At 38.2% G+C, this 72,089-nt stretch overlaps 2 protein-coding genes across 8 annotated transcripts in view; one reads left to right on the top strand and one right to left on the bottom strand.

Annotated features, from left to right (window-relative positions):
- TGDS (TDP-glucose 4,6-dehydratase) overlaps window positions 1–11,007 on the bottom strand; it is a 23,025-nt gene extending 12,018 nt beyond the window's left edge. For all 5 annotated transcript variants that reach the window (XR_004678870.1, XM_035003184.1, XM_035003185.1 and 2 more), the window contains exons 1-9: window positions 10,789–11,007; window positions 8,523–8,589; window positions 7,440–7,508; window positions 5,967–6,057; window positions 3,690–3,832; window positions 3,129–3,227; window positions 2,225–2,284; window positions 984–1,027; window positions 204–369 (exon numbers count right to left, since the gene is read on the bottom strand). Coding sequence is in view for 4 of the 5 variants with exons in the window: in XM_035003184.1 (XP_034859075.1) it covers window positions 204–369; window positions 984–1,027; window positions 2,225–2,284; window positions 3,129–3,227; window positions 3,690–3,832; window positions 5,967–6,057; window positions 7,440–7,508; window positions 8,523–8,589; window positions 10,789–10,874 (825 nt within the window). In the remaining variant the exon portion in view is untranslated. The remainder of the gene's footprint in view (window positions 1–203; window positions 370–983; window positions 1,028–2,224; window positions 2,285–3,128; window positions 3,228–3,689; window positions 3,833–5,966; window positions 6,058–7,439; window positions 7,509–8,522; window positions 8,590–10,788) is intronic.
- A 2,230-nt stretch (window positions 11,008–13,237) lies between these two features.
- On the top strand, window positions 13,238–43,597 carry GPR180 (G protein-coupled receptor 180). 3 transcript variants are annotated; one of them, XM_035003181.1, is made up of 9 exons: window positions 13,238–13,458; window positions 15,862–16,020; window positions 24,400–24,600; window positions 31,515–31,695; window positions 31,837–31,886; window positions 34,573–34,730; window positions 38,152–38,343; window positions 40,234–40,311; window positions 40,627–41,095. In XM_035003181.1, the coding sequence occupies exons 1-9, from the start codon at window positions 13,314–13,316 to the stop codon at window positions 40,651–40,653; spliced, it is 1,191 nt and encodes a 396-aa protein (XP_034859072.1). In that variant the 5' UTR covers window positions 13,238–13,313; the 3' UTR covers window positions 40,654–41,095. The 3 variants fall into 3 exon arrangements, with proteins under 3 accessions (XP_034859072.1, XP_034859071.1, XP_034859073.1); XM_035003180.1 differs by lacking the exon at window positions 40,627–41,095 and adding an exon at window positions 41,295–43,597 and having other exon boundaries at window positions 13,242–13,458; XM_035003182.1 differs by lacking the exons at window positions 31,515–31,695; window positions 31,837–31,886; window positions 40,627–41,095 and adding an exon at window positions 41,295–43,597 and having other exon boundaries at window positions 13,243–13,458.
- The last annotated feature ends 28,492 nt before the right edge of the window (window positions 43,598–72,089 follow it).

Raw genomic sequence — 72,089 nt, 5'->3', positions numbered from 1 at the left:
GTTAGGATTGTTATTTTCCTGAAAAGCTGTTATAAATGAGTGATAGAACGTCCAGTAATGACATATCTCCATGTACTTTTCATTTTTTTACTCATTCACTTTCCAACTGAGTAAATTGTAAATTGCTGATTTTGACTAAATGATTAGTGCCACTAATTTAATGACAATTCTGAAAACACTACCCTTTTGCAATATATACATACCAGTTGTATTAGTTCTTTGGCAAGCTGGAGAACTGACATTTCAAAATTGGTTCCGATGTTGTAAATTTCACCTGGCTTCCCCTTCTTGAGGACAGTGAGAAATGCTTCTACTACATCAGTCGCATAAAGGAAATTTCTTGTTTGAAGCCCTGATCCATGAATGCAGCTAAAAAGATTAAATGAAAGGGATCATAAAGTATAAAAAGTAAGCTCTCCCCAACCAGGGTAACACAACTCCAGAGAAGCCAATTCCCATGGGGAGCCTAGAAATCTCTTACTGAAAACACAAATTCTCATGACTTTTCTAAATTTTATCGGTAATTTTTAAATGACCACCGAACCTCCTACAGCACTCAGGGGGTAAGTTGCAAACATATAAATGACCCCTGAGAAATAAGTTATTCATCAATTTTCTACCTTAAATTCATCTTGAAGAAATATGTATAGCTCTGTGAATTAGATAAATCCTTTGGAAAAGTAAAATTATATAAAGACTGATGTCAGATCTTAATGCGATAATTCAAAGTTCTAGGATACATTATTTAAGAATTGAAATTATAAAAAAAATTCAAGTTATCTAAGTAAATTATAAAGATGAGTAACAGATTGTAATTATTTAAAGAACCATCACATTGATTGTAGAAGGAATTCATAAATTTGTTGAAACATTCCATTCTCTGGCCTTCAACTCTTAAGACTATGATTTTCAAGAAAGGCTGTCACTGAATACTATCCACATACCAGAAAAACATATGGGTACAAAGGTAAATAATAACATACCATTTCCTGTTGTGTTGTAGTAAAGATATAAATTTTGGAATAACCTAAAAGAATATTTAAATATCATTTCAGACATTGGAAATTCACTCATTAATATGAATCTAACTCATCTTAAGATTAATAGAAATTAAGAAATATACATAGAGGTAAATTCTAATTCTTATCAGTTCAAGAAAAAAGCTATTGTAATTTTGATAAGTGAGAGAACTCTAAAATAGCTTCCTATTTCACAAAAACAAGATATCTGCTGGACAAACATAAAGACAAAATGATACAAATAGTGTAAAAATTCAGAAAAAGTCTTCATGAACAGTTTGGTCTCATCACAAACGCTCACCTTTGATTTCATAAGGGCAGGAATCATATCTTATTTATTGCTTTGCATACAGCACCTATTCAATCAGTGCTTGTGAAATTAATAAGAAGTAAATTCCAGTGCCATTGACCTCAAAGAAAAGTCATGTTAAACAGGATGAGATATATTATTAAACTTACAACGCACCTCTGAAAGATACTTCCCAAATTAAGCAAAGTAGATATTAAGACCAAGAGATCATGACATGGCCCCTTTCTTTGGCCGAATAGATAAATGCAATGAGCTGGAAAGTGAAAAACCCTATCTCCAAATTTTTAGGCACAGAAGGTAATGGTTACTTCAATTAGGCTTAATGATAACAGAACCAACTGCACAGTTGGTTCGGCCTTTTAACTACATTTCTTTATTCACTACTTGTACTACTTTCTGGAAGACATTCAGGCCAGCAACAGTAAAGAGGAGCTGGGGAACAGTGAGTCAGCAGACGGGAAGACAAATTTCTGTACAAGCTTCCCGCAGGACTCTCTAACTAGCTCTCAAATTTCTAGATTGCAAACCAGGAAGGAGTCTTCAGCAACATGACAGAATGCTCTATAGTGCTTCAGAACCGTGAAGAGCACCAGGCATTTCCGCATTATCATCTCACTGGACCCTTCAAAGATCCCTTCTGAGTGTTTTCATTTTCCCCCAATTCAAAGATGATGCTCCAAGGGCCTCAGGTCACGCCATCTGGTGTCAGGTTGAGACTTGAACTCAGGTCTTCAGACTCTAAACCTGATGAGATTTGCATGTGTGGCCTATACAGTGCTTATAATTACGTACAATTACAGCAGAAATTATTCCAGACAAATAACTGAAGAGAGATTATCTTAAATAATGAGGAGCTATAGTCACTAAAAACACACCATGGATTCACAAAATGTACCTTTTCTGGATACTGATGTGGTCCGTAAACATTACTGCTTCGCGTGATGACGGCTGGAAACTTAAAAAAGTAGTCAATGTTAATGCAATAAGAGGTCCAATTGTAATGATTTTCTGAAGATAGGCAGTCCTAAAAGATGGACACCTGCAGCTAAGTAACTCCACGCACCTTAAGGACAGAAGCGAAGGGATTTTTTTCTGATGTAAGGTTCCTGAAAATATGGGAGAAGATAGGATTCAGAGAAAGGCAGAGGCTCGTAAAAGGAAAAGGAATATTTTCTTTCCTGGGACAAGAGCAGGATGAATATAGATGGGGGCAGGTTAGTTAGGTTTGATAGCAGGAAATTAAGGGAATGTCTACCCGATGATTTCAGAGACTGCGTCTTGGACCTTAGGTTTGGTTAGATGTGAAACTTCACGTTGTCTTTCCCTGATGCACCAACACTTACAAATAAAAAGAGCTACTACGAAAGGGAAAAGGGCCGGTGCTATGGAAAACAAAAGGCAAGAAAATGTCAACTCCCATTCACGAGGAGCCAAGAGAGGTGAACCATGCAGAGACGAGCATGTGGCAGGTCACAGAATCTGGCCCCCACTGTCTCCCACAGGATTCTGGGAATCAGGATATTCCAAGAGGGCTTTTCCCTACACCTGTAATACTCTACGTACCACTGAAGTAGAAAACATATACATAAATTATTCCTTTAAGTGGTGAACTGAACAAGAAGTAGGTCCTACTTTGTCCACACAATATAGGAAATAAGTATTTTAAACTCCTTAATATATAAACTCCTCAATCTATGTCTTCAACTCTAAAAATGGAATGTGGCTAATGCTAACTTGGAGTTGTATCACCTAAGTCAAAAGAAAAATGATTCAAAAGGAGTTCTGAAATCAGTTCTTACTTTATATCGTTCCCAGTATGACTGTACAAAACACTCAGCAGCTGCTTTAGATGATGCATAAGGATTTGTAGGTTGTTTGGGTGAAGATTCATCAAATTCCTAATTTTAAAAAGATGCATTAAAAAATACACCTATTATGCACAGTTTCTAAGCAGAAAAATCAGAAAACATATTAGAAACCTGAAATGTTAATTACTGCACATTAGAAGACATTTACTGAACCCCAACTATGTCCCTGGCATTTTTCTAAGCATTTTTTATAGAGCAGCATTCACAACAACTCTATAAGGCAGGCAGAGAGAACAACAAGTGCAAAGGTCCTGGGACAGAACTGTGTCCAAAGGAGGTTGGTGTTAGAGAAGAGAAACAGGAGATGAAGCTGGAAAGCTAGAGGGAGGCCAGAACATGCAGAACCCTGAAGGCCTGCGTCACAATATGAACATTTTGGAGTCCTCAGTGTGTATAATGAGGGGATGAAAAAAGCCCACAAAAGGTTTTAATAAGACAGATTTGCATTGTGGTCCATGGTAAGTAGGTGAAACATACCATTTCTGAGCTTACCTTATCAAGACTGCCTCCGTATACTTCATCTGTGCTCACGTAAATAAACTTCTCCACTCTGGCTTCATGAGCAGCACTTACCAAAACATGAGTGCCATAGACATTAACATACGTAAACTCAAAGGCGCGTACAAATGAAAGATCTAAAAAAAGAGAAAAAGCTTGAACAATTCCATCCAAAGGAAAAAACAAATACCCAACAGTAGACTCGGGTTTAAGGAAAGCTCTATTCACTTCTCTTCATTCACCACAACTGCAATAGTTTAAAAAAATAACAAAAATACATTGCTACTTATGATTGCTTTAAGCCTAAATTATGAAGTACATGAAAATTCTTACAACCTAGAAAACTATCAGTGCTAAATTTGCAGGAAACACTTTTTTCTTATTCTAAAAAGAAAAAAATGATACATCTAAATTTAAAACATTCTTAAATTTAAAACTTGAAACTTCTAGTTTCTCCTAATAGACGGCAAGGCTTTTCAGATCAATCTGTTATTGCTGAAAACACAATAAATGCTGGATAAATTATTTTTAAAATAAATTTACTTTGAAGAATAGGTTCTCTATAATCTGGGAATGAGGGGAACTTTACTAAAAATGGCTCACAATCCAGAAACAAAAGGAAAAAAAAAAAACTGATCAGTTTGACTATGTAAAAGCTCTTGCATAGAAAAAACAAACAACCAGGAAATCTATAAACAAAGTAAAAAGACAAATGACAAACTGGGACAAATATTTGAACTTATCAGAAACAAAGGGCTAATATATTCAATCTATAAAGAAGTTATAAAAAATAAAAAGGAACAACCCTTTTGGATAGGAGACATAAACAACTAGTTTAGACAAGAAATACAAAGGTCCTTAAGCTTAAGATGCTCAGCCTCAATTACAATAAGGAAAATCCAAAATGAAAACTCATACATACCACTCCTTAACTATCAGACTGGCAAAAAATTTTAAAATTTGACAATACCTTCTGTTGGTGAGGCTATGGGGGCAGATACTTTATACATTAGGAGTAAGAATACAATGCGTTTCAACCCCTAGGGAAGGAGATTTCTCAATATCTAGGTAAATTACATATGCTTTTATCCCTTAAGCCTGGTTATCGGGCTGAACTGTGTTCCCCCAAATTCATGATAGAGCCCTAACCCCAAGTACCTCAGGATGTGCCTGTATTTGGAGATAGGGCCTTTAAAGAGGTGACTGAATAAAAATAAGGTCATTCGGGTCCCTAGTCCAACGTGACTGGTATGCTTCAAAGAAGAAATTTTGACCCAAAAAGAAACACTAGGGATGCGCAGGGGGAAACTATGTGAGGACACAGTGAGAAAGTGGCCATCTGCAAGCCAAGGAGAGAAGATTGAGGAGAAGCCGGCCCTGCCAGCGCTTGGACTTCCAGCCTCCAGAAAGGTAAGAACTAACTTTCTGTTGTTTAAGCCCTCAATCTGTGGTATTTTGTTATGGCGGCCCTAGCAAACTAATCTACCCTGAATTCCTCCTTCTAGGAACCCCTACCCAACATCAATTGACAAATATACAAAGGACACAGGCACGAAGCCATCCACTGCAGTACTTACTATTTAAATAGCAAAATGTAGGAAACAAACACAAATGTGGTACATCTAGGCAATGGAGTATATGAAAATAAAAAGGAATGAGGAATATCTCAATATTCTGTTATACTCTCCTAAATATACTGTGGAGAAGACCAAGGGACATTATAATTTTAAAATCAGGTAATAAGGCAATAATATACTAACTACCAATGAGGATTCAGCAACATTCTATCTTTTGTTTAGGTGATGGCTATATGGGTATTCATATCATCATTACTCATTTAGCTTTACTTCTAAATTCTTCTGAAAGTATGGTATATTGCACAATATAAAATGGTAGACAATTAGAAGATATCTCAGATGCACAAAACAGTATGGATAATAATATAATGTTCAACCGTGTATACACAAGACCCAGCTTTAAAAAAAAAAAAAATTAAAAACACAGTTGAAGGCCCATCTCCCCAGAAGTAATCACTATATTGAATTTAGTTAAACTCAAAGTTTTAAGATAGCATTCAAGGTTATATTTCAACCTACATGAATAAAAGTGCCTGGAAAAGCACCCAGTTTTCCTGGTAGGGCATGGCATGTGCTCTTTCAAAGACATATTAAGCCCCTACTTGTTTGACTTCAATACTGGACTTTGATTTAGGCTAATTAGTCACTGGGGAAAAAAATGCCCTTCGTAACTATAACATAAAACAATGCTTACCTACATGTGTTTGTGCAGCAAAATGTAGTACTATATCTATTTTTTCTGTTTCAAAAAGCAGTTTCACGAAGTGAGAATTACATATGTCACCCTATATGAAAAGCAAACAGGAAAAAGCAAAATTTCATTCAGCACTCCCATTGGTAATAACTATTTTACTACATGAACCCAAACACTGATAAGAAAAAAATTAATCCCCCACCACCACCACCCTGCTTTAATAGAGAATATCTTGAAAATCCAACCAAGGAGTCAAGTAAGTATAGTAATGATGTATTTCTCCAGCATCCTAGGATATAAGATATTCAATTCAAGATACTTTTTTGCAAATGTGTCTAAAACAGTATTTTATCAAACACCAACTACGACTAAGAACCATGCTAGCTTTTTCCCATAACATTCTTGCCAAGCTCATGTTAACAGGAAACCTTTAAAACATATTTTTAAAGTTTGAGGTAACCATTATTGCAATATATTTAAAGTAAGTGTAACAATTACAATGACATTTTTAAAAATGTGTTTCACCACAACTAAGTGAACTTATGAGTACTTTTGATTTTATATGTACATTTAATTCTTCTAAAAATATGTATTCTCAACAATTCTTTGGTGACTGAAAGAAACACTTTCATATAGAAGAGTAGAATTATAAAATGTTTGCTCAGTATATTCTTTATAATTTGTGGTGAAAAAGAGAGTTTATAGATTATCTTTTTTAAAGAAAAACATAAATCATGAGTTAAATAGTTTCATCTGACATTAAAATTTCCCTTTGCAACTTAATGACCTGGCTCTCTGGTTTATACTTTGGACTCTTCTAAGAGTGCCTAGTAAGACTCAGCCTTCCAGAGCCAATCAATCCACCCTCATAGAAGAAGATCATCCCATGGGCTGTATGTTGGGCTTTTTGGCTGTTGCCTGGCCTGATTAACAGTCCCCTTTATACCAATCTCTTTAAATCCCAGCAAGGCCTCATTAAGGCTAGTGAGGACCTAAAAATCATAAACCACGAAAGTTCAATCACCTCCCCATAGATCTGCCAAGGCACCAAATATCACATGCAGCTTTATAGTGGTATTAATCTAAAATCAGTATTCTCGGGTGCCTGGGTGGCTCAGTTGGTTAAGCGACTGCCTTCGGCTCAGGTCATGATCCTGGAGTCCCAGGATCAAGTCCTGCATCGGGCTCCCTGCTCTGCAGGGAGTCTGCTCCTCCCTCTGACCCTCCCCCCTCTCATGTGCTCTCTCTCTCATTCTCTCTCTCTCAAATAAATAAATAAAATCTTTAAAAAAAATAAAAAATAAATAAAATCAGTATTCTCTATAGCACGTGGTACTTCTGGAAATTAAAAGGTCTTTAATAAGCATGCTTTCCAAGCCCACATTACACAAGCTTGCGAAGTAGAAAGATAAAATGTCTGAATGGCTAGAGACACACCATAATAATTACATAATTATAAGAAAAGTTTCATACCTGTATAAATTTGTAGTTTTGTTTATTAGAAATGGTTTCAAGATTCTTCAAGCTTGCACAGTAATCCAGCTTAAAACAATTAAGTGAGGGAGGGGGAGAAAACAACACAAAAAGTGATAATAGTTTTTCCTATAAAATATTTTAAAGACTGTAGATGTTCTGATCATAATATAAAAACATGTCTTCTTAAAGTGTTTGTTCTTTGTGTTTTTAGAAGAAGTCTCTGATATCTTAAAAAGTAAAAAACAAAAACCATGCAATTTTGTTACCTTTTCAAAATAAAAAATTACTTTTTAGAAACCCCTCCTTTAAAAAATTTTTCTGCCCATATTTGCCCCCAGCCACCAGAAAAGCTTACCATTTCTTACTGCAAAGGAATTAGTACTTGAAAACAATTACACCTGTGTTATACATATTATAACTCATTACACTGTTTCCCGAGTTAATTGCTGGTAAATCCCCATACAAAGGGGGAAAAAAATTACTGCCCCTGATAGTAAGGCAGGCAAAAATTGATAAGACCTACAGATTATTCTGTCTATAGATTTTTACTATTACATTTTATGAAACTAAGGTAACTAATCGCATCTGTGTTTAAAGTAAAAAAATCCAGTGATTACCAATCATGGCTTTCAGACTCTCCAGGGAGACTTCAATTATTACAGAAAAATCCTCAAAGCTAAATTTTTTAGTTTTAATTTAAGAAGTAGATGTGTAATTTTCCAGAGGTGGCAGTTCTAATAAAATAATAAATTATAAGTTATAATAAAATAATAAAATCAAATAATGAGAGTATCCCAACTCTGGAAAAAGGTTAATAATCACAAGATTACACTAAATATTTAGGTTGAAGATTTTCTTTTGGTAAAAATACTGCACTTACAACCTTTACTTTATGGGCTATCATAATGAAAAACTTTTAAAAGACTAAGATTAAATACAGCATGATCACATGACTATGTAGGCCCCTAAGTTGTTAAAATGACTAAATAAAAAATTAAAATATCAGCGTGATAAGATTCTAATACTTTAAAAAAATGTACATAAATGTCAGTGCATAAAGCTCATTTTTATAAAACTCACCTTGTCTAGATTTATGATCATATAGTTTGGATAATCTTCTACTAAAGAGACAATCACATGTGATGCGCTTTAAGAAAAAAGTATATTGTGTTAGTAGAAAACTTAACCTTTTCCCTAAATTCTTCACATTTCTTAAATGTTACCTTAACCTGTTGAGTATTAGGAAACATTCAAAGATACCTTTAAGTTTCTGCAAAATAACAGAAATAACATAACTACACTGAATACACTCCTTCCCCACCCCCACTTTTCACTAACTTTCTCACAGTATCAATAATCGGTACTGATATATCGATATCCCTTTGCACTGTGTAGAAAAGAGAATTTACTGGTCCTAGGTATAAGGAAAAAAAATAGTTTAACCAAATGATTTTGTCCATGTGCTTTGAGTGTGGGAGCAAAGCAGGATAAATACAATGGGTGGTGGTCAGTACAGATAGACTGAAACTGTAACATACCTTTTAAGACACTGTAGGTATAACTATGCAAAACTTAAGTTAGTATGAGCATAGGAGTTGTCTATGTTCACAGTAACCCTACTGCAATTGCTATCTCTTGGTACAAGAATTTGGTCGTGTAAACTAGAATCCTCTGGGAGGTTCTAGATTAAACCTAGGTTTCCAAGGCTAATAATGGCTGAGGCCATCCTGAGTTAGAAAGCCATAGTGGCTCCTGGCTTTCCGAGGACCTGAAGTGGAACCAGAGACATCTGTCAGTGAGATGATCCACCAGATTTTCTCATAGACACAAAAACATTGGGCTCCCAGGAACAAGGACAGCCCTTGACCAAATTACGAACTCAGAGTTTGTATTTTGACGGCCCTTTCACATCATTTTCTAGAACTTGCCCTTCCGGGACCAGCATTCTCACACAAGGACCACCCTTTTATGCCCATGCCCCTCTTCTCATTAGATAAACCCTGCCTGTCTGATACCCTCCTCCAAGTTATTGTCAGATTTGAAGAGGTGATTTAAGGTGCTAATGGGGGAGGTGATTCCCATGCTCCTCTTCCACTAGACATTGGGAGTTTCCTGTTGGTACCTGTGCATTTGTCCATTCAATAACTACTGAAGACCTTTGTAAAATAAGCCAGGCATTTTTATAGATGCTGAGTGAACAGTAGTCTCTGCCCTCATCCGGTTGACATTCTACAGCGGGGATGCAGACAATAAGCAAGTAAACACTAATACACAAAATAACTTCAGACTTCAGGTAGTGATTAGTGTGTTAGTTGGGAAAGGGGCTATTTTAGATGGGATGGCCAGGTAATGCCTGTCCCAGGACGTGATATCTAAGTAACCATCCGAACTGAGAGATGCAAGCACTCTAACCAAAGGGGAAGCAAGTGCAAAGGCCTCAAGACAGGAGGAATGGGCCTCGTGTGTTCCAGGAACTCCAAAAAGGTTAAGTGTGGCAGGTACAGAAAAGCAAAGAGGCAGAATGGCAGATCAGGTTGGAAAAGTAGGGCCCGGACACCTGAGTCTTCCAGATATGCTAAAGAGTTTGGATTGTATTCTAAGTTTGACAGGAACCACTGGGGTAAAACTCTTATGCACTTACTTAACAAACACTGACTTCTTTGTGCAGAACAGACTTTAAGGGAACAAGAGGGGAAGCAGTATGACCAATCAGGAAGCTACAGTAGTAATCTAGACAGAAGACAGTAATGAGGACTAGAAGAGGAGGGGGAGGGGAGAGAAGTGTTCGCTTCGGAAGCAGTGAAAGAGGGCTCACTGATTGCATGTGGGTGTGAGAGAGAAAGAGGCATCCCATATCTCATCCAGGTCAAAGCACCAAAAGAGAGTTTTTTGTTGTTGTTGTTTTTAAGCCCTCTGCATAAATGAATGTCCTACTACAATTCAAAACTCGTTTCTTGGCGCTTATACGTTCAAGGCCTGCCTGTGTACGGAGGGGGCGGGATGGAGGCTGGGGCAGTTGGTGAGAAGCTTACTGCAATGTCGGGGCACTCAGAATTGTGTCAGGTGCATCCCGGGCCAGGTGAGAGGGCAGATGGAACCACAGCACCTTGGTTTTGATTGGGAGGCGTCTTAAAGAAGTCGCAGTTTCAAAGGAACCAAGTCTTCGCAGACCGGGAGAGGGGGAAGAAGGTAGGCTGATCCTGTTCGTGCGTTAAGAGGCCCCCCCCCGCCCCGTATCAGAACCGCCCCCCCAAGCTGGTTCCAAGTTGCCAAGAGCAAGCAGAGGCTCAGGAAAAGGTTGGGGTTTCCGGGGAGCCACTACTCGGCCAGCGGCGCCGTTACCTACATGAAACCTGCACCCCCGGTCACCAGGAGCCGCTTCGCAAAGCTGCTGGGAGGACCCAAGGGCTCCGTCCGGACTGCAGCTGACATCTCCCAGCTCAGCAGTGCCTGGCAGCGTAAAGCGCCAGATCTGTACGCCGCAGGTAAGTTCCACCGCGACTTTTCGCGACGCGTCTCGCTGCCCCGACACGTCAGTAGGGCAGGCGGCAGCAGCTTCCGGAGCCCGGCCGACTTATCCCCGCCCACTTGCGGGCTGGGCGGGGCCCTTGGGTGCGCGGGTGGCGCAGCGCTACTGCGCAGGCGCATCTCTTCTCTGCCCAAACCTGGCCCGCTAGGCGTAATTGGGGTGGCTGGGAAGTGGGGTCTGGAACGTTTTCGTGTCAAGTGACACCAGTATAAAATCGGGCTTTACTTAATACGCAGATGGTCAGAGTTATGAATGATTACCTTCTTTTCATTCTTGTACTGCTAAAGCATCTCCACAGATTACTCACCAGTTGAGCTAACTCCAGAAGTTCTCTGCTTGCAAAGTGTGGAAATGGGAGGTTGCAATTGCAAAATGCCTTCTCCTTTGTTGTTAATATTATTACCGACAATGCATGCTGCTGGCAATCATGGTGAAGATGTCCCTAGAGCCTACCCTTAACTATTCTCGCTCATACTCACTGTGCCCCAGCTTGCCTGTCACTCCTTGCATCCCCTTTCCCGAGATGTCTGCCTAGTTTTCACCCTTACTTCTTTTTTTTCCCCAAGATTTTATTTATTTATTTATTTGACAGAGAGAGAGAGACGGTGAGAGAGGGAACACAAGCGGGGAGGAGTGGGAGAGAGAGGGAGAAGCCGGCTTCCCGTAGAGCAGGGAGCCCGATGTGGGCTTCCATCCCAGGAGCCTGGGATCATGACCTGAGCCGAAGGCAAATGCTTAACGACTGAGCCACCCAGACGCCCCTACCCTTACTTCTTCAGTTCTCAGATTGAAGGTCACCCTTGTAGAGAGTCCTTCCTTGACCACCCCAATTAAAATAGCAAGCTCTACCCCAGCCCGGCCTAACAACTTTATCCTTCTTTTTTCTCCATAGCAGTCATCAACATTTATGTTGAACTACTCATTAGTACTGGCTAGGGAGGGCAGGGGCTTTGTTTTGTTTCCTGCTACAATCCCAAGGCCGTGGGACCAGGCCTGGCACAGAATCAATGATCAGTTAATGTTGAATGGATAAATAAATACCTTGGGTTTTTTTTTTTCTCTTTTTTCATATAATGTTTGGCAAAGTATAAGAAGACTGAGAATACCCAGTATATGTGGAAATGTCATTTGTTACAACCTTTTTCAGGGGCAAAAGGGTAACATATAGGAAAAGGTCAAATGCACATAACCTATGATTCCCAAATTCCATGATGCATAATATAGATAATTGCAGAAAAACACAAATATGTTCACCAATACACTGCTTATATGTAATAATGAAAAACTGCATACAATCTAATAATAGTCTCACTTCTTAAATACAATGGATCTGCAAGGGCTACAGGCTCAGAGAGGAGAACTTGGGAGTGTTCAGCGCACTGACCGTGGCTCGGTAAGGATGGAGCCAAAAAGTCGAGATGGAAATTTGAGAGACTTGAAAGCTATATTCTAAAGAGTTCTGCTTGTGTACTACAGGCGATCAAAAACCTTTGAAGGAAGTGATGCAGTCAAATTTCGTTCCCCATAGCTTTCTGTGGCTCTAGGGTAGAGGTGGGCTGTGTGTGGCCAACTGGAGAAAATTAAGACTGGTGGCAAGTTACTTGCCACAGGACAAGTAAGATCATACCATAATGGTCTGGATATCGACATTGACAACTCCTTCCTACCATCGCCGCCCAGAATCATTGAGATGATTGTATGTACGGATGTAAGCTATACTTCCCAGCTGTCTGACGATAAAACTCAAGAACACAGGGAACCTAAGAGGTTAAAATCGGTTAGACGTGCCAAGAGAATTCATGCGTTAAACTTGTACATGTACAGTTACGTGTCTTTGAGACAGTAAAGCGGAAACGTTCAGTAGGTTGCATAGGCACCTCGGGCTTTGCGGGAGCTTTCCTCCCTTCATCAGAACCGGGGCCATCCTGCGATCCTCAGTTCTTCCTGAATCCTACAAACCCCACCCCGGAAAGCCCTCGGGAGCCGTGCGGGCGACCCCACGCATGCGCAGTAGCACCACGCACGGGGACGACGGAGGGCAAGGCTTTTTCCGTAACCTAAAGCAACATCCCTCTGAGTCTCCATAAAAAAGGCGGGAACTAGCCAGCAGGCTGGGGAGTGATGGGACGCGCGCCTCCGCACGTCCCGCCCATTTCAGCCTCTGATTGGTGGGTGTACTGGGCTCGTGGCGGAGGGGCCTGCCACATAGGTTGTCAGTCTCCCGGGGGCGGATCCGGGACGCCGGTCCCGCCCCCTCCTCCCGCCGCCCCGGCTGCCGACGTGGGGAGGGCGGCAGCAGGCCGTGAGGGCCGGGGTGTGGGTGCCGGAAGGGAAGGAGGGGGATGGGGGCCCTGCGGCTGCTGGCGGTGGCCCTCACCTGCTGCTGGTGGCCGCCGGGCAGCCAGGGTAAGACCCTGCGGGGCAGCTTCAGCAGCGCCGCGGCCCGAGACGCTGAGGGCCAGAGCATCGGCCACTTCGCGTTCCACGGTAGGTGCGGGGCGGGGAGCGGGATGCAGGCGCGTGGGCCCATCCCGCGGGCCGCGCCTCTCCGCCTCGCTGGGGGAGGCCTGGAGCCGGCGGCGGCGACGCGGGGGACTGACCCCAGCCCCACCTGCACTTCCCGCGCCGCCGCCGGCGGCCCACCCCCGACCGCAGCTGCGGGAATCAAGGGATGCATTAATGCCAGCCCTGCTGTTGGTGCTCCCCACCCTCCCGCCCGATTAGTGATTGCATTCTGCACTTGAAACACCGTTTCCCGCACCTTCCGCACACGAACGACAGTACGGAGGACTTTCTCTGCTGCATCTTTCGAGATCCTTCCCTCAAGGGAGCATCGTTTGCTCACTCCTGTCTCAGCCTGATTATATACACTAAGGCACTGTACTTAACGTGTGCATTTGAGCTCCAGAACTTAGATTTACTGGGTTTAGTCTTTGTTCTTAAGATAATTTGCTAAAACCTACTTGAAGCAGAGAGGCTTTGGAAACCAAATAAAATACCTGCTAATCTAGTGGTCACAATTGCTAGGACAGTTTGGTTACTCCACTACTAAAGGAGTAGATTTACCATGGACCAGGAGGCCTAGCATTCACTTGGCAGAAATGCATGTAGGTGTGTCCTGGAAGCTTCATCATTTGTATCTGGCCCTTCCGAAAGGAGAACTGCATTTGATTCTTACTTCCTGGTCTCCCTCAAAAATCAGTAAGTCTTAAAAAATGAATGAATTTGCAGTTCATTCTAATTTTTGCTTTATTTGCACTCTCGAAATTTGATTTTCTTGGTACATACTTTTGGTACTGAATTTGACTGGTATTGTATTGCAAATAATTATTTGCCTTGATGACGTTGGTATCCTTAATACAGTTTTTAGCATTAAAAGATGCACTGTCAGATTGTTGTCCCAGGGAGGATTCTTAAGAGAAGATAACAGAAACAAGAAACTATTTTGGTGTAGGAAAGGAATTTAAAGTATTGCGAAATTACAGAATTGGTGGTGTAAAGGGAGGGGAACCTGAAATTTTTTTTAAAAATCGAAGTGTTTAAAATAGTTCAGTAAAGTTTTCCAAAATCCAGTGTGGCACAGACCTTGGGTGAAGAAGAAACTCTAGAAACTTTATTATTTTTTAGGTCACATTTTTAGTTTTCTTAAATCAGCTGTCTGTAACTGTACTTTGAATACTGACAGTGATAGCAAAGACAGTACAATAAATGGCCCGAGCTGGACAGTGCTGGAAATCCAGATATCTCAAGGAAGGTTGAGGAATTGAGTGTTCCAAGTATATTAACACACATACATGCTCTTTCTATGTGTGTGTGTATATATATATTTTTTTATTATTACCAGTCTTCAGTGAATTTGAATTCAGTAAAATAATAAAACTAAATTATACTGAAATAATTAACTCAGAATGCGATTTAAGATGTTAAGCCTTCGAGTCACTTCTAAAATTCTGGATAATTTATAATGTAATCAATTTATGTAGGAGACTTGGACATTGCTTGATACATACTATACATTTAAATTTATTTAAAATGTTTAACAAAATGGTAATTATAATAACAAACATGACAACAGCACAGAAGAGATCTTAAAATGAAAACAGTCTCCTGCTTTACTTCTCCTCACCCAGAGTCCCTTTCCCTAGAGGCAACTACTTTTTGCCATTTCTGTTCAGGGCCTTAAATGTACTCAGTGTGTGCAACCAGGCTCATTCTATAATGTCTCACACCATCTATTGTTCTGCAAGTTCCTTTGTAAAAGTCACAGATGGCAAATTTTTTATCAGGTGTAAAATGTCTACCCCCAAACTAATTTGTTTAAACTTTCTCGCTATTAGCTATGCCAATTTTTTACGTTAAAAGTATAATATTAACACACATGTTATATTAGAAAACAAGAAAAACTTTGGTGGGAAATTTCTATAGATAGTTTATGAACAAATATTAAAGACGTGGAGTGGTGGTAAAATGAGGCAAAAAATCTGTTATAGTGAATGTCCAGATACAGCAGAAGTTGCTGTTTATTCAGTGAAATGGCATCACTCTTCATTGGAAGTGTAAGGAGATACCACACATTAATTTGGATAATTAATATGAATAGTCTTTTGATTTGCACCTGAATGGGATGCTCATTCCAGTATGATCTATCTAGTTAAGTGAGATTTAAGAAAAACTGTGTTCTTGGGTATTCTTTAAGACTGATAAATCACTGAGCTCTACCTCTGAAATTAATAATACACTATGTTAATTAACTGAATTTAAATTTAAAAAATTAAAAAAGAAAAACTCTGTGCTCTTTAAATTCCTATTTTGATAGAGGTGTTGAATTGTCTTACCGTGTCAGTTCCATACAAGACCAAACTAGTTAATAATTTTTGTTTTAATGTCAAGGTGACCATGCTCTTCTGTGTGTCAGAATCAACAATATAGCAGTAGCTGTTGGAAAAGAAGCTAAACTCTACCTGTTCCAAGCCCAGGAATGGCTAAAGCTACAGGACAGCAGTCATGGTTATAGTTGTGGTGAAAAATTATCCAAAGCTCAGTTGACAAGTGAGTATATCCTTTTTTCTTTGATCATTAGATACTTTTTTTTTTTCCTCCTGAATGTTGAAATCTTTGTTTTCATACCAAGATGTTTCATGACACATCACACTGTGATGACATTTTGTCTAGTACATTTTAAGCTGAAGTTTTCCTTGATCAAAGGATAGAATGCCTCTCCCCTCCCCTTCTCATTAAAAATTTTTGAAAAATATCCAGATAGTGTATAAAGGCATACTTTATTTCATTCGGACTTCTTACCAGTAAGTCACATAATTCATACCAGTATGGCAAATATATTTTGGCCCAGTGGCAGCATGGAATGAACAATAGCATTGGTTGAATGCTTATTATCTGCTAGCACTGAGCTAAGCACTAAATATGCATTATCTCATTAATTATATGATTTAGCCCAAGTGATGCTGTTTTGCAACATGTTATTGGAACATGGGACCTAGTCATGGTGACAAAGTGTGTCATTTTAGGATGTACCAGCACCACATAATTTGTAAACTTCCAGATTTGTTTCTGGAGAAGCTCTAATTTTATTATCCTAGTTGCCTGTATCCTTGAACCCTTCCATTCTCATCAACACTATCCCAAGTATTAGGGTGCACTATCCAGAATTAGTGAAACTCTTTTTAATTTCTGTAGAAATGAAGGGCATATACCATGCTACCCATTTTACCCCTTGGAAGTTAATTGGTTGTAGGCGATACTAGAAGTGTGACGCATCCATGAGAAAAAGTAGGAATTATCTCTCTCCTCTCTTTTCCCCCTATTTCACCCCCTTTTCCCCTACCATGTTCTGCATATCAGTGACTTTTAATCTTCTTTTAATCTAGTCAAGTAAAACATTGCCATTTTCTGAACTTTTAGTCTTCCTAGTCTCATCAGCTCTCTGGGTCCCTCATAAGGCAGCTAGCTGAATAGGGATAAGTGTGGGGTGCCTGGGTGCTCAGTTGGTTGAGTATCTGACTCTTGATTTCGGCTCAGGTCATGATCTCAGGATTGCAAGAGCGAGCCCCACATTGGGCTCTACACTTAGCGTGGAGTCTGCTTGAGATTCTCTCTATCCCTCTCCCACCCCCATCCCCCGGATCATGTTCTCTCTCTCAAATAAATAAATAAATAGTTTAAAAAAAAAAGAGTAGAAGCCCCCCAATCCTTGCCACCTCTTGTGGGGATCTCTTATTTAGATTAATGAGATGACATTGACAGTATGCTGAAGAAGTCTTGAATGACTAGATTTAGACATCAAAGAGATAGTTACATAAACTCATTTTACCCTTCCCCTGATTTTCAGAACTTACCTGGGAAATTCGTTTTGTTTGTTTGTTTTTTTACCTGGGAAATTTGTGCAAATGTTCATTATCAGTTATCTTTTCCTTCTATACCAATTTGGTCATCTAAATGTTCCACATATGGATAAAAAGTTCTAACCTTCCATTCCCACTCCTTATAATGTCCAAAACCAGTTCATCATCTTGCCCATCCAAACCTGGTCCTCTTCCTCTTCCAGCGCTCCTTGTTCAGGACCTGGCGCCACCATCTGTCCAATAAACAAGCTAGAATCCAGGGAGTCTTCCAACACTCCCTCTTTGACCTCTCCATCCTCTTCCAGTTTGTCAGTAAGTGACTTCTGAATATCTCTGGAATTCATCTGGTTTTTTTTGTCTCTGCCCCCACCCTGTTATTCTAGGCTGCCATAATCTTTTGCCTGTTGTAGTAGTCTCCTCTCCAGCTACTGCAGCCATGCTCGTGCCCCCTGTAACCAGAGTGATCTTTCTAAACAGCGGATTTGATCATGTCACGTTCACTTCCTCACCACACCTTGAAATATTCCAGTCATTTTCTTTTGCTGTTAGGACAAGACAGATCTCCTTAACCTGATCAGCAAAGCCATCAGGGTCTAGCCATTGTTACCCCCCAGTTCCATCTCACAGCACTGTCCCCTCCTCCCTCATTTTATTTGTAGGCTTGTTTTATTTCAGTGCTATCCTGGGCCTTTGCACAGACTTTGTTTGTTCTTCGCTTCCTCTTTGGCCCTTCCAATACTAAGTTGACATTTGAGTTTTTATAGCTTGTTTTCTCCCACAGCACATATTATAGTTACCACTTTACATCGTATGTATTTGTTATGAAATCAGTTAGAGCAGCAGGGCTCTTTTGGTCTACTCATTCACTCATTCACTGAGCACTTCCATTGTTTCATATACTAGGCAAGGCACCTGTGATAAATCAGGGACCAAAATATACTCTTAAGGTTAGTGGGGATGACAGAAATGAATCTGATCAATGGAATAAATGTGAAATTGCAATTGTGGTAAGTACTATGAATGTTAGTTACATGGTAGTATGAGAATGAAAATTTACCATACCCTAGTGCTTAGTTTACTAAGTGTTTGTAGGATGAATTGTCATAGAGCTTAGGGTTGAAGGGCTTTCATTTTTGTTTTTTTACTTTAATTCCAGTATAGTTAATACAGTGTTATATTAGTTTCAGGTGTATAATATAGTTATTAAACAACTCTGTACATTGCTCAGTGCTCATCATGATAAATGTTCTCTTAATCCCCTTCATCTTTTTCACCCATCCCTCCACCCATCTACCCTCTGGTAACCATCAATTTGTTCTCTGTAGTTAAGAGTCTTTTTTTGGTCTTTTTTTTTCTTTGTTAGTTTGTTTTGTTTCTTAAATTCCACATATGAATGAAATCATATGGTATTTGTCTTTCTCTGACTGACTTATTTCATTTAGCAGTATACTGTCTAGATACAGCCAGGTTTTTGCAAATGGAAGATTTCATTTTTTATGACATTTTGTGTGTGTGTGCGTGTGTGTGTGTATCACCTCTTCTTTATCTATTCATCTACTAGTGGACACTTGGGCCGCTTCCATGTTTTGGCTATTGTAAATAATGCTGCAGTAAACATAGGGGTGTGTATATCTTTTCAAATTAATGTTTTTGTATTCTTTGGGTAAATACACCATAGTGGAATTACTGGATTATATGGTATTTCTATTTTTAATTTTTTGCGGAACCTCCATACTGTTTTACACAGTGGCTGCACCAGTTTGCATTCCCACCAACAGTGCATTGAGGGTTCCTCTTTCTCCACATTCTCGCCAACAGTTGTTCTTTCTTTTTTTTTTTTTAAGATTTTTATTTATTGGGGCGCCTGGGTGGCTCAGTCGTTAAGCGTGTGCCTTCGGCTCAGGTCATGATCCCAGGGTCCTGGGATCAAGCCCCACATCGGGCTCCCTGCTCCGCGGGAAGCCTGCTTCTCTCTCTCCCACTCCCCCTGCTTGTGTTCCCTCTCTCGCTGTGTCTCTCTCTCTGTCAAATAAATAAAATCTTTAAAAAAAAAAAAGATTTTTATTTATTTATTTGACAGAGAGAGAGCGAGAGCAGGAACACAAGCAGGGGGAGTGGGAGAGGGAAAAGCAGTATACTTTATAAATGCATCCAAGTTTTTGCAAATGGAAGATTTCATTTTTTATGACATTGTGTGTGTGTGTGTGTGTGTGTGTGTGAGAGAGAGAGAGAGAGAGAGAGAGAGAGCAGGGAGCCTGATGTGGGGCTCAATCCCAGGACTCGAGGATCATGACCCGAGCCGAAGGCACACGCTTAACGACTGAGCCACCCAGGCACCCAACAGTTGTTATTTCTTGTGTTTTGATTTTAACCATTCTCACAGGTGCAAGGTGATATCTCATTGTTTTTGATTTGCATTTCCCTGATGGTGCATAATGTTGAGCATCTTTTGATGTTTCTGTTGGCCATCTGTATGTCTTCTTTGGAAAAATGTTCATGTCTTCTGCCCATTTTTTAATGGATTATTTGTGGTTTTTTGGTGTGTTGAGTTGTATAAGTTCTTTATATATTTTGGATACTAACCCTTTATCAGATATGTCATTTGCAAGTATCTTCTCCAATGTTGTCATTTTGTTTTGTTGATTGATTTTTCCTTCTTCTCTATTCTTCTGTTGAGTGCGAGGGTATTCTTTGGAATTATTGGAATGGAGGATCTCAGGAAATAGGAATTTGTGAGGAATGAAGATTGTTTTGTTAAATTTTGGGACCTGGAAAAAATTAAATACTGATGATATATATATATTGCTTTCTGCAAATTTCATCAACTCTTTTCCCAGCAACAAAAGCCAAGTCTTAAGAAATACTCTCTAACTTTTATATATTAGCTGCCATATTTATAGTATGTTATTATTCAGGAGCTTTGGTGCGTTGAAACAAAAAGCATATCCTTAAATTCATGACAATGTAGTAGTACCACATATTTTTAAATAATTTCTTGTAGAAATAATTCTCATTTCCTGGCCATTAATGAGACTTTTAAGAATTAGTAGCCATGGGACGCCTGGGTGGCTCAGTCGGTTAAGCGGCTGCCTTTGGCCCAGGTCATGATCCCGGGGTCCTGGGGTCGAGTCCCACATCGGGCTCCTTGCTCAGCAGGGAACCTGCTTCTCCTTCTCTCTCCCTCTGCTTGTGCTCTGTCAAATAAATAAAATCTTAAAAAAAAAAAAAAAAAGAATTCGTAGCCTTTCACCTAGTTGGTAATGAGTTCATTAACTATGCCAAACTCCTCTGTAAAACCTTACTGCTGCTGTGAACTTTGAAAAGACTAGCAGATTTGAAAAATTCTGTAGTGTCGAATGTTGCTTTTGTGTATACATTCCCCCAAATTAATGTTTGAGAAATTATTTTTCAGTCTTTTTTCTCTTTCAGTAAAGTCATAAAACATCAGATTTTTTAAAAATGACAAAAGCTATTTTGTAGGTTTTTAAAGAAAGCAAATGAGACATTTAAAAGCACTGAAAATTATGACTTTATGTAAAAAATTTAACAAGGAGGTTCAGGTTACAAGAGCTAAATATTTTGCTTACAAAACATTTTCAGTATTTTTATATCACACATAATAATTCCTTTTGTACATTTGGTATATTTTATAAATCATTGAAAGCTGTTAGCATTTTATTATCCTGTGCATTTTCTTTTATAACATGATTGGGCAGCTAGCCATGTGACACCATTCTCTGCAGTTCAAGTTTTGTTAATATGTGAGATACTAATTACATCAGCATGGACTACGTATGCTGTGTGGTAGTCTTTTGTCTCAAAAACAATGAACATACAGTTTTGTCAAGATGCTTGTTTCCCAGGCTTGCTAAAAAAGGCCACAAGACAAATAACTGAAGGCCAGTATCACTTTTTAAAGCATACTTTTGTTTTTATTTTATGTAAATCTGCATAATTGAAAATGAAACATTAAGAAGTATATTGGTGAAAAATGTAATGGTTAATTTTTATGTTGTTTTATCTAAGAAAAAAGTGCAAGTGATAAATGGCAACATATCAGAACCTTTCTATTATAAAGTTCGGATTATGTAATTGTGAGCTGCTCATTTCAAAAGCCTAATTTCTGAGCCACTATTGCTCATACATTGAATTCTTATTAAAGGTCTTCAAATATTTAACAGAAACTAGAGTCTTTGCTACATTTTTCAAGAAGCTATACAGTAAAAAAATAAACCAAAAACAGTAGTATAAATATCAGCTAAATTAATATACCCCCCCCAAAATGCTGTGGCATTGTTAATAAAAATCATCTTGTCCCCTTTAACTACTGTTAATGAAATTCCCAGTTGTAAAGTCTAAGTCCTCAAAATTTGAATCCTGACTAGATAAATCCGTATCTCATTTATAAAGACAACTTAAAAATAGTGTTTTTTAACATTTTATTCAGGAAGTTTTCAATTATACAGGTAAGTTGAAAGTGTAGTACAACTAATATCAGTATATCCTTTGCTTAGATTCAATATTTGTTACTATTTTGCTACATTTGCTTTACATTTGTGTGTGTGATTTTTGTTTTTAATCAAGGCATGGGAAAATAAGCTGTAGGTGTCATGAACAATTCTCCATAATAACAATACCATCATGACACCTAAGAAAATGAATAAGTTCATAATGCCCCAATGCAGAGCCCCACGTTTATCTCAGAAAGTGTCTTTTGTTTATTAAAAAGCATTTTTCTTCAATTGAGAAAAAGATCAAGACTAACTGGCATGCTATGGGGGCAATCTAGAATTGGGAATAATCTTATATTTTAAGAATACTCTACTTTGTATAGAATTAAGCTCTTCATGTAGGATTTTCAGATACTGTCTCATTTGCTCCTCACAAGAACTCTGTGTTAAACAGGTCAGGTATCTTAATTTTACTACTGAAGAAACAGATTTCGAGAGGTTAAGCAATTTATTTGCTGAGCCGCAAGGTTATTAAGTAATAGCACCAAGACTTCCTCTTTTAACTCTTCTACTCTTTGTATTATACATAGCATTTGAGACACTATTCTCCTACTACTTCGTGGTAGTGTTAGTGAGTGCCTCAGAATCATAGTTTCAGATTTGGAAGGCATCGTAGACATCATTAAGTGTTTCTCAGAGGGGGTACTATTGGCATTTTGGGTGGAACAAGTCTTTATTGTATGAAACTTTACCTTAGATTGCATGAAGTTTAGCACAGCCTCCCTCCAAGGACCTTCTTAACTATTGTGACAGCAGAACTGTCCCTACACATTTTCAAATGCACTGGAGGGGAGCACAATTACCCGGGATTGAGAATCATTTATTATGCTCAACGTCACTAGCCATCAGGGAAATACAAATCAAAACCACAGTGAGATACCACCTTACACCAGTTAGAACGGCAAAAATTAACAAAACAGGAAACAACAAATGTTGGCAAGGATGTGGAGAAGGAGGAACCCTCTTACACTGTTGGTGGGAATGCAAGCTGGTACAGCCACTCTGGAAAACAGTATGGAGGTTCCTCAAGATGTTAAAAATAGAGCTACCCTACGACCCAGCAATTGCACTACTAGGTATTCACCCCAAAGATACAGACGCAGTGAAAAGAAGGGGCACATGCACCCCAGTGTTGATAGCAGTAATGTCCACAATAGCCAAAATGTGGAAGGAGCCAAGATATCCTTCAACAGATGAATGGATAAAGAAGATGTGGTACATATATATACAATGGAATATTCAGCCATCAGAAAGGATGAATACCCACCATTTGCATCGACATGGATGGAATTGGAGGGGATTATGCTAAGTGAAATAAATGAATCGGAGAAAGACAATTATCATATGGTTTCACTCATATGTGGAACATAAGGAGGACCATAGGGGACGGGAGGGAAAACTGAAGGGGGAGAAATCAGAGAGGGAGACAAACCATGAAAGACTCTGGACTCCGGGAAACAAACTGAGGGTTTCAGAGGGGAGGGGGGAGGGGAGATGGGGTAACAGGGTGATGGGTATTAAGGAGGGCATGTGTTGTGATGAGCACTGGGTGTTATACACAACTAATGAATCATTGAACACTATATCAAAAACAAATGATGTGCTGTACAGTGGGTAACTGAACATAATAAAAAAAAAGAACCATTTATTAGTATAACTACCTTGTTTCAAAGAAAGGAAAAGGAGAATTAACCTTCATTCGGCAATTACTATAGGACAGGTATTGTGGTAAATGACTCCTGTAACTTAGTCCTTCCACCAACTCTTTGCTCTAAGTACTATCTTCATTTTACAGATGAAGAAAGTGTCATTACTTACATAACTTGCCCAAGTTTACACAGAAGGTAAGTAAGTATTGGAGCCAGGATTCAAACACAGATCTGTGTAATGCCAACATTCATGAGCCTCCCCATCCCCCCACTGTGTAGACCTGACCCAGTAGAACAACTCTTATATTCTGGTAATTTCTACTTTTCTCCTTTCAGTACCTTTGTAAAGAATAATCAATGAGAAAAAGATTTGGAAAATCTTTTGAAAGTATTTGTGGGTCATAGTTTTTGATCTAATGAATCCCTGAGTTGAATGCTCCATTTTAAATTTAACTCAAATATAATTTTCAAAAATGTCACTGTAGTTGTTACCCATTGTCATGAAGTTGTTACACTGTGAATGTACTTAATGCCACAGAGCTAACTGTATGCTTCGAAATGGCTAAAATGGTAACTTTTGTGTTTATGTATATTTTACCACAATAAAAAATTCTTAATGTTACTAATCCACTTGAAAACTTTGAAATATTTAAAATTCAGATTCAAAACTTCATTGAAACCATTCTACTCATTTGTGGTGTTTCACAGTACTTTTATAGTGACCTCTTTGGTGAGGATACATTATTTTTTATCTGCCTTATGATTTACAGGCCTTATTCAGTACTACACCAGGGCTTCGATTTTCAAGACCGAACAAAAGAATCTAACTCTTGAGTTGATTATATGACTGAAACAATGAATATATTTGAGAGTTTTGCTTTGAAAGTGCTATTTTCTTTCTCTTTAAAGTGACCATGAATCAGACTGAACATAATCTGACCGTGTCCCAGGTTCCATATCCACAAACGTGGCACGTGTTTTATGCTGACAAGTATACATGCAAAAATGACAATGAGAATTCTCAGGCGGAAGATATCCCATTTGAAATGATGTTACTAAACCCGGATGCTGAAGGGAATCCATTTGATCATTTTAGTGCTGGAGAATCTGGTAAGAATATATACTTAAATAGATGTCCTAAATATAGAAAAAACTTGTGCACAAATATCTTCATGTTATGTTTTTTGAATATTAAAAATGAAGAACAACTTGTGTCCAACAGTATGCAGATGGTAAGTGAATCCTCTTATAGCATTTTAATAATAGCCATACTATTAAGTTAGAAGAGCAGAACACTAAATTTTATATTTTATGATTTCAAGTATGTTAAAAAATACAGAGAATTAAGCAGAAAGAAGTACAAAAATAGTAGTAGATTGTTTCTATATTTTGGGGAGTAGAATTATGGATTTTTAGTTTTCTCTATGCATTCTAAACTTTTTTTGATAACCTAGCACTATTTTTATAAACAGAAAAATGCTAATAAATTGAGCAATCTAAATTGGAAAATCAAGGTTTTTTTAAAAGATTTATTTGACAGAGAGAGATAGCAAGAGCAGGAACACAAGCAGGGGGAGTGGGAGCGGGAGAAAGGAAAATCAATTTTTAAGTGAGATGGAACCTGCACTATTTTGTATGGCTGTCCTTTCACCAAGTTGTTTAAAGATAGTAGGGATTGTCTTCATGGGAGCAACCTTTTTAGGAATGATCAAAGTTTATAATGTTTTCCAAAATCTGTTTTACTCCCATAAAATATTTCATCAAAATTTTAGGGTTGGCTGCGTATTGCCCTACAGAAGTAAGATTCATAGCCCAAACAGAAATGAATGACTTCTTTTGATTAATGGTAAACATGCTCTACAGTATTATAGCAGATTTGTAAATTGACATGTCAGAATGAAGACTAAGATTGTAGGATGTCTATCAAAGAAAAGGACTAGGAGTTTGCTTCTTAATGAGTTCATTACCCATCTGGAAGAATCAATCTGCTTAGAAATTCAGTCCCATTAAATCTCATTGGCCATCAAGGTGGGTGGGTGCAGGTAGAAAGAAATTGAGGCTACATTAGATGAAACCGATTGTTTAATTCAAAGTGTAAATTGCCACAGCTAGAAATGTAACTCAAGGGGCATATGTTATGGACAGGAGGTCACCAGTAACTTAATGTATGAAGAGATAAATATTTTTTAGTATCTTCTAGTCTGAAAGAAATATTTACATAGCAACAGAATGGAGAGCCAAACATTCTTAAATAGTTAAATTTAAAAGTTCTTTCTGTGAAGGAAATGACAGAAGGGTAAGCTACTCAAGTTACTTTTGAATGCAAGTGAATTTAAAGGTTAAATTTTACCTAACAGTACTTTGGATCAGTATGGATCATTATTGGAAGTCAATTCAGGGGCACTTGGGTGGCTCAGTCGGTTAAGCGGCTACCTTTTGCTCAGTTCATGATCCCAGGATCCTGGGATCGAGCCCCACATTGGGCTCCTTGCTCAGAGGGGAGCCTGCTTCTCCCTCTGCCTGCCGCTCCCCCCTGCTTGTGCTGGCTCCCCCACCCTGCCGTGTCAAATAAATAAATAAAATCTTTAAAAATAAAGAAAAGGAAGTCAATTCAGTCCTACCATTTCTTTTATCTTTATTTTTTATTATTATTATTATTATTATTATTATTATTATTATTATTTTAGAGGGGGGAGGGTGGGAGAGGCAGAGGGAGAATCCCAAGCAGGCTCCAAGCCCCCAGCACAGAGCCCAGCATGGGGCTCGATCCCACGACCCTGAGATCATGACCTGAGCTAAATCAAGAGTCAGATGCTTAACCGACTGAGCCACCCAGGGATCCCATTTTTTTTTATCTTTATAAAAGATGTTGACATTTATTTTCTGTAGTTTGGAAAGGCATCGATGAAACCCAGGTCTAACTGATAGCTTTGGATGGATAGGTGGACTAAATTGCTTGTAAGGTCTCTTTTAACCCTAAGTCTTTATTATTTCATATGACAGTTATTTTTAGGACTGGTAAAGGCTCAGCAGGAAGTAATACTCTGCTGCATTCACTGTATGTGCAAACACTACAGCCTATAGTGTAGTCGGTCCAAAAGCCCCTCCCCCTCTTGCCTTCCTGGCAATTTGCCTGTAGCTCAAGAGGTTGTTTTATTTATTTTGTGGACCCATGAGACTCTACTAGATCCTGATATACTTTTTTTTGCTTCCTTATCCAGGCTCCCATTTTTGGTCACTTTCCTCATTCCCAATTATAGACATCTGAACATAGACTGTAGGCCATAGAGTGATCACATTTGTGGCCTGTACCACCCTTGGGCCACTGAATGTCAGCCATACTTGCCCAGGCTCATCCTGAACCTTGCCCATGTCTTCCAGTGTTTTTTCCAGCATCCTGAATTATGGCTAGCTTTTTCTTTAGGGTTCACAGGAACCATTCTAATTCAGCTCTTAGTCCGGACTCTTTCTGACCTGCCTTCTCCAAGACTGATTTTGATTTGATGCTTATGTTTATGTTTAAAATCTGTCTTATACTAGAATGGAGAAAGTTACATGGTCATGTCACCAATAATATTTAAATGAGGGATAAAGCCTCACTACAGTATGTATTTTCATTAAGCATGATTCTGTGCAAGGCTAATCTGTGGGGATTGATTATTTACAAGTGCCAGACGTACTCAGAAGTATTCAGCTGTTATATGGCTGGCTTAATTCCTAGGGATCACATCATTTTATTGATTAAGGTACGTAAAACCCTTAAAATATGATTAATTCTACATTGTCATGACATATGATTAGTTCTACATCAAAGTCTAAATCAGTGGTCTTCAACCCATCACTGTGCATCCGGAGAGCTTTAAAAAAAATACAGATCTCCACCCCCTGAGACTCAGATGGATTTGGTTTTGGAGTGAAAGCCAGGCAGCTGTGGTTTGTTGAAGCTCCAAGTTGATTCTAATGTGCAGAACCAGTGATCTGAAAGTCCATATCCCAGGTGCCTGGGTGGCTCAGTTGGTTGAGCGTCTGCCTTCAGCTCAGGTCATAATCCCAGGTTCTGGGATCAAGTCCCACATTGGGCTCCCTGCTCAGCGGGGAGTCTGCTTCTCCTCCCTCTGTTCTTCCATCTCGTGCTCTCTCCCACTCTCTCTCTCAAATAAATGAATAAAATCTTAAAAAAAAAAAGTCCATATCCCACATTGCTTTGTTATATTGGTTTTACAGTAGAGCCTTGAGAGGGATTCTTCCTATTCTGTAGCCTCAGGTATGGAATTTCTTTCCAGGAAAGAATCCCCAGTTAGTTTATTTTAGAAACTTTTGCTCATTTGTCTAATTTTCTGCCCTAAGTAGGGAAAATTGATTTGCTATGGTTTTTAGTGATAATTGACTATTAAGCTATGTGTCTAAGGAGTTTGAATTAGAATAACCTGGTACAGATAGCTGCAATTAATGTTACATGTTATTCTGGTTAGATTTTATAATTTGTTTTCTTTCAAACAAATTATTTTGTATCTATCAGACTTTGGTTAATCTCATATTTTACAGATTGGTCTAGGTTTAAAAAAAACACTAAGGCAAGGATGATGCCACTTGACAAAATACTACATAGGAATATTATGTTTTAAGGTAGAATAAAGTAAAACTGCTTCTTAAAAAAATTAGAATCTTCATTGACTATATTTGTGCTCTTGTTAGAGACCAAAAGAAGTACTCAGAATCCCAAAAGTTAAAGCATTATCATCTAAAGTAGGCTGGTTTTCATCAGAATAATATTGTAATATTATTCTTTGTCACATCTGCTATCTCATTGTTTTTAAGATTCCAGATATTAGCTCTGGTAACATGTTGGAATGCTTTTGATTTAAAATAATGGAAAACTCTCATGCAAGCGGTATAGACAATAAGGAAATTAGATTCTTACGTAACAAGAATTTCTGAGGCTTCTTCACAGTGGTTTATTCAGCATTTCTGTACCCTCCTATCTTCTGACCGTCAGCTTTGTCGTTAGGCTAGCTCCTTCATGTTCAAAGGTAACTGCAGTTCACTTTGTGGGCTTCACACCCAGATAATGACAATATTCAGTAGCTCTTTTTTGAGAGCAAGGAAACCTTTCTCAGAAGCTCCCTCGTCAGATTTCACTGGCCAGAGCTAGGTCACGTGCCCTTGCTCTACAACATCATAAGACAAATATAAGTGAAGGTGTCAGAAAGAGATGAGGGTAGATTAGTATGTCCGAGTACAGGGTTAGGCTTACCTCTTATTGGCAGGGGTGTTGGAATTTTCTGTGGTCAGTTGAGGCTAATCAGGATATATTTTGAAACACTTGCGGGTGGCATGGGCATTGGGGTAGGCAGGAGTGTTCCAGTGACTCTCCCCTTTTCTTACCCTCTTTTCTCCCATCTCCCATCATGTAGCTGGAACTGTTTTTTGAAGCTGTCCTGTAAGTTTTCTTCCTGCTGAATTTTGCCAGTGCTGCTTCACGTTAAGCTTGCCTTAAAATCTACACATTTCCTTATACATGTTTGCCGCCTGTTGCATGCTCATTTGACAGTATTTTTCTTCTTTTGTATATAGGTGAGAGTTAATACTTAGTTCCCACCTGTCTTATAATTAGAATTTAATTTCACAGTGAACAAATATAGATTGTTTTCTTGTGAAGCATGGTGACAGAATAAAGTAAAGTTGGTCACTGAAGAGAAAAAAACAGACTTCTTTCTTCTAGAGGGGATTTATTTAAGAGAACTGCGTGCAGAATCAGCATTTTATCTTTAGACTATCTTGTGGACAGGGTCAAGGTAAGAATAATGAATGAATAAAGTATAGGATACAAATGTCCTGAGCTAGTTCAAGTTATTTAATATATCATCTGAATGAAAAAATTTGTTGCTTATAATGTTAGCTTTTCTGGAAGGTCCATTTCATACTGAATAGTCCTGTTTTGTGCAACTGACATGGGTCTTCTTTCCACAAGTACCTTCCTCTTACATTATTCTGATTACTCAGTAAATAGTCTGAGGATTTTCTTTTCGTCATAGATTTGTAACCTGATGGAGTCTGAAACTTTATCTTGTAATGGATACTCTGTAAAGTATTATAAGTAAATAAAACAAAAGAATGCCATATTTAATTCTTTATACTAAGAAGGAAAAATAAAAACTAAGATTCAAAAGACCGGACCACATAAAGAATTTTACTGACACTCAGTGATAATATGTTTAGTGTATTTTCTGTCTTGTTCTATTACTATAACAATCCCAGGCTTATCATCCCATTATTTCTAAAGCTGGAATACTTTCTATGTAAGGAGTTTAAAAAGAGATTATGCCTTTTCAGTTATGTGATCTTCTCTTCCTGAAGTCTAAACATGATTTTTCACCTGGATGAGAGAAGTAACTAGTGACATTTTTGTGTGTAGAGCAGGAGAGACACCCAGTGGCTGAAATACTACTTCTCTCTCTTTTTTTTTCCTCCTAACCATTCCAAAAACATGATTGAGATTGAAGTGTTTAATGACTGTTTTTCCTACCGTTTGCATCTTCTGGATTGCTTTTTCAAGATTAATACGCCCTTCTCTGCCTGTTGATTGGAGCTTACCTCACATGGGAAACTGGAGCAGATTCAGCACTCGCAATTGGATGGGAGTGATCGCAGTTTAGACTGTTCATCCACAGATTCAGCAGAGGCAGCCCCCTTCACGGCCACCGGCACTGTACTCCGGTGTTATGTAGATACAATATAAAATCCTAGTATTAGGGACTAGCTTTAGATGTCACCAAGTCGGTGTAAGTAAGCTATTCAACTCAAAGCTAGCCCTCTAGTTTATGATAAAAATTTTCTGAAATTTCTGAAAAATGAAGACACAGTCAAAAGATTCCAGGTACTGCAGAAAAAGGGGGTGTCCATCCACGTGGATGCATGGACACTGCACTAGAAAGCTGTTAGTAGGAACTAGAAGCTGCTTAATGACTGGCACCGTTTTTAATACAAAGTCTGCTCGTTTACTTTGTTCCTGTCTTTACCAACCAACTCCCTCTGCTTATTCGAAATTTCTGCTTACTCAAAATATTTATTTCACTGTGGCCTGATCTGATGTCTTTGGTCTGTCCCAACATCAGCTCCTTTCAGTTTCAGTTTCTGTTGCCTAATTCTTTCCATGTTTTGTGGTTTCATTTCCTGAGAGAATATGATTAGCCTGACTTATCTTTGAGACCCAAATTACTCTGGTGGTCAGTGGCTAGTCTTCAGATTGGTGGCCGTTTGGTCAGGTCTTAGTTTTAGTCAACTGTGGAATGGAGTCTCATGGTCTCCATAGGATTTCCTCTTTGACAAGAGCTAAAGACAGTTGACTTCAAAAGGGGACTCTGGTCATAACAGTTATTTTGAAACTGTCTAGCTGGAAATGTAAGGTAATGGTACATCCCAGAGCTGTGCTTTTGCCATCAGAATCACCTGATGGGCTTATTAAAATACAGTTTGCTGCTCCCCTCTCCCAGAATTTCTAATACAGTAGAGCTGGGATAAGGCCCAAGAATGTGTGTTTCTGTTTCTAACAAGTTCCCTTTGGATGCTGCTGGCCCAGGGATCGCACTTTGAGAACCATTGTCAGGGTGTATTTAACTATTGTTGATGAAATCTGTTCCTAAATTTCATACTAAAGTCATCCACTTTGGAGGCAAAAAGTATGTCTAACTGAATGCTAAAATCCTTGTTTTAATTTCCTGTTTTTTAGCAAAACTGTGCTCTTATGGTTAGTCTTCTGGCTTATCCCCTGACCATGATTATAGACCATTTTATAGATTGACTTTATCTACGTTAGTTTAATCTGCCTTCTTATATTTAAATCTTTATCCCAAAGTAAAAAATTGTTTACATTTTAACAGTTTCCCTTTTTTCCATACAAAAGGGAATGCTGTGACTCCCAATTAAAATAGCAAGTTCTAGAAATATATTGAAGGAAGATTTGAAAGCAACCCCACGCTGTCGCTGGCTTTGTACTGAAGCAGACTCCTTTCTTCTCTCCACAGGGTTACATGAGTTCTTTTTTCTCCTAGTCCTGGTGTACTTTGTGCTTGCTTGCATTTATGCTCAGTCATTGTGGCAGGCTATCAAGAAGGGAGGGCCCATGCACGTGATCCTAAAGGTTCTGACAGCCGCACTGCTGCTACAGGCCGGCTCGGCGTTAGCTAATTATATTCATTTCTCCAGGTAACTCGAAACCACTAAAACTGTGTTCGCCATTGCGTCTAATTAATCCTAATTAGTTCGCCAAAATTATGCTCGCTTTGATTATGAACCCTCTTCGCGCATTTGTAATTTACACTAATACTCTTCTCTTCAATTCCTCAGTTACTCCAAAGATGGAATAGGGATACCTTTTATGGGAAGTTTGGCAGAATGTGAGTATCCTTCTGAGATGTGTTTTTTGAAACCTAACCTTGCTGTCTGCTTCTGGCTTGTTTTCCTTTTTTTGTAAATTATTTTCATCCTGATACAATTTTTCTATCCAGGGTTGGTTAGAATTCAGCCCAACTGTAAAGAGGGTTACAGATTTAGTTCCCATCTGTCCCATTTAGTTTCTTCTGGATAATAGGTAAAATGTGTAGTTCTTCATTGTTTTTGGAGCTTACTTACATGCATTCCCTCAGTTTATCTCAGGAAAAACTCAGTGATGTGGAGATGTTTATCCCTAGTTTGCACATAAAGCATCTGGGCTCATTGACAGGAAGCGCATTTCCAAATGTCAGCAGCTGTTACGCGGTAGAGACCAAACTCAGACCCAAGTTTTCTGATCCCAAAGCTGAAGGTGGTTTTCCTATTTTCATCCCTTTTTTTACTTTTTCTGCTGCAGAGCCAGAGAATATACCTATAATTGAATTGATCTCATAGCTTCTTTCCTTTATTTATATGAAGAATTCTGATGAGATAATTTTTCAACTAAGCATGATGGGAAAAATATTTAAAAGTTCCCATGATCTATAATGCCATTCTTGGTCCCAGAAAAGTAGTCAAGATTTGCTCTAAAAAAGCAAATTCTGAATATGAGACCATTCCAGGATTTACTTTTTAAAATATTTCCATAATTCTCTTTTAGTCTCATCTCTATTTAATAGGGTAGCTCATGGTAATCTCTGTAATGATCTCAGGACCCATTTATCCTCATTTTGCTGCCTATTTTAAGATTTTAAACCTACTACCTTTGTTTTCCTCCTAAAGAGGATGTGTACTGGTCACCTCTTGGACACGAACGCGAGTTGCTTCTCCTTTTTGAACAGTATTGAGAGCGCTGGTTTCTCCTGCTCTTGTCTCTTAGGTGACTCAGGATGTTTAATAGAACCATAGAATTTTAAAGCTGAACAGAACCTCAGAAATAATTTAGCTTATGCCTTTTGAGAAGCAAAGCGCACAGAAGCCCATCAGTGGAAGCTACTACTAAAATCAAGGACTTTTGAATTTTTGTGAGTGTTTGCTGCATACAAAATAGTGTTTTAGGTTGTCTGGCATCTTCACTGTAGGTTAAAAAGCAAAAGTTTTTGTTTTTTTTTTAATTAAGCTACAATAAATGCTGCTAAATTTTGGTGTTCTGATAACAGGTTTGATAAGTTAAATGATTAAAACGTCAAGATTTTTAGTAAAATCACACAGAATGGGATTTTTGTGTGACCTGTATATTTTGTCTACAGTTAGGTATTTTTCAGTGACAGCAGATAAGCAGTGTCTTATCTACCCATGCTTACAGTTACAGTATTCTGTCAATATGTGTCTTACTTAGTATACAGAGAATTGAGCCAGAACATCAGAGGTTCCCCCCCTCAGGTATTTGTTTTTGCTAATTAGCAACTTATGCAGGACTATTCCTTTGGCTGACTTCTTTAAATAACTGAATATTTATTTGTGAGATGTTTAATAAAAGTAATTGGCATCACAATCATTTACAATCTGTGATGAAAGAAAACTGCTTGATCTGAAAGGCCATGACATTTTGTACCATTCAAATGTAGTAACAGTTTATTATCAGAATTTACTATTACAAATATGTGAGCACAAATGTCGAGTATCCAGTTTTAATTTGCATGGCAGAGTAGAGGGAAAATGGTCAAAATATATCTGGAAAAGTGTATCATTAATAGGTTTTCAGCTTGTAACTTGTTAATATATTATAGTACAGCTAGTTTTACCTGTTTTTGCAAGAGTATCTTTATATAAAAGAAGTAAAAGTTGTAGACATCAAAGGTATGGCTGGCAATTTGAAGAAAGTTTCACTTTGTTAAATTTTGATCACGTTTATTCCAAAATCCTCATCAAAATACCCGATGATGAGAAAGTGATCATCTTTTTTAAGTCAATAAATACTAGTTTCCAAAATAAAAATGCATGGAACTTGGAGTACTTATATATACTGTTGTTTTCTCCGAGTCTGGAACTGGGTGGGTGGTCCTGTTGCCTCCGTTTTTGAAGCCCCAGGCGTCCCCTGCAGTGTCCGTGGTGGCCACCTGGTGGCGTGTCACACTAACACACGGACCGTTTTGTTCGTCTTCGGGACTCCAGCACCAAAGCCGACATCATTGAATGTTACAGTAGCCGTGTGTTTTATTGTCATGCTATTTCTGATTAATAGTTTTAGAAAATAAGTTCACATTATATAGTTCAACCATCAAAAAATAATTAACAGCCTGGAAATGAAGGCACTAGTATTCTCCACATTGCAGAAATTACATTTAAAATGTGTTTATTTTTAATAAGCAGTCTGTTATAGAGAACAGCATTATGTAGCTAGAAAAGCTAAGAAAAATGGGAAGCACAAAGAGATTTAAAGTTGGTCTTAATAAAGATATATGTATATATATAGAGAGAATATTGCCAATGTTCTATTTTAAGAAATGTTTACAAACTTAATGGCAAAATTTTAATTTTTAGAGCTCTACTTGAATATCTCTTATTATTGAATTACTGAATTTTATCAACTTCTCTTTGAAAATGCCTATCTTTTTGTGTTTAAAAGAATAATTATATTCTCAATGCAAAAAGGACTAAATCCTTTGTAATATGAAAACTTGGTTGACTTTGGTTTTCATTTCCCATTAGTTTTTGACATTGCTTCCCAAATTCAAATGTTATACCTGCTTCTGAGTCTATGCATGGGTTGGACAATAGTCAGAATGAAGAAGTCTCAAAGCAGACCTCTCCAGTGGGATTCTACTCCTGCATCCACTGGCATTGCTGTATTCATTGTGATAACACAGGTGAGTATTGATACTCAGTGTTTGTACTTTACAATATGCAGAAATGCAAACTTGAACAAACCTCATTTCAAAAGTGAAACTTGGGACTCATGAGGAATTTGTCATTTTGAAGAATGAATTTAAAGAGTGATAGATCTGGGGCGCCTGTGTGCCTCAGTTGGTTAAGTGGCTGCCTGCCTTCGGCTCAGGTCATGATCCCAGGGTCCTGTGATTGAGCCCCCCGTTGGGCTCCCTGCTCGGCAGAGAGTCTGCTTCTTCCTCCCCCTCTGCCTGGCTCTCAACTTACTTGTGCTCTCTCTATCTCTCTGTCAAATAAATAAATAAAATCTTAAAAAAATAAAGAGTGATAGATCAAATAACCTGTAATCTTCCGAGTGCTGGTATATGTAGATTGCAGAATTTAGTTGTAATTTACTTGAACTTGAGCTTTCACAATCAGTTTATTTAAAAATATGCAGAATGCTTAATATTAGGATAGATTCTTATTTCCTACTTAATAGCTTTCTTTCATATTTTCTAACACATAGTAAGAACTCAACATTTTAAATGAGTGAATCAGTGAATTTGAGATTCATCCAGGGGCAAGGACTTTTTTTTTAGGTCCAGTTCTGTTACCTTATACAGGAAAGAATTCAAATGAATATCTGAGGTTAATGAAAAAGCAGAATACAGAATGAGAAAGAACGGGATCTAGTTTTTGAAAAATCCAAAATCAAATTTAATCTTTTAGAAAATTTAGTTCTCTTAGCCTTTTTTTATTCGTTTTCTTCTCTTCTAGGACCTCCATATGCCTATGTGCAATGGATTTTATAAAAATTATTAAGGAAAGTATAAACAAAAATTTATACTGAGCTTGTGACCATCATTAGCTATAGATGAAAATGAAATATATATGTGGGCTCTACAAAGGACATTATAATCTTAAGTTTTAATGCATTAAATAAAGTGAAAAATTCATTAATGAAGTATAAGTCCTGTGCTTTATTCATCTTTATACTCATTGTATGTATTTAGTGTAGTAGGTGCTAAGTGAAATAGGTATATTGAATTTCATGATTGAGTTAGAAAGAGACCATATCACAGGTGGTGATATTGAGTTAGCAAATAATGCCTTTCTAAGGCATTAGAACAAAGGGCTAATGACAACTGAATTAGAAGTGATTAAAATAAGGGCAAGATTCTACCGACTTGATGTTTTTGATCCAGGGCTTATGGAGAGTAGTGTTAATGTTGGGTTAAATTCTCATTTCTCAATAAATAGCTTTTTTTAAAATTGAATTTTCATTATTTCATTGTAATTTTAACCCATTATCATAGACAAATAAGAACTGAGATGATGACACTAATCTAGAGTTTATGTAAGCATCTGGGAAGAATACATGAGACACGGCCCTGGTCCTCAGCAACCACCCAGGCAAGGTGCACGCAACTACATAAATACATGCGTATTTTCCACAGGTCACATGTTATATACACATCTGAAAATGTGGAGTTTGAATCTGTAAAAATGTGAATCATGGGAAGTGACAGGGTTTTTATTGGCTTTATTGGGGTATAATTAACAAATAGAAATTGTACATATTAAGATATACAGCTTGATGTTTTGGTATATGTATACGTTGTGAAGTGATTGTTCACCAAAATCAGGCTAGTTAACATATCCATCACCTCACATAGATATCAGGAGATAGTAGTTGTACAATAGCACGTCCTTATTGCAAAAGTTAAGTTTAAAAATAGAGGTTAAGGGGGCGCCTGGGTGGCTCAGTTGGTTAAGCAACTGCCTTCAGCTCAGGTCATGATCCTGGAGTCCCGGGATCGAGTCCCGCATCGGGCTCCCTGCTCAGCAGGGAGTCTGCTTCTCCCTCTGACCCTCCTCCCTCTCATGCTCTCTGTCTCTCATTCTCTCTCTCGCAAATAAATAAAATCTTAAAAAAAAAAAAAAAATAGAGGTTAAGGAATTGTGAGGGTATAATAATTTGGGGGGGGTGAAGAAGTAGCCCTTCAGTAATGGAGAGCAAATATTCAGCCTAAGAAGGAAACGCACTTGTCCAGGATGACAGAGGAGTTCAGCTGTTGAGCATGGTAGTAGGAGTAAGACCAGGATGGAAGATTTGAGAGTGAGAAGAGGAAGGGGTTGCTGACAAACCCCATAAAGCCTAAGAATTGGATTTAATGACGGAGTTTTGATCTGAATTCTTTGGAAGCCGCTGCAGACCATTCTGAGGGCTGAGTTGGCAGATGAAGGAAACACATGGCTACTGACGTGTGATGGCAAAAACATTATGGTAATTTGTGATTGACGTTTGGTAGAGATGGAAGGAATGTGTTTCCATTGAATAGCAATAAACAACAGCTAATGAGGAATTGCTGAGCTTTTTACTTTAATGGTAACAATATGGGGAAAGGAAGTCAACAAACAAAAGGATGAGTAACTACTGGTTATTCATAAATAACCTGGTTGCTTATAGTGAATATTAAAAATATAGTCTTCTTCAGGGCACCTGGGTGGTTCAGTCAGTTAAGGGTCCGACTCTTGATTTCAGCTCAGGTCATGCTCTCAGGGTCCTGGGTTTGAGCTCTCTGTCTGGCTCCACACTGGGTGTGGAACCTGCTTGGGGTTTCTCTCCCTCTCCCTCTGCCCCTCCCCACTGCTTGTGCGTGCGCAAGTACTCATATTCTCTCTCTCACACTCAAAAAGAAGTACACACACACACACACAGTTCCCTTTACCCTGGGGAGTGACATCTGAAATCAACAATTCTGACTTGTTCCCTTCTGGATTACAGAAGATACTGAGATATTTCAGAGTTATCCTGAGATAAGGGGCTTGAATACATTGATTCCTAATATGGTGCTGAAGGAAGAGAGATTTAGAAGAAAGTTCGGGTTTCTTCTCTTAGTATTTTCAACTTATTTTCTTTTTTTTTTTAAAGATTTTATTTATTTATTTGACAGAGAGAGACCCGGCGAGAGAGGGAACACAAGCAGGGGGAGTGGGAGAGGGAGAAGCAGGCTTCCCGCCGAGCAGGGAGCCCGATGCGGGGCTCGATCCCAGGACCCTGGGATCATGACCTGAGCTGAAGGCAGACGCTTAACGACTGAGCCACCCAGGCGCCCCTTCAACTTATTTTCATCCTTAGAGATGTCTTACTTGAATCGTGGTCACAATTGCACTTTTTATCTTTTGTGTGTGGTCTTATTTGATAAAAATCCCTTTTCTCTAGCTTAGGGTATCACAGAGGAAAAGTCTATCCCTGATGCCTGTGCTTTATTAGTCAACAACCTTTATAGTCTGGTAAATCTTAGAACCTCTTAGGAATGTTTATATACTCTTTAAGGGGATGTTTGAAAAGAGTTGACAAAGTATGTATGAGTAGACAGGATTTTTTTTCTCTAAATGTAATATTGTATTTTGCAGAGTATTTTGCTACTTTGGGAACAGTTTGAAGATACCAGTCCTCACAACTACCATTCACATCACAACTTAGCAGGGATCTTGCTAATCATTTTAAGGATTTGCCTAGCATTGTCATTAGGCTGTGGACTCTACCAGATCATCACAGTGGAGAGAAGCACGCTAAAAAGGGAGTTTTACATCACGTTTGCCAAAGTATGGGTTTGGGTAGAAAATGGCTTCTTCTGCTTATCACGTTTGTTCTGCTGTTTTGGGGAGGTTGAGCAACCCCGTGCTAATGTTGGTTTTTATGATGTGCTGGAGCACTAAGATATGCCCTTTATGTGCTTTAACTCATTTAATCTTTACAACCTATGAGATGTAAATGATATTATCTCATTTTACAGAACCTGTGGAATAATAGTTTCCATGTAATCTTAGGTAGGTCGGTTGCCTGGATCATAATTTCTTTATCAATAGGAATTTCACATTTTTTTCCTGTAGTATCAGAGTTTTTAAAAAATTAAATTAGAAAACAGTTTACATTTCTCAGAAAACACTTACTAATTATGAACTGTTACCATCAGAGTTATGCAGTGTTTTCTAACCATGAGGAGCTGTCTTTAGCATAAGTCAGATGAAGCAGGAGGCTGAGGACATACTGTGTTTCAGCCATTTCAGTACCTCCGTGTGAGGTCACATTGACTTTATTCCTCCGTTCTATGTCCTTCTTATACAAGTGGGATCTCAAAGCAAATTTGATTTCTTTTCTTTACCCATTTAACAAAAGAAAAGATGAGAGAAGTCGGGGTAGTAACACTGCAGGAGCCTACCTCCCCGGAAGGTTCTATTTTTCTGTCAGATTGAGAGAATCCGTACACCTTCATCCTGGCACCTCAGAACGGCATTCAGATAAGCTGTTCGTCAGCATCCCCCCAACCCAGGTGCGCAGTGCTCCGCATTCCAAGGCGGCTGTGGAAGGAGGGCCAGATTCCTTATTCCCAGCGTTCAGCATTTTAAAGCTGCTCCTGCAGCCCCAGGAACCCACTTCAGCTTTCTGAGTACCAGACAGGCAAGAAAATGCCACTTTGCTTTTTAATTTTTCACAGGGATGGGAGTGCTTTTTGTTTGGAAAGATAATATATATTTAAGATGTTTTCAAACTACATTTCCTGTTTTATTCTGTGTTTAAAATTGGTCCAAACTTTTTTCTTGAACTTAAGGAAATTATTTTTATATGTTTTAATTTAACTTTTTAAATGGGTTCAAACATCTGAAAGTATTTAAAAAGAACCAAAAGTATTTTTTACTTCTCTCCCATCTACTCAGTTATTATCTCCTCATATAATCACTGCTCTTAATTCCTAACTTACCTTTCTAGAGAATTTTAAATATTCCTGTGTATTTCCCTCCATATTTACACAAACAGTAGCATGCTAAACACATTTTTTTTTTTTACATCTTGTTTTTTCCTTTATCTTCAATGTACTGAGCATCTCAACAGCTACTATTTATTAACTTGTTCTTTTACTTCAAATTTAATTTTGGAAAAGAAAAACATGGCCATTCTTGGAGAAATAGAAAAGAGATGCTTGAAGAGTATAATGCTAAAAAATTTCCCATTCTTACTTGCCCAGTTCCACTCTCATATACTAACCTGCGGACGGGCCACCACTATTACTCAGTGTTTCGGGTATTCTTACAGAATTTCTTTGTGTATCTCTACATGCAAATACGATTGTGCGTTCTTTTTTTTTTTCTTTTTATAGGAATATTGCACATTTGTACCTTGCTTTTCTCAGTTTTTGATGTTGCTTATATTAATGTATTTTCATGTTTAAATTTGTAATATATACACTGTAGTATATTAAAATGTGTACATATAAGAGATTTACAAATGCAAAATTTAAAATCCGCATTTGATTAGAAACAAAATACTATCATAGCAATAGCAAATTTATTTTTACATTTTATTAGGTAGAACTTCTAAAGACCAATTGAGGTCAATCAGGACCTCCTAAATAGGTTAGTAATGTTTTTTATCTGGCACATTCTGGAAATAAACATACAGCTGTACTCATTTGACTTATTTGTCATTTGTTTCAGGGCTGTATCTTGTGGTTTTTATGCCATCCAGGTCTTGCATGTATTTCTGTCATTTTTAGTGACTACCAAAGAGATAAGGTAAGTAATATACATGATCACAGTAGGTTTTTGTTGTCTTTATTGAGAAATTATTAAAGTAGAAAAGCCCTATTTATCCACTGATCAGGTTTTCTGAATTCTTTAAAACAAAACTTTGAAGCAAAATAATTGAACTGGTGAGTATATAAATAAGAACTTCAAAATATAAAAGAAAAATGTTTAATTTTAGTTAATTAAAAAAGGATGAAAATCACTTTTATTATTTCAGCCTATTTCATAATACTGTTTTATAAATTAGACAATCCATAATCCATCTTTGTTACGAACAATTGATTCAATTTTTGTATGACACAGTGGTTACAAGTCAAGACAGATTTATGAAAAATCAGTCTAGCTGCTTTACAGACTGCGGACTGGAGCGCCACGCTCGAGGGGCCCCACGGGATGGTGTTGAGCCCTGCCTTCTCAGGTCACCGGCGCCATCATTTCAGCAAGCTCTGCCAGCCACCTCTTACAAGCGACACTGTGTGGGCTTGAACGCGCAGGGGGCTCTTGGACCTGAGGTGTCTGCAAAGGGTAAATAGATAGGAAGGTAGTCTGCAAAACTAAAGAAGCAACTTGAGAACATTTGAAAGGGCTTTTAGAATACTTTTCAGGATTCAGGTGGGGCCTGCTTTCCTCTTACCAGATTAGCCAGGAACCTGATTTTTCTTACCACTTTCTGTAGCGTGTGCACCTGAGGAGAGAATGGTTTAGCAAACTGAATGTGTCTTATTTTGGAGTCTGTAAACTTAACTGTTCAATAAATTTTGCCTTTGAACAATTACAGTTCTGAACATCAGTCATATTTCCTATTGAAAATTTCTTTAATAAAATGTACCCATGGTAAAGATAGAGGATAGAGCAGGATACCTACATATGTGTTTTGTATGTAAATGGGAAGTATATAGGCTCCTGATAAATTGAATGTAATTTGTCTGTTTTGGCATGCAGTAAAAGCATTCCCTTTCTTTTCTTTTCAGGTTATTACAATAGGTGTTATCCTTTGCCAGTCTGTTTCCATGGTTATACTCTACAGACTCTTTCTGTCCCACAGTTTATACTGGGAAGTTTCTTCACTTTCTTCAGTAACACTACCACTGACCATATCATCTGGGCACAAAAGTCGGCCTCACTTCTGATACTTGATTTTCTTTAAAGGAAAAGTGAATTGATTTAAGAGTGCAATAAGGATCCAAATACAGTGACTTTTTTTTTTCATACTTTTGGTATGAAAAATTGAACAAAGAAGGCAGAGCATGTTATTTATACAACTGCATTTAAGCAGTATCAAACTGAAAAAAGGTAATAAATGAAATGTTTTGAAATATGCTTAATAAACTTTCAAGGAAGTGTGTTGTTATAAGGTGACTTATGCAATTTCTCTGTGGAAATTAAGATGAAAAAGAATTATATGATATTTTGGTAAGAGATTCACCACTTGTAATGCCTCATCTTATATCAATAGTTAACTCAGGTTTGATAGTCCTATAAAAAGTAATCAGTTAAATGATTACTTGCTTATGCATATCTAAACTAACTCCAATTATGAAATCAGTGTAATGCACTGATTAAAAACTGCTTCTTCTTATGCTTTAAGGAAAATGCATTTCATATTGGAGTTTAAAGGAATTGAAAATGAAATTACTTCAGAATGTGAATGTAAAATATATTTATAGCTAAATGAATAAGTTTTTGTTTATTTATGTGTGGGGTGCTTCTCCATTTTCTTCGATCGCTTTTGGCTCTAGTTCAGGTTCTGGCTTGATTAGCAAAGGGTTTTTGACAGATAGTTTATGAAAAATAAAGCTTAGATACATTACATTGGTTGTTCCTTATGAAGAGTTTTAAAATCTGAGCACTTAGGTGAAGGGACAAGCAGGGTAACGTGTTTAAAAAGAAAGAAGAAAAACGTACTATATGATACGGTACTAAAATTTTAATCCTGATATAATTCATTTCTCTTACATTGAATCCCCAATCATAATTAAGCCGTATACACAGATTAAATTAACAGAAGCATTTCACATAAATGTTGGTTTCAGTCATCAACTATCCATGAATTCCTGCCCAAGGATACTTAATCAGGATTAAATTTTCTATGAATAATTGAAAAACAAAATACTCACTGGATTTGTTATAATCCGTGTTGGCACTGGATTCTAAGTAGTTGCCATCTTGAATCCTTTGTAATAAAGCCATATTTTTTTGTGTATGTGATGCCCCAGTATTGAGTATGCTAGCGACAAAATACTCTATCAAGTGCCTGTGTAAGGAATTGCTAAGTGGTTGTCAATACCTGCTGTATAAAATGAGTATTCCCGTTAGTAGTCACTGATTGGAAATTATTCTGTTTCTGTGTGTCATGCTGTTCAGGCCTTTTCATTTTTACATCTGGCTTATTTTTTTTATATTTTTTATCTACTTCCAAAGGTATTACATTTTTAAGCAAGAAATGGTGTGCTGATCTGGTAATTAAAGTTTTTAATTAAATAGTTAAAATAACACAGCATAACTTTAAAGTACCTATGGCTTCATCTTTGTTCTTACCTTACACCTAGTCTCATTGGAAATGAACAGTATTCTGTTTCATTTTAAAGGCAAAATATATATGTTCATGAGTGACAGAGGTGACAGAGGTCAGCCTGCTCGTTAAATCATCCTTTAACGGTTCTTTGTAAGTTATTTAATAAATGAGGGCTACATGTTACCTCTAAGAAGTCTGAGGTATATTTTAGGTTTACATGATCTGTTGTGTGATCATGACCCTTCCTTTTAACCACATCTCACTCATAACCCCAGGTACTGTCTGTTGTGTTCAACTGAGGTACAGTGAATTAAGCAGAATAAAAAAGGGGAAGCCTTTTCATAAATTTTATGAACTTGGCACCAGTAGAAATAGGGAACAATTTTTCTGTTACTTTACACAAAGAACATAGAAACTGTAATCCAAATACATGAAATGTGTTACTGCGCTTGCATATATGAAACTCTTAACAGGTCTTTTTTTTTTTACTTTATTATTTTTTAATTTATGGTTGAATTTGATTATTTTGTTATTCAAGAGCCATTGTTAAATGAAGGAAAACAGTTGTTAATAATTAATGAATAACGTATAAGACATTGTTAATAAATTTAGTAATCAGAGCTGAAAATTTATAGTCCGTAAGTCACAGCACAGCATCCACTCTTCTCTTGCTGAATGTTTGCATGGAGCTCTGTCGGCTCAGAGCCTGGAAGGATAAGCATATACTGCAAACTCTCATTAAAGATCAAAACTTTCCTACTTTTCTTTCTGTCAGATCATGCTTTTTTAAAATCTATTTTTACATTTTTTCCTTAAAGAAGATGAATGGTTGTGTGCAGAGCTCTTTTTTTTCTTTTTTTCAGAAGCATTTTGTTTCTTTTCTTAGGAAGGTGTAGAAGATACTTACTTTTATTGACACATGTAATATTAGCTCCTACTTAACTAAATGTCTGTTGTGCATCAGGCACTTACTCTCGTCACTGAGCCCTATTGTGCTAGCAGAGATCCCCTTTAACTGAGTATAAGAAGAAATGATTTCTCTAAATGCACCAGACTTCTCTTTCACTTTTCTACTTTTTACCCTCATGATTTAATGAGCACCTATTAGGTGTGTATGCTTTTAGTGAAAAGGCATGGCTATCCATAGTTAATTTTAGTTGATTTAATGTTAAACCGGAATTGTACCGGAGCCAGAAATGAGCTTGTGTATCTCTCTGTAAGTGTGCACCTCAGCACATTTCAATATTTGAACCTTGGCTTTCAGCTAGAGGGAGAGAGAATCTAGGCAGAAGAGCTTGTTTTAGGAAGGTTTTCTGTGGTCGCAACTTGTAAGCCAAGTCTATTGAAAAGACAAGATCTGTAAGTCTGAGGCCAATTATAATGTAGAGACTGGAATATATACCTCAACATGAACGGTGGCCCTTCAGCCTGTTTCCCTTAGGAGGCTGTGCCTATTCCCTAGAAATTCTTAGGAAATCTGGAATTATTTGTGTAACATTCTTTTTTTTTTTTTTTAAGATTTTTATTTATTTATTTGACAGATAGCGAGAGCAGGAACACAAGCAGGGGGAGTGGGAGAGGGAGAAGCAGGCTTCCCGCTGAGCAGGGAGCCCGATGTGGGACTCGATCCCAGGACCCTGGGATCATGACCTGAGCCGAAGGCAGACGCTTAACGACTGAGCCACCCAGGCGCCCTAACATTCTCTTTAAATAGCTTCCGTGGTGTCAAATCTGTGAGATTTTCTGTTTGTTTTTGAGAAGTAATGCAGTAACCAATCAATTTGAGACCAGATCTAAGAGGTAATACTGGTTTTTATTCCAACATGAAGTCAAGAATTGAGACAGATAACAAGATTGGTTTTCCTGTGAAATCTGCAAACTACTGTGGAAGCACACTGGCCTGAACTCCTTGCGGTACTCCTCGAAAGAATATTCCTGCCTCCACACTTGGGCAGCCTTTTCTGCACAACCCCCAGGGCATCATGCACATTGCCCTGTAGGAGTGTTGTTCATGTAGGACACCAGGAGATGGAGGAGTCCTAGAAAGGAGTGGCACTGCCCACCAAAGCCCATTCTCTGCAAAGGGAAGGGAAATCAGTTGGATAATGGAATTCTTCGTGCTAATCTTATGCCTCTTTTTAAGTTTGAAATTATTTTAAAATAAAGTTAAAAAAATATAAATCTGATCAAACTACTACTGGCTTGTTAAAAACTCTCCATTTGCTTCCCATTGCACTTAGAAAAAAAGTGATCCATGCTCATTACCGTGGTCTACAAGGCCCCACGTGATCTGGTCCCTGCCTCTTATCTCTGATCTCATTTTGTACCACTCTCCCTCTCACCATACTCCAGCCTCATCATTAAAAAATACCTCATTTATATCACTGCCTCAGGGCTTTGCAGTAACTACTTCTTCTGCCTGGAATACTTTCCTCCAAGTCTTGGCGTGATTGTATGGCTGAATCCTCCTCACCCCCCAGGTTCTCGGCTCCAATATCTTTCAGAGACTTGACCGTCTGTAGTGGCTTTATATAGTGCCTATGGGGCTAAGCTGGAGATACGTTCCTCTTAATTCTCCCTGCATAATTTTAGGATAGTGTGGGTCACAAGAGATGGGTGGTGTGAGATATAGAAGGCAGAAGTTAAGTAGCCAGATCCAGCTTCTTTTTATAATTGAAAGGTCCAAGCAGGCCATGCATTTTTGCAGCTCACCCACATTATTGCTTATCTGCTGGCTTATCTTTTTGGTCTGTGGGCCAACAAGCAGGCACACAGGAACGGCAGCTCCTACTTGATCACCTCCTTTATTTTCTCCCTGGCCAGGTGCGTGTTTCACTCTGTGACAAAGGGTGCCAGGTTCTGCAGCACAGCCCCGTCATTGAGATTGGAGGCTTGGAGGCAGTGAGAGACTGGCATGAATCCCCATGGGTTCTACTTACCCTGGCAGGTCCCAGTATGTTTTCGTTTCCCCCACTTCACACCCATCTTCCCTCCCACCTGCCTGACACAAAAGAACAGCCTCCTATAGTCCCTTATTTTATGTATTATTTTATATATTAAAATGGTGTATGTGTGTGTGATATCCTAGTGGTTCTTCTCTGATCAGCTGCTGACTGATCGATACCCTTTCTATGGTGCTACCCTGTCCTAACTACTCCATCGCATTTCCCCTTTTCTTGTTACAGTACTTACCACTTTTATCTCTGCCTGCTGCCTCTCTCCTCAGAGTGTAAATTCTGAGGAAGTTTGGCCCATGTCTGTATTCATTGGGTGTATCCCTAGCACCTCGAACATTCCCTGATGCACATTAGATGCTCAAAAGTATTTCTTGAATTAATGAATGAAAGCAATTTTGAAAAAGTTTCAGGCATGTACTTAGCAATATAGTGTTAATTAAATCATAGGACTTCCCGTAATGGCTTAAAATAATGCCTTGTCTGTTCTTTATTCAATTACATGGAACCAAGAATTTGTAAAAATCTTGCGTAGTCATGTAGTTGTTAGGAAGTTTAATCTCTAAAACTCACCAATTATGAGAGGCTTCCTCAAGTTGTCAAGGAGGCAGTTTTCCTCTATATAGTATTAGGACCATGTGCCTTGTTTCTTAGCCCACAACAACTAAAAGCACCAATGTAAAAAGTTTGAGTCAACTAGAGGAAGAAGGTTGATGGTAGTGAGAAGTAGCTGGGAGAAGTCAGAAAAATTAAAAATGACAGTAACTCATATCACAGGAGTCTGGGGTCATTTAGTGTGGATGAAAACAGCTCTGTGTGCCTGAATAGACTCTTAGAGCCTTATTGTTCAATATAACTTACGACAATGGCTCTTAGTAGATTAAATTATAAATTACTAAACGTTATGTTCAGTATCCTCAGAGAAATGTGCAAATACATTGTAATGTTTTATTCTCAAACAGGTAATGTATGCATGTTGTGCAAAAATCAGAAGGTTGAAAAGGGTAAAAAGTTCTTTCAGCCATCCATTTCCTTTCCTTGGATCCAACCTCTGCTATCAGTTTCTTGTTTATTCTTCCGGATGGCCTCCTATATATATAAGCACACACATATATATGAAACACAGATTATAGTATACCATACACAATGTTTTGCACATTCAGCAGTTTATGCTGTATCCCTATCTACAGAATTACTCCATTTTTTTTCATTGGCCACATAGAACCCCATTATATAGGTGTATTTTAATTTTTTAAAATCGGTTCTCTGTCACTGGACAGTGTTGGTTTCCACTCTTTTGCTATTACAGGTAGCTTCTAAACAGGAATAAAATGAATAAAAAATTTGCCTGGCCCTCTTGCCCTCTTCCCAGCACCACAGCCCACCCCCACCTTCCCAGGATGTAAATCCTTGGAGTTTCCTGAGTGTGAGAAGTGTCTTTGTTATTCATGGTGGATCTGATAGTTTATTCTAATGAGATGACTCAGGATGAAGACTGGCCACACCGGAAAGACCAACCTTGTGATTAGAAAGTTGGGCCTTTGAGTCGCAGTGATAGCAGCCTGACCCCTGGGGAGGGAAGAGGCACTGGAGATTAAGTTCAGCCTTGTGGCCAGTGATTCAGTTGGTCCTTCGTATGTTTAAAGTTTTGATCCACCTGGAATTTATTTTGCTATAAAAATAAACTAGGGATCCAACTTAATTTTTTTCAGATGATTGCCCACCTTTACAACATCATAGATTGTGTATTCTACCTTTTCCTTATCGATTTGTTGCTAGTCTATTTCTGGACTTAAGGCTGTTCCGGTGAACTGTTTGGTTCATGATCTAGAACCACACCATTTCAATTATTGTAGCTTTAAAATATGCCATACTGTCTGGTAGGGAGAGTTACCTGTTAGTGCTCTTGCTCTTCTTTTACAATTTTTATGATTATACCTATTTTTTTTAAGATTTTTTATTTATTTATTTGACAGAGAGAGACACAGCGAGAGAGGGAACACAAGCAGGGGGATTGGGAGAGGGAGAAGCAGGCTTCCTGCAGAGCAGGGAGCCCGATGCGGGGCTCGATCCCAGGACCCTGGGATCATGACCTGAGCCGAAGGTAGATGCTTAACGACTGAGCCACCCAGGTGCCCCCCTACTGGTTTCTTATATGAACTTTAGAATCAACTTTTCTGATTTTCCAATGAAAAATCTTGCTTACTATTTTTAGTTTAGTGAATTAAATTTCTTTATCAATTTAGGGAGATTTGACTTCCTTAACATGTTGGATGTTAATCCCACAGATGGTTGCTGATCTTTTCGGCTCCTTAGCAAAGCATTTCATTAACTGAACCTGTGGTTGCTCTCAGAGTGATCTAAAAAACTGGTATGAAATACCTTTCTATTTCTTTAATGTGAACATGTGTTTGTCAGTCATGTTTTAAGGACTTCCTTATATAGACCTTATACATTTCATGATACCCTCTGGATATTTTAGTGTTTTCTTTCATTGTATCTTGCAAATGGCTGTTATTTAACACATGAAGCCTGTTGATTTCTGTATTTTAATTTTGCTTCCAATCTAACTGAATTCTCCTAAAAGTTGTAATAATTTTCTAGCCGGTTCGCTTGTATTTTCTAGGCAAACAATTGTGTCAGCTGCATATAGTGATCATATTTATTCTCTCCTTTCTCTTTTTTACCTCTCATTTTTACCCTCTTATTGCTAATGTCTTCAAACCGTGTTAGTTTTGGTAACATGGCAGTAAGATTTCTACATTCCCCATGATGTGATTCCAAGTAGACTTTGTTAAAAGTTAAATATATATATTGTGATCCCTAGAGCAACAACTACACACACACACACACACACACACAGAGCAATTGTTTTGTCAAAATTACAATATGAAAATTTAAATGGAATGCTAAAAAAAAAAAGTTCAAATAACCCAAAAGAAGAGAAGAAATGGGAAATTAAAAACAAAATAAATTTTGTTTTTTAATTAAAAACAAAAATAAGCAGAAAACAAATAATAAAATGATAGCCCCAAATCCAAACATATCAATAATCACACTAAATGTAAATGTTCTAAATTTAGCAAGTAAGAGGCAGAGATTGTCAGAATAGATTTTTTTTAATGTCCCAATGGTATGCCATCTACAAGAAACTCACTTAAATGTAAATATAATGTTAAGATGACAGGAAAGATATACCCATGCATACAATAATCAAATGAAAGCTGGAATGACTGTATGAATACCAAAGTACACTTCAGAGTAATGAAAATTACCAGGGATAAACAAAGGATGGAAAGATAGAAGAGATGATTCACCAAGAAGACCTCACAATCTTAAATGTATACACCAAACAGCAAATCTTAATACATACAGCAAAAACTGACAAAGCTAAAAGGAGAAATAGACAAACCCATATTTGTAGTTGGAGACTTCAACACTCATCTCTCAGTCATCAATAGAACTAGTAGAAAATCAGCTACAATACAGAACTGAAAAACACCATCAATGAGATCTACTTGACATTTATAGAGCACTCAGCCCAACAGCACATAATATAGTCTTTTCAGGTACACACAGACCATTCATCAAGATAGACCATAACCTGGGTCATAAACCATAACAAATCTAAAAAAAACCTGAAATTATGCCAATATGCTCTCTGATCATAATCCATAACAAAAACATAGCTGGAAAATCCACAAATACATGAAAAACAATACTTACTAAATATATTTTGAACTGACAAAATGAAAATACACCATATCAAAATATATGGAAGGAATAATATTGCTTAGGAATAAATTCATAGCATTAAGTGCTTATAAAGAGGGGTGCCTGGCTGCCTCAGTCAGTAGAGCATACAACTCTTGATCTCAGGGTTGTAAGTGCATGCCCCACATTGGGTGTAGAGATTAAAATTAAAAAAAATAAAATCTTTGGGGGTGCCTGGGTGGCTCAGTCAGTTAAGCATCTGATTTTGGCTCAGGTTATGATATCAGGGTCCTGGGATTGAGCCCTGCATCAGGCTCCCCACTGAGCAGGGAGTCTGCTAGTCCCTCTCCCTCTGCCCTTCCCCCCACTCATGCTCTCTCAAAATCTTTTTTAAAAAGTAAAATAAAATCTTTAAAAAACAAAAATGCTTATAGAGAAAAGGAGAAAAGTCTTGAATCAATAAGCTTTTAACTTAAGAAAACAAAAAGGAAATAAAAAATAAACCCAAAGCAGCAAGAGGAAGAAAATAGTAGAGTAGATATCAATGAACTTGATCACAGAAATCCATGGAGAAAATTAATGACTGGTTCTTGGAAAAGATCAATAATATTAATAAGCTTCTAGCAAAATTGAAAAAGGAAAAAAAGGGGTGACATGAATTACTAATATCAGTCATGAAAGGGGATGTATCAGACTTGGCAGACATTAACAGGACAATAAGGAAATACTGCAAAAAAAAAAAAAGTCCTCTAGACAATTTAGATTGAATAACCAATTCTCTGGGAAGTATATGTCAAGAACTATGAAGACTCCAATATTTTACCATACTTACAAGCTAGGTAGTTAACCTGTTACTACTTCATAAAGGCTGCAGAACACACGAGACTCCTAGGTCAGAGATGAAGGACTTTGTTACTCCTAGTATAGCAAATATCATGAGCTTCCTGTTGGTTGGCATTAGTTACACATAACTCCTAAGTCCATTGGGACAATAGGTATAGTCTGTGGTGAGACTAGATAGATGTTACACATACAGTGAGATTCATGTGGTCCCCAAGGAACACCAAAATTGGGAAATTTATCTCTTTTATAACTGGCACCATGGGGATGCCTGGATGACTCAGTGGGTTGAGCGTCCAACTCTTGATTTCAGCTCGTCATGATCTCAGGGTCATAAGATCAAGCTTCATGTTAGCGCCACACTGGTCATGGAGCCTGCTTAAGATTCTCTCTCCCTCTCCCTCTCCACCTCCCACTCTATCTAAAAAAGAAAACAAACAAAAAACCCTGGCACTGTGTTGAAAGGAAAATGTTACCTCATCCTGTTCCCTGCAAACACAGCCCTGAGAAAGGGCCCAGAGAAAGAGTGGTTAGAGCTTTGCATTCTTGGCATACCCAGCAAGGGCATGCAGGGATGCCTGGGACCCAGAGCATATCACTAGAAACACCAAACTACCGAAACCCACTCAAGATGAACTAAATGTCCAAAATAGTCCTGTAACAACTAAGGAATTCTTGTTTAAAAGACTTCGGAAACAGAAATCTCCAGGCCCAGATGGTTTCACTGGTGAATTCTACGAAATATTTAAAGAAGAAATAGCACCAATTCTACACAATCTCTTCCAAAAAATATAAGAGGAGGGAGAGAAAAAGTAAAGGCAATTCAATGGAAAAGTGAATGCCTTTTCAACAAGCAGTGTTGGAACTATTGGACATTCATACGCAAAATAAATGAACCTCGACTGCAACCTCCCGTCTTACACAAAAATTCACTCAGATTTAATCAAAATTTAAATGTAAAGCATAACACTATAAAACTTTTGGAATACATAGGATGAAGTCTTTGTGACCTAAGGTTAGGCAAAGAGTTCTTAGACACCAAAAGCCCAAACCCCAAGAGAAAATATTGATAAATTCAACTTCATTAGAATTCAAAACTTTTGCTCACAAAAGACACTGTTAAAAGGACAAACAGACTAACCACAGTCTGGGAGAAAATATTTGGAAATCACATATCCAGTAAAGGACTCTACATAAAAAACGTATGGAGAATTCTTAAAATCCTACAGTGAGAAGATAACCCAGTTAAAAAAAATGGACCAAAGTCTTCACCAGACCCTTCACCAAAGAGAGTATATAGATGACAAATCAGCACATGAAGAGGTGTGCAACATAATTAGTCATTAGGGAACTGTAAATTAGAATCATGGTGAGATAGCCACTATGTACTTATTAGAATGGCCAAAATAAAAATACCAAAAATACCAAGACCTGCCAAGGATGTGGAGCAACAGGAACTCTCGTACATTGCTGGTGGGAATGCAAAATTGCACAACCACTCTGGAAAACAGTTTTGCAGTTGCTTACAAAGTTAAATAAATTACCATATGACCCAGCAACCCCACTTCTAGGTATTAACCCTAGAGAAGTGAAAAGCTATATTCCCACAAAAAGCTGTATGCAAATGTTTATGGCAGTGCTATTCACAATCATGAAAAATTGGAAACCCAAATGTCCTGAATTGACAAAGTATAATGTATCCATACAAAGGAATACTATCAGTAGTAAAACAAAACAAAAACAAAAAACAAGCTATTGGTTTACACAACTTGAACGAGTCTCAAAGACGTTATGCTGAGTAAAAAAAGCCAGTCTTGCCACACCTGGGTGGCTCAGTTGGTTAAGGGTCTGACTCCTGGTTTCAGCTCAGGTCATGATCTCATGGATTGTGAGATCAGTCCCCACATCAGACTCCACGCTCAGTGGGGAGTCTGCTTGAGATTCTCTCTCTCCCTCTCTGTCTGCCCCTCCACCCCCAAATAAATATATAAATCTTTTTTTTAAGCCAGTCTTAGGTCATATATTGTATGATTCCATTTAGATGGCATTTTCAAATAAAGAAAACTGTAGTGATGGAAAAAAAGATCAATAGTTGCCAGGAGTTACAGGTGGGAGGAAGGTATGACAACAAAGGGGTAACCAAGGAGTTTTTGAGGGGTAATGGTACTTTTCTCTATACTGATTGTGGTTGTGGTTTCATTGAATCTATCCATGTATTAACATGCAAAGAACTGCACACCAAAAAAGTCAATTTTGCTGTGTCATAATTTAAAGAATAAAATAAAATTTTGAAAATGGATGTTGGATGTATTACCTAATCCTTTCTGCATCCAAAAATATGATAGTACAATTTTTCTTTTGTTCTATTAATATGGTGAGTAGTGTTAACAAATTTCCTGATGTAGAATTATCATTCAATATATTTTTGGAAGTTTTACCACCCCAGTCTGATAAGATTTTTAAAAACCTGGGATCTTAGGCCACCTGGGTGCCTCAGTCAGGGAAGCATCAGCCTCCGACTCAGGTTATGATCCCAGGGTCCTGGGATTGAGCCCCGTGTCGGACTCCCTGCTCAGCGAGGAATCTGATTCTGCCTCTCCCTCTGCCTCTCCCCCTGCTCATGCACTCTCCCTCCCTCCCTTTCTGTCTCTCTGTCAAATAAAATCTTTAAAAAAATAAAAATTTAAAAAATAAAAATCTGGGATCTCTAATAGGGTAGAAACTTCAGGCAGTTTAGAGAATGGAAATATTCAGATCTCTTACTCCTTTAGGCTGTCTTGGAAAGACAAGACTTGTGTTTGCTCTGAGAAGTACATTTAAAGTCAGGTGTATTATTTTGAATGTTTGCTTTATGTGTCACTTACATTTGGTTTATTGCCAGTAAGTGCTTTAGAGTATAGCTGGTTAGGTATAAAAGGTGCTGAATTCTTTTATTTTTAGGAGGTATTATGACCCACTGGAAAGAGCGGGGACTTTTTGGCACAACAGACTGATTTCAAATCCTGACTCTGCCATGTTTCATTGATTTTCTCATATGTAATCTGGTTTTGGAGCAAACAGTGGCTCTTTTAGCACAGAGAAGGGGTCCTCCTGACTAGAGTGAGGAATGGCCAGATGTGAGGGACGGGTTTTAATATTACTAACTCACGGGATTGTTGTAAAGATTATGTATGGTACTCGTGCCTACTCAGTACAACGTTCTTTATTTACAGACCTGAAGGTTGTGTGCAAAACTTTCAGTGAACCTGAGGTTCTTCCTAATCTATTCATTCATGGAGATAATATTTAAATGTCCATGAGATGAAAGTGTTTGCTTTAAATAATCATACATATGTGGTTAGAACAGAAAGTAGGCTTGATTGGAATACGTTCAAGATTCTATCTAATTTACACACGACTACATTCCAATTTACACCCACACAAAATAAACTTTTAAATCTCTTGCCTAGCCTGTGAGCCTTATAGATCTTTCAGAAGATAAGTTTTTAAGACTTACCCAGAAGTTTGAGTGTCTGTAAAAGGTTTATGGGGGCTGGGGGAGGGAGGTGAATTTTTTAAGTGAAAAGTGGTTTTTCCTCAGATACACCAATTGTAGGACTGAAGTTCCTTATCAAATTAGTAAACTGTAATATTCTTTATTTCCTTTCGTAAAGACGTCAGGTTTTGTAGAAATAAATGATATTCAATAGTTGTTAACGTTTAATATTTCTAAACCAACAATACTTTTAAACCCCTGGAGAGTCTACCTTTGATGGTTCCTCAATGCATATAAAATTGTTCATAAACTTAACCTGAGAACTCAAAGAGAAAGCGCTTCTGACATAGGTAGGGATTTAAACACAATAGTAAAAATCGCAAATTACGGCTCCCATCTGGATTTCAAGATCATAGATCTCTCGCCTCCTCAAATATCGAAATTCCCTTACAGAGAACAACACTGCACTGCCTGGTCTTCAGCTTCTGGGTCTCCGTCTCTCACATGTGGTCAGCCCTCACTCTCTCCAGCAAGACCCCCTCACTGCACTGAAAGGATCACTGTTTGCTCTGAACCAGATGTTTCCCCCCAGGGCTCTGCTTTAAGTCGGTAAGGTAATATTTCCTGCCCTTTGTCTTCTTCTTATTTTTCATACTTCTGCTCTTTATCATAATGTTGTTTTGGTGTTTCTGGTGCTTGATGATACACCACTGTCAGCTTAAGCTTATGCTATGAGTTTCAACAGCTGTGACATGTCTAAACTGCATTATCTTGAAAGTGTTGGCACTAGTGAGAAATAGAAGGAGCCAAATTAATAAAACAAAACATCTCAAAGGGTTCCTATGGCTACATCCTGCAACCAGGAAGCACCCATTGGGTTCAGTTGGCTCGTTCCTTCTGCAATAGTCTGTGCTGTGCTCCTGCATCATTTGTGTACACACTGGGTAATATGGGCTTGGGGAGATTGGAGCATCTGATGATTGCAATCACATCACTAAAGGTGTGCCTTTTTGCCTATAAAACCCATTCTTAAACGGCTTATTGTGTTTGAAGTGATTTATTACAATCTTTAGAGATAAAATATGAATACTGTACAAGGGGTGTGGAAACCAAGGTACAAAATGGAATGTTTTATGGAGGGGAGTAATCAGAAAATAATGAGTATGCATTCTAATAAGGGCAAAGTCACTGCAGAAGATTGAAAAGACTTCCTTTTATTGCAAGTTGAACCTGTGCAGAGTTGGACTCAGGCAGTAATAAAGTGGTGCTACGTTCCTTTGCATCTGATTTTATGAGAACTTTATGTGTCAGTGTGACTGTCCTCTTTATGTATTCATATTTTAGTTTTAATATATTTGCGTAGAGTTTGATTTTTTTTTAATGAGGTAAAGCTTCAGGGTATGAATGTAAGTGCTACTGTATAACCCCTGAGTTATGAGTGGCAGGGGAAGAGTCTGGAAAAGAGGAATACATTCTGAAGTGAAGATCAGCTTGTTTGCCATTTAAGAAGGAAATGCTTTTTATCTCCATATATGTAGTGACTTTTTTTTCTGGGTGATTTACCTATACCTAACCTTTTCTGTTCTTCATCTTTTCCTTTATCCTTCCTAAGAGTTTTGCCTGTAGTATATATTGGAAATATTTTTTCTACTTTGCAATTTGCACTTTGGTTTTGTTTGTGATGTTTTTCGGCATTCAAAAATTTAAAGGTTTTTATGTAGCTAAATATATGAATATTTTCCTTTGGTATTTCTGCCTTTAGTGTTCTTTAGTACCCTAAGATTACATATATAGTTATATTTTAGTTATATTTTTATTCACTAATTCCACAGGGTTTTTTTTTTAACAATCATTTCTTAATCTATTTGAAATTTATCTTTATGTAAAGCAATAGTTCTCATCCAGGACTATGCCTTAGAATTAAATGAGAAAAAGAAAAAAAAAACAAAACAAAACAGCAACTCATGCCTAGATCCCATTCCAGAAAAACTCATTTAGAATCTCTGAGGATAGGGTCTGGCCATAGCATTGTTTTAGAATTCCTGCAAGTGATTTGTGACATTCAACCAGAGTCAAGAATCAATAGGTAGACTCAGGTATGGATCCAGTGTTTTGTTTTTCCAAATTGTTCCAATCCACCTCTTCAGGATGTTCTGAAGAATATTTACTGATATGAAAATGGTCATGATAAAATGAGCATAAGTGAAAAAATATTGATATAAACTTTATATGCATGCACATATGCCAGTACTCTCTGATTCTAATTTTATACTAATGTATATAGTACTATGTAAAAGGCTAAAAAATACATTCAAATTTTAATGGCGATTATCTCAAGGTAATGAGATTTAAATTTTCTCATTTATCTTTTTCTGCATTTTCCAAATTCTCTATAAGCAGCATGTATTACTCTTTATAATGAGAAAAAAATGGTTGCAAAAGAACTTTAATTTTTTTAAAAGATTAATTTCTAGTCATTTTTTAAACAGTACATCAATGAGTATGAGAAATGTTTTAATTGTGACAAAATCATAAGGCTGTAGTTTGCAAAGGTGGGTTGTTAGATGAGGACATATGCACTGGTATACATAAGGTTTGCTTAATAGATGTTTATCCATTTTATATACACTTACTGATTTAATTATAACTGATTTTAAATTTATTAAATTTTTTACTTCACTTATCTCTGAGAATGAAATACAGTTTGGGGATGATTGATAAAAAGAATCTATATATTTCAGTTTTTGATTGCTTTGGTCAATGAGAGAATCATAACAGTAGGTATGGTTTTATCTTAGCTTGTGTTAGCACATTTGCTCGCTTTGTATAGGGAAATCAATTTAATAATAAGATCTTACATTCATATAGGATTTCTAAAGGCACTAGGGACTAGGAACTTTAGATAATGGTCAGTCCATTCTCCTGTTTACAATTGAAAAAAACTTGTTCAAGATCATTTATTTCCTCAGAGCCTTACAAAAACCCCTGTATTAGGTTGGCAGGATTTTACTGTATTTAACTCAATCTAAGATTCCATTGCTTTTAAGACTCACCATTAATTTTACTAAGAAAGAATAAGTGTTGCTAATTAAATTATGATGCAGTGTTTTCTAACACACTGACTGTAGATGCATCCAATTTCAAAATCTTAAAATTTGAAAAATAGATGCATCTTAGAATCAATGAAACATAGACGTTATTCTTTCAAGTGAGAATACAGAAAGATGAGGAAACTTTCTAGTCCAGTACATCCAGGATTTGAACTTTAATATCCAGACTGTTCTACACACTAGAGTGAAATTGTAGATGTTATAACTGAGATTAGTGAAGAAAGGTTTCATATGATAATTTTTTAGGAGAATTCTTTAGTTCAAGTGATGATAAAGGTATTATGTTGGGGGATGAACCTGAGACTTATCAGAGGCCATGTCTTCCTACCAATCCGAGTAACATTCGAATGACCTGTTTGGAGACATTTGTTTTGCCATATTAAGTGTAACGTCTTATAGCTAGCAAGAGTTCTTCTGCCAAAGCATTGAGATTGGTTAAACAACTCTGGCGCCTGCTTTGCCATAGCTTTGGCACCTTCCCCAAGTGCTAGAGTAGAGTGAGGATATGTGAGATATTTTATCCTAAATATTTGACTTGTTAGAGCTGAGCACAGTAGCAATTCTATTACTTAGTCAAATCTTAAAATCATAGATTCGAAAAGGAGTCTTAGAGATTCTCTTGAAACAATCCACTCATTTGATGGAAAAGGAACCTAGAGAGCCTCCGGGGGTAAATAATTTGCTGAAGATCACGTGGTCACATAAAGGCAGAGCCCAGATAGAAGTCAGGCCCCTGGGTCCCATTCTAGTATGCCCTTTCTGCTATTTCATACTCCTGGCATTCAGGGACATGATGAAGATTGTGGTCATTAAGTAATTTTGAGAGTGCTGAATTTATAAACTATGTGGTTATTTCGCAAATGTGTTTTTAAGTGTTTGCTTTATCTACTTTGGGAAAAATCTGGAAAAAAAAGCTAGCATTGACGACTTATTCATCACTTGGAGTCCAAGGCAGTGACCAAGTGCACATTATTTAATATAATCCTCTCAACAACCTTGAGAGGAAATGAGTTCAAATAGATTCAGTAATTTTCCCAATGTTACACAGGTAAGACAGAATGGAGACTGTGTCAGGCTCAAAAGCTTATGAGCTATGGGCACCTGGGTGGCTCAGATGATTAAGCGTCTGCCTTCGGCTCAGGTCATGATCTCAGGGTCCTGGGATCGAGTCCCGCATTGGGCTCCCTGCTCCTTGGGAGCCTGCTTCTCCCTCTGCCTCTCTCTCTCTGTCTCTAATGAATAAATAAATAAAATCTTTAAAAAAAAAAAAAAAAAGCTTATGAGCTGCTACACTCTACTCCCTTCTTGTAATTAAAACAAACTTTGAGTGAGCTATTTTTTACTGCATGGAAATGAGCATCCTGGGCATCTTGTGTTTGCACGAGATACTTTGATGGACTTGCCAGAACATCCACAGTCCCTTTGGGGAGAAGTAGGAGGGGAAACACTTGATGGGAGGAATCTGTCACTGCTTCTGTTTGCATTCCATTTTCCCAGGTCACTGTATGTCTGATTTTTATTGGTAGCATTGCCTCTTTCTCATCAACCGGGTCATTTTTCATTAAATATTATCCTTTCCTTGAGTTATGTTAAAGAAAATTAGATTCTTTTCTTACATTTTGTTACATGTTTTTAAGTTGTATATTTCTTCATCCCATTATTAACAAGTGTAGCTTTTCAGCATTCTTTAAATCTCTTGGCAAATATGTAACCTTGTATTCCATAAAGAGGTTGATCATAGCCTCAAAAAGAGGTGTGTCACTTGCCAGGGCTGTAAAATACTCCCTTCAGCAATAGCACATCAGCATTGTCACGTGCTTCTCTCATCACAGTTGCTTTTTAAAATATTTTTAAGTGAAATTCTAAAATTTGACTCAATGTTTGTTCTGTTCACACCCATCCCTGAATAGTTTTATGTACAAATATCAATGTGGAATATAAGGCTGCTAATCTATTTAAACAGACTTGGCAAGACCCTCAGGACATTATTTTGGCTAAAAGAAGCGTCTTGGAACTGTTTGTTTATTAAAATTGACTTTTTTTCAAAGATTATATTTATTGTATTAAACAGTATATAATTTATTTATTATTTATTTATTTTTAAAGATTTTATTTATTTGTTTGACACGCAGAGAGAGAGAGCATAAGTAGGGGGGATCAGCAGGCAGAGGGAGAGGGAGAAGTAGGCTCCTTGCTGAGCAGGGAGCCCGATGTGGGGCTTGATCCCAGGACCCTGGGATCATGACCTGAGGTGAAGGCAGCTGCTTAACCAAGAGAGCCACCCCAGGGCCCCTTAAACAGTATATAATTTTAAAAATGTAGAAAAAATAATCTTGAAAAATAAGAACAAAACTGAACTCAGATGATTTTAAGACTTACTATAAAGCATCTGGGTGCTCTGTCAGTTACGCGGCTGCCTTCAGCTCAGGTCATGATCCCAGGGTCCTGGGATGGAGCCTGCCTCTCCCTCTGCCTGCCGCTCCTCCTGCTTGTGCTCTCTCTCTCTCAGTGTCAAATAAATAAAATCTTTTTTTAAAGTTTAAAAAAGACTTACTATAAAGCTAGAGTAATCAAGATGATATGGCTTGCTGTAAACATAGATCAATGGAACAGAAGATAGAGTCCAGAAACTGACCCACACTTACATAGTCAATTGATTTACAACAAAATGCCAAGGCAGTCAAACGAGCAAAGAAAAATCTTTGCAACAAATTCTACTAAAACAACTGCACAGATGTGCAAAAAACCCCAATGAACTAATGAACCTTGACTCCTATCTCATACCACACCCAAACAACTAATTTGAGAGGAATAATATTCCTAAAATATAAAAGCTAAAACTACAGAACTTCTAGGAGAAAACTTTGTGCCCTTTGGGTAAGCAAAAAATTTCCTAAGACCCAAAAAGCCCTAAGCATCAGAGAAAGTTGATGAAGTGGGCTTCATCAGAATCAAAACTTTTGCTTTTCAAAAGACACCATGAAGAAAATGAATGGCAAGCCACAGACTGAAACTATTCACAATACACATATCCATCATAGGACCTTATCCAGAATAAATAAAGGAGCCCTACAAATAAATAAGAAAAAGTACAATCTAATTTATAAAAACAGGCAAAAATCTTCAACTGACACTTCACAAAGAAAGCTATATGCATGATGTATAACTGCATAGAAAGATGCTCAACAACATTAGCTATCAGGGAAATACAAATCACAGCCAAACACTACTTCACATCCACTAGAATGGCTGAAATTAGTGAGACTGACAGTTTCTAAGTGGTGAGAATGTGAAGCTCAGACTCACATACATTGCTGTTGGGAATGCAAACTGACACAGCCACTTTTGAAAATTTATTGTCCGTTTCTTGTATAATTAAACATACGCTGATCTATGATTCCACTCATAGGTCTTTGTCTTAGAGAAAAAGCCTATATGTCCATAAGACATTTTACTTGAATAAGAATGTTCATAGCAGTTTTATTCATAATAGCCAAAAGCTGGCAAAAACCATAAATAGGGGAATGAATATATAAATTATGGTATATTCACATTATGGACTATTACTCAGCAATGAAAAGGAACAAAGTATTGATATACGTAACCACATCGATGAATCACAAAAATATTATGGTAAACAAAAGAAGACATACATGATGTGTCCTCACATTCATACAAAGCTTTAGAATGGGCAAAACTAATCCATGGCTATAAGAATATGAACAGTGAGAATTGGTTAGAAGGGGACACAAAAGAACTTTCTGGGCTGCTAGAAATACTCCTATCTTGATTGGGATGTTATGCAGATGTGCACATTTATCAAAATTCACCAAGTTGTATGCTTAAGATCTGCACATTTTACTCTATGTAAATTTTACCTAAGGAATATTTTTAAAAAGCCGGCATTGTATTCATAGCTATGAAGGTAGCAAACAAAGTTGCTTCACATAAGATGGGGGCACAAGTCAGTAGACATAAGGTATAGAAGCACAGTCGTATTGGAGTGCCATGGAATATGACCAAGCAATGCAGTGGATTCCTCTACAAGACCCGGCTATGTTTAATAGAGGCATCATACGGGAAAGCTGGAAATGCAATATTTTGTTTTGCAGAGTCTAGGTGTCAGGTAGGTTCCATTGGATTTTAGTATTTTTAGAGGATGCAGATATATTGAAGAGGGTGGAAGAAACTTAATTAAAACAAGGTGAAGTCAGTGCTGTGATGAAGGGTGAAAGGAGTGACAATTACAAGGGTTCAAGCAAAGCCCGAGGGGGCTCCTTAAAAACAAACAAACAAGCAAGCAAACCTTGTAAGTAAAAGAGAGACTGTATGGGGAAAATAGCTCTTCCATGTTTCACAGATGACACAATGATATGCAGTAATTCAAAACAACAGTAAGAGCAACTTAGGTTAAACTTTTAGTAAGAATTTAGAGATTGAACATGCACACTCCCTGTCAAAAGTATGACACGGGAGCCTCAAAGCTCTCTGTTGGTGGGGCCATCTGCAAACACAGAAGGAATACGAGCACCTTGGGAGCTATCACCAGGCCCAGCCTTGAACTAAGGCATCTACGAGTTCAGGTTAATGGCCTCAGTTAAGTCAGTACACATCCTCATTCGTTTTGGTTTTCATGAACTATGGAAGGAAGGAAGGTGTTATTTTATTTTTATTTTTTTTTTAAAGATTTTATTTATTTATTTCAGAGAGAATGAGAGAGAGCACATGAGAGGGGGGAGGGGCAGAGGGAGAAGCAGACTCCCTGCTGAGCAGGGAGCCCGATGTGGGACTCGATCCAGGGACTCCAGGATCATGACCTGAGCCGAAGGCAGTCGCTCAACCAACTGAGCCACCCAGGCACCCTGGAAGGTGTTATTTTTTGTATTAAGAAATCTCCTGACTTTTGATCTTTGGGGCTCAATTTAAGTGTTAGTTCCTCTGAGAAGCCTCCCCGGCTCTCCCCCTCCCAGGCTTCATGCTCCTATATATGGGGTCTTGCCTTCCTACACTACATTGCATCTTCCAAGTGTCTTCCTCCACTCTACACTGTGAACTTCTTGAGGGCAGGAATTTTATCACTGGTATATTGCCAAAATTTAGTAGTAGGCCTAACATGTAATAAGTACTCAGTAAATATTTGTTGAATGAGGACCACTTATCTAAACTTTATCTGCAAGAACACTGATCTCCTACTGGCCATGAGCATGTATAGAGAAAAGCATTCATGTTATTTTATTTATTTCTGAGAGAGAGAATTCATGAGCAGGAAGGGGCAGAGGGAGAAAGAGGGAGAATTTCAAGCAGGCTCCATACTCAGTGTGGAGCCCAACGTGGGGCTCCATCTCATGACCCTGGGATCACAACTTGAGCTGAGATCAAGAGTAGATGCTTGCTTAATCAGTCAGACTGAGCCACCCAGGTGCCCCATTCATGTTATTTTTTTTAATCAGAAATTCCTTTTTTTAATATATTCTGCTTCAAAACTAAATATGTAGGAAAATTAGAGGAGTTTAAGGGAAGAAAATTTTAAATATAATAAAAAAAGAATATTCCAAACAAAAACACATAAAGCTCTATGTCCAACAACCAGATACCACTGTTAATATATTTGTTTTTTTTTTTTTGGGAGAGAGAAAGAGTGAGAGTGGGAAGGGGCGGAGGGAGAATCTTTTTTTTTTTTTTTAATTTTTTATTGTTATGTTAGAAGGAGGGAGAATCTTAAGCAGGCTCCATGCTCAGTGCAGAGCCTCACTCAGGGCTTGACCTCACAACCCTGAGATCATGACCTGAGCTGAAATCAAGAGTCCCACACTTAATCGAATGAGCCATCCAGGTGCCCCTTGTATATGTTCTCAAAGATTTTCCCCTTCGGTCAAGTATAATCTAAATACCACACTACACACATATGAAATGGGATACTACTATAATATTATTTCATCATGTTCTGGATATACTAATTTTTAGCATCAGTTAAAGATTTATTTAAGAGAAAGAGAGCATGAGAGAGTACAAGCAGAGGGAAAGAGCAGGGGGAGAGGGAGAAGCAGACTCTGCTGAGCAGGGAGCCCGACACAAGGCTCGATCCCAGGACCCAGGGATCATGACCTGAGTCAAAGGCAGACTTTTAACTAACTGAGCCACCCAGGCAACTCTTTAGCATCAGTTAAAATACCCGAACATTATTCCATTGTGTGAACATACCACCTCTTATTTAACCAATTCCTAGACATCTGGTTTAAACAATTGGATTTTCTTCAATTCTTCGTTGTTATAAAATGTTGAATTATTCCTTAAAGATTTGTAAAGGCAAGCAGTTCTTTTCAAAGAAGGTAGAATAACAAAAACACATCTTCACTAAAAGTTCTGCTAGACTGGGTTGGACATGTTCTATTGGCATCCTGTCTCCCTGTCTGGGACATGGTAGGCACTCAGGGACTTTTACATCACAGCATAGAAGAGGGAATGGATGAGTTTCTGTGATAATGGTCTTTCCCATTTGTGGGTGAAGTTCTATACTTATCCAGATCTGCGTATTTTAATGCCCAAATTAATTTTCTTCCTTTCTGGTGCATAGCACAAATTTAATAATATGTCTGCTTTTTAGTCTTTAGTTTGTCTTAGTTTTCTTCCTACTTGTGTTTCTGTGATTTGTCTTACATCAGCAATATTAGTTAATGATCTTAACTTATTGTGCCTTTTAAATGTTTCATGGTGTGTTGCACAATGCCAAATCTAGGTGGAAGTTTTATAAATAATATTTGACTAGGATAGTGGGTTCTACTATGTCTTTTTTGTATTTGTGTATTTGTACTTACTGCCTGCAGTGTACCAAGCAGTGTGTTAGGGGTGGAGAGATGAAGGAATGTGAAAGGAGATAGAGGCTCTGTCTTCAGGAAGCTTTTATGGATAAAGGATAGGCATGGAAGGGCATGCGACTCTTGATCTTGGGGTCGTGAGTTCGAGCCCCACATTGGGTGTAGAGATAACTTAAAAAAAAATAAAAGACAACAGAAGAAAGATAGGCATGGAATCCAATAATGATGTTACGTTGAGGTAATAGTGAAGGAGTTATGGCCAAAGTCTGATGGAAAAACTGTAGGGGAAAGCAAACTACAGGTCTGCGGGTGGTGGCCAGGGAGGGCTTCAGTGAGGAACTGAAGGATAAGGTGAAGATATTTGAATCTTGAGGACCGGAGGAGGAAGTTTTCCAGGTGGCCCACAAAAGGAAGGATGTTTCAAGCAAAGTGAATGGTCTATGCAAAGCACAGAGGTTTGAATGAGCATGCGGGGAGAAATACAGTCATTTGGTAAGGCCAGCGAGCACAAAGTCTAAGTTGGAGAGTGCCAGAAGATGAGGCTAGCCAGCAGGGTGGGTAATAGATCAGAAAGAATTTTGAATATCAGACCAAGAACACAAGGGTTATCCTAATGTATTTTAGGAGGAGAGCAACTTGATCAGTTTTGTGATAAAAGAATGCTGGCCTCAGATTCTGAAGTATTGGTTATTGAGGTTTGACTCTACAGTTGGAGAACCTAGTACAGCAATCTAGGTGAGAAATACTACAGACCTGACAGAAAATAATGGGAAGAGGAATAAAAATATATTTTGGAAGTAAGATTGATTGTGAATAATCATGATCAAAGAATGGCTGAGAATGACGCCCAAGATTTCTGCCTTGCCTTGGGAAACTGGGGAGATAATATATCAGTTTTCTATTGCTGTTTAACAAATTACCACAACCTTAGTAGCTTTAAACCACACCCATTTATTATGTTAGTTTCCATGGAGAGCCCAGGCACGGCTTAGCTGGTCCACTGCCCAGGTCTTACAAGGCTATAGTCAAGGTGGCAGCTGGCTGTGTTCCCTTTTGGAGTCCAGGGTCTTCTTCCAAGCTCATGGATTGTTGACAGATTTCAATCCTTTGCCCTTGTAAGACTGAGGTCCTGTTCTCTTGCTACCTGTCAGCCAGGGACTGCTCTTACCTCCTAGAGTCCATCCACAATTCCTTGCTATGTGGCCCTCTGACAGGTCCTTTCCCAACATGGTAGCTTACTTCTTCAGAGCCAGCAGGAGAATCTCCCTGACTACTAGACCCTCTTTGAAAGGGCTCACCCGATTATATCAGTCCTGCCCCAGGTTCATTTCCTTTTTGATTAACTCAGAGTCAACCAGTTAGGGACTTTACATCTGCAAGATCCCTTTGCCTTTGCCACATAGTGTACCATAATCATGGAAGTGATCCCATGAATATGATCCCGTCATATTCACAGGCCCTATCCAAACACTGATGGGTATTGCCAATTGGGGGACATCTTAGAATTTTGCCTACAACAGAGAGTTTGTCATGAATTGAAACAGAAAATACATGAAGAGGGACAATTTTACTGAGATTAAATATTGAGTTTAGCTTTTGATGTATTGAATTTGAAATGCCTGTGTGTCATCTGGGTATAGAATACTATATTCAGTGACTTTCTACATGGTACCTATGGGCTTTGGCACACAATCCATTTCAGCACAAACACTGTGAAATCATCTTCTGAATGACTGTACTAATCTAATTGAACAAAAGTAGTAATAGCACATATGATAAAAACATCTTAAGACTTCTTTGACGGAATCATTACAGTCATAGTATAAAATTTTCATTTTGCACACTTTAATTTTACTTACAGTTCTGTGTGTACACACACACACACACATCTTGAAATCACATAAAGTTATTTCCCATATTTGCTTCTAAGCAGTTTGAGATATCCTATGAAATATATATGCACAAATGACTTATTTTACATATTTCATCAACAGGATGCATTTATTTCCCAATATTTTCTGTGTTCTCTGGCTTCAGGACAGAAACCAAATCACATTCTTTCTTATGCTTTGAATTCTCAGAAGAAGCATCCTCATAATGATATGTTATGATGAGTTCGTGATCTCATGTAGTAAAATGTAGTTTATGTGATACCTACTATTATATAGTTGATGTCCATGAATATTGTGGTATTTTACGTTTACAGCGTGTGGGTTGGCATTTTACAGGAGTCTGTGTTACAGCTACACAGTTGCCCCACAGCAGTTGAAACAGTTGCCAACTGAGAGTAGGGACTGCCTGAAGCCTTTCAGGGCACTCTTTAACTAGGAGAACATCAAACAAGATGGTGGATGGCTTCATTAGCAGCCTGTTCGAATAGCATTTTCTCACTTTGAGATAAAAATGTTCTGAAGAGTTTGTTTAGGTCCGCTAATGAATATTTCATCCCAGATGGAGAAAGCACACAGGGGAATGCCACACAAACAACTCTTCCATGAACTCACCCACCCTTTGTGTTCGAGTGGTGTGTATACTAGAGAGGATGGGGCTGCATAGTCAAGAGCCCTGACTCTTTTCAACATGGTTTTCGTGTTGTTGTTTGGTTTTGTTTACAGCATGAAAATCCAAATTCTCACTTGCAGCCTAAGAATATGGTACATATGTAAGAAATTAAATTAGACCAGTATTTATTTATAAACATCTAATTTTAGGAATTTTAAAATCTTCTCCCCCAAAGACTTTTATAAGGTTGAAACTTTACATGGAATATGAAATTAAAAGGTTTGCAAATAAGTATGTCTTCCTGTGTTGTATGAGGATTTTAATTTATGAGTTTTTAAACAAATCTTTGAAGTGTATCAGCCCTTACATGTTCACAAGATCTGGAGGATCAAGCCCTTCATTTGCATTTTGTATTTTCTTTAGCTGAAAATAGATTTGATTAAAAAACAAAATTTGGCACAAGATTAATCCATAATAGGATTTTATTGCTTCTCTTTAAAAAAAAAAGCAATGTTATGCTTTGAGGTGTGATTAGCACATAAGTAGAGCGGTTACTTTTCAGATATGTCTCATTTCATTTTATTTTGGAATTCAACCATTGGATTCCACATTGGTGGAATGGTGTGTTGAAAGTATAAGTTTAGTTCACCTTCCTTACATCTACCAACAAACACAAAATTTAGTACCATTTGCTTTAGCCGGATTGCAACAAATGAGTCCTCATACTTACTAGATGTGGGGTCTAATTTATTTTATTTTATTTTATTTATTTATTTATTTTTTAAAGATTTTATTTATTTATTTGACAGAGAGAGAGACGAGGAGAGAGGGAACACAAGCAGGGGGAGTGGGAGAGGGAGAAGCAGGCTTCCTGCCGAGCAGGGAGCCCGATGTGGGGCTCGACCCCAGGACCCCGGGATCATGACCTGAGCTGAAGGCAGACGCTTAACGACTGAGCCACCCAGGCGCCCGAGGTCTAATTTATTTTAAATACTAATAGGCTTGCCTAAAAGTACACCCAGTAGATATTTGAATTGTAAGAAATTTAAAATTACAATTGAAATGCTAATATTAAGTGTCCAACCCTGTCTCAGGAACATACACTATAAGGGCCAGATTTTGCTCTATTACATGTCTATATAAAGAAGGATTACAGTAATCAGTATACTTCCTGTAGTGTGTAATCTACTTGTTCTTTTTCTTCTAGTCTTATCTTGGTTAGAAGAGATGAGATATAGAATAACTATTGGCTCTGTTTTCCATAATGACCAGCTTAATTTTTCCCTCGTTGTGACTTCTGATTTTGAATTGTTTACTTTGTTTCCTGTAATGTTATGGTCACAATGTAGTATTTCTTGAGTACAATCTGAGAATTAAACAAGGTTCAAGACTGGAAGGGAAACTTGGTCCTTGGATTTATGATCTCTATTAGGCTTCAAAGACAAGTTGTTAAAACATGTAGTAAATATGTAAGACTCATTACCCAAAGAAGCTGTGTCAGCCATATGTATTAGACATATCTGTGAATTACATACACGCCTGACTCTCTACCCATTCTCTTTTACCTTATTTATATTTGGATAGATGTGCATATGTGTGTGCATACGTATATGTGTATATATGAATTTATGCCTATACACACGTGTGTACATGTATACATATATACACAAATATGATACAGGACGAGTATGTAAAAAGCAAGGCATGTGTATAGTTCACATATTTTAAAATCACAACAGTTTTAATCTTAGTGGAAAGACCATGTGTGGACATTGGCCTCTTATGTTCAAGGATCACTCCAGCTCTATCACTTAATGACGTAACTTTGGACAAGTTATATTGTATTCAAATTCTTATACATTTCTGAAGGGAGAAGGGTCATTTAGGAAGGTGTCTTTGGGGCATTTAATCCTGCTACCTTCCCACTGATCTGCTCAGTAGAATATCACCGTTTTCCACCCCAGATAAGGGTTGGACACAGGTGCTCTGTGTAATGTTGCAGCGGAGGCCACTGCGCATGTGTGATAGCCGTTCTCAGGCACAGATTCGAGCAGTGGGACTTCCAGCTCACAGACAATGCACGAGATGACCCCAAACTATCTTTTACAGTGGTTCTACCAAATTATTCTCCATCTAGCAGTTTATAAAGATTTCCCTTGCTTTGTAATCACTCTTCACATTTTTCTATAAAGAAATGGAAGTGGCTTCCTCAATTTTCTGCTAGGAAACCACCTCCTACTGTTTTCTTGATCCACATGGTTTTAATGGGGGATAGCCTTCTTTCCACCTGCCCACTCCCCAGAGTGCATGCAGCCCCACTCTGGTCCATTAACCCAGGCACAAGGCAGAAGGGACAAGTTGTGCCTCAAGTTGGCCTCATGAGACTGGATTTTGCAATTTGGGTTGGAAAGTTTGGGGAAAAGGAGCTTTTTTTTTTCTCTGATTCTGGGGCTTCTGAGCTAATAGGATGTTTTAGAGGTGCTAAAATGAGTGCATGGATTAGACCTACCTGAGAGTGAATCCAAAATAGAAGTAGAACCAACAGAGGAAGAGATTGATTTCTAGATCCAGCCCACGCCAGAAGCCAGTTAAATTCCTCTGGCTTCTTTAGTGATATAAGTCAGTGGGTAACAATATCCACCCTCTACCTCTGGGCCTGATTTACATATGATTAATTCAACAAGTATTTACGACCTACCCATGCTGGGTTTAAAGACACATGCTCCATGAGTATGTGCTTATTTTGATTTTTATTTGAATGATCTTGGTATTGAGAATATATTATAGTTTTAGCCTCTAATAATCTTTAATATAGATACTTATAAACAAACTAACCATTTCAAACTTCCTCAGAAGGAATTGGTCAAAATATTTGTTTAGTATGTATAGAATATGAAACTAGGACTCTGGGGTGGCTGGTGGCTCAATCAGTTGAGCATCCAACTCTTGATTTCAGCTCAGGTCATGATCTCAGGGTCAGGATGAAGCCCTGTGTTTGGCTCCATGCTCAGTGAGGAGTCTGCTTGAGATCCTCTCCCTCTTCCTCTGCCTTCCCCCTGCTCACGTGCAGGTGTGCTCTCTCTCTTTCTAAAATAAATAAATAAATCTTAAATAAAATAAAATATGGAACTAGGACTCTTATATTCTGGCACAGAATATAAAGAAGAGACAGTCCCTCCTGTGGAATAATTGTATCATCTAATGGAAAAGATAACACAATTGCGGAGGAAAAAAATCCTCAAACTTCTTAACACCAACAATACACACAGCACAATATATAGTTCAGATAGAGGGAGAGAATGAGCAGGTTATGTGCAAATCCTCAGAAGGTTCCGGACTGAGTAGATGTCCACACTGAGTGAAACAATAAAGGGGCTGGAGCACATACTAATTCTACCCTCTACACTCTGGGGGACCCTCCTTAAGAAGACGATTGCGAAGTTTGGCATGAGGCCTTAGACATGCAGGATACAAGGATGTGCCCTAAGGCCTGAGCCTCACTAGCTTCTTGGTGAATTTGTCCCTGCAGGAGAGGTATGTGTGGGTGTAAAAACCTAAGCCATGCTTCAAGGAAGAGCAAACAGGTTGAAATAGCTATGGGCTGGAGTTTAGAGGGAGTAGACAATCATGTTCCTAGGTGGCTAGTCCTTTGAGAGGGCCTTAAAGCGAAGGAGAGGAAGTTTCATGATGACGTAGTTGGGAACCAGAGCCCATTTCCAAGCAGGACGGTTGCGTGGTTAGGTAAATATTCCTTGCTACCAAGGCTAAAAGGAGTTAACAAGTAAATGAAAGGAGGCACGGGGACTCCTAGGGATACTTTTAGCAAGAAATGCTGATTTTGTGCACCTGGATGGAGTTTAGAAACTGAAAGGAAGGAAATGAAGCCAAGTCCAGGCATTACTGAGGGAAATAGTCTAGATATTTGGAAGAAATATCCTACAAATCTGCAAACCTTCAAGGCTGAAGTGCATGGAAGTTGGCAATGGATTCATTTTTATATGTTAATTTTTCCTGATATTGTAAGCTTCTTGTGGGTCAGGGCTTAGGGTTTTAGGATTGTTTTGCACTATTTTATGTAAATGCATATTTAGTAAACATCTAATATTTTTCTTCTCCCGTATTCTAGTGCTATGCTCTGAATGTTGTGTCTCCCCAAAATAAATATGTTGAAATCCGAACCCCCAGTGGGATGGTATTAGGAGGCGGGGCCTTTGGGAGGTGATTGGGTTGTGGGGGCAGAGCCCTCATGAATGAGATTAACGTTCTTAGAAAGGAGAAACCACAGAGACCCCTTCTTCTCCCACCATGTGAGGATACAGTGAGAAGTTGGCAGTCAGAAGAGGACCTTCACCAAAACCTGACCATGCTAGCACCCTGATCTTGGTCTCAGAGCCTCCAGAACTGTGAGCAATAGATTTCTGCTGTTGATGAAGCACCCAAGTCAGTGGTATTTTGTTATAGCAGCCTGAACAAAATACCCAGGAACATAAGAAATCTTGAGGGGCACCTGGGTGGCTCAGTTGGTTAAGCATTTGTCTTCGGCTCAGGTCATGGTCCCAGGGTCCTGGGGTCGAGCCCCACATCGGGCTCCCTGCTCAGTGGGGAGTCTGCTTCCCCTCTGCCCCTCACCCCACTCATCTTCTCTCTCCCTCTCTCTCTATTAAATAAATAAATAAAATCTTTAAAAAAAAAAAAAGAAATCTTGATACTGTCCCCATCGGAGCTATCAAGGGGCAACACTACATAACCTCTTCCATTATAAGTGCATGTGCTGGATTCCGTTTCTCCATAGTCTGGAAAAGGAGCATGCCTGGGAACATGGCCAAGGGAAGTGGAACTAGCTTTCAGGTGAATGGGATATCCCCTGTCTCAGTGTTCAAAGCTTGAAATACTTAGGTGGCCCCAACTCAGTGTCAACCAGCCTTGTGCGCTGGCAGAGGCCTAGAAGGAAGTTGAGGAGAAGGTTGGCAGTTCATGGCAGGTGCAAACACTGAAGGAGACAGGATTTCCCACCCTTAGTGCACAGAGTAGAGAAAAGGCTTGAATACGGGATGGGGACGATGACCAGGCATTTTCTTCGTGGACACTCGAGAAACATATAGGGTTTTTAATCATGTAAAGGTAATTCTCCTGAAGAATTAAAATAATCCAGTTTGGGCCAAACCTTCCTGTAAGAAGGGCACAGACCATTTCTGTGATTCACTTCTTTTGCCTTCAGGAACCCAAACCCAGCACTGGAAATATTAGAAATCCTGAGTGCATCATACCCCCAGCCATCCACTGATTTCAGTGTTGAGGGCGTGAGCCCCAGAAAGCTGAGGTTGTCAGCTCAGAGAACACCCTCGAGAGAGGAGGCTGGCTTTGTGGAAGGATGCAGTCCCATCTCTGTGCGGGGAAGCCAGGCAGCACCTGGGCATCATCGGCGAGAGGCAATCAGTGGAAGCTCATCCCAGCTCTAGTCCGACTTTGGTTTTGGTTTTTTGCAGTTTCTTTGCTATGAACCTATAAACAAACCAAGCAGGCCGTTTTTGGAAAGGAATGTGTTCTTAAATCACAGTAACAGGAAACAGACCACTAGGGGGGATTGTTAAGCCATTTTGTGCAAAAAGAATGACTCTTAACTTTTGAAAATGACTGCAGTCTCATTCTTTCAAATCGTCATTAGTCAACTTGAAGCAGGAGCAACCCACCAGAATTGGAATCCAATCTTCGCGAGCAAACTCGCCTCTCCACCGAAAGTGATCAAACGCCAGTAAACATCCCTTTCTTGTTTTAATTGCGAAAGGATTAATGCCGGCTTTGAAGAAATCGCTGTCCCCACTACCTGCTTCCAGAAGCAAC

This window comes from Mirounga leonina, unplaced genomic scaffold (genome assembly GCF_011800145.1).
Source record: "Mirounga leonina isolate KUSES-001 unplaced genomic scaffold, KU_Mleo_1.0 Mir_127, whole genome shotgun sequence".
NCBI lineage: Eukaryota > Metazoa > Chordata > Mammalia > Carnivora > Phocidae > Mirounga > Mirounga leonina.
The sequence above is the reverse complement of the archived record's forward strand: the minus strand, read 5'-3'. Positions and strand labels throughout refer to the sequence as shown.

Excerpts from the sequence above, each read along its gene's own strand:
- GPR180 (XM_035003180.1), top strand. The coding sequence starts at position 13,314 with ATGGGGGCCCTGCGGCTGCTGGCGGTGGCCCTCACCTGCTGCTGGTGG. Across the intron at positions 31,696-31,836 it reads AATTATATTCATTTCTCCAG|TTACTCCAAAGATGGAATAG; the intron begins GTAACTCGAAAC and ends TCAATTCCTCAG. Across the intron at positions 40,312-41,294 it reads GTGACTACCAAAGAGATAAG|GTTATTACAATAGGTGTTAT; the intron begins GTAAGTAATATA and ends TTTTCTTTTCAG.